Source organism: Natator depressus, chromosome 10 (genome assembly GCF_965152275.1).
Source record: "Natator depressus isolate rNatDep1 chromosome 10, rNatDep2.hap1, whole genome shotgun sequence".
NCBI classification, from domain to species: Eukaryota; Metazoa; Chordata; order Testudines; family Cheloniidae; genus Natator; species Natator depressus.
In genome coordinates this window covers 7,922,589-7,983,536 of record NC_134243.1, presented here as the reverse complement: position 1 = coordinate 7,983,536, position 60,948 = coordinate 7,922,589, and the positions used below count along the sequence as shown (strand labels likewise).

The 60,948-nt window shown below is 49.7% G+C and overlaps 1 protein-coding gene and 1 long non-coding RNA gene across 2 annotated transcripts; one reads left to right on the top strand and one right to left on the bottom strand.

Moving 5' to 3' along the window:
* Positions 1-8,480: 8,480 nt before the first annotated feature.
* NT5M (5',3'-nucleotidase, mitochondrial) lies at positions 8,481-21,839 on the top strand. The gene is made up of 5 exons (XM_074965106.1): positions 8,481-8,984; positions 12,488-12,588; positions 13,347-13,407; positions 15,060-15,174; positions 16,228-21,839. Exons 1-5 carry the CDS (start codon positions 8,703-8,705, stop codon positions 16,383-16,385), a joined length of 717 nt encoding a protein of 238 aa, XP_074821207.1. The 5' UTR covers positions 8,481-8,702; the 3' UTR covers positions 16,386-21,839.
* Positions 21,840-27,092: 5,253 nt separating this feature from the next.
* On the bottom strand, positions 27,093-35,980 carry LOC141994353 (uncharacterized). Its single transcript, XR_012641107.1, has 3 exons — positions 35,889-35,980; positions 32,449-32,607; positions 27,093-27,240 (listed from the first exon to the last, which is right to left on the bottom strand). It is a non-coding gene; the product is annotated as an uncharacterized LOC141994353 (long non-coding RNA).
* Between the last annotated feature and the right edge of the window lie 24,968 nt (positions 35,981-60,948).

Genomic DNA, 60,948 nt, shown 5'->3' with positions numbered 1-60,948 from the left:
TATAAGAAAGTGAGGCTCATATAATATATTCCACACAGCATGTTGGATCTTACCTAGATAACAACCCACTGAAAAAAAATCTCTTCACACACACACAGAGAGAGAGAGAGAGAGAGAGTGCTCTCTTGTAGAGACTTTCTTGCTGTTAATCTAAAGTAAAAGCCATTCACTTATTTGAGACTGTATTGGACTTATTGAGAGACGGTATGTCGGACCCCAATGTGGTGCGTAAATATGGCTGCAAAAAATTGAGCATCCGTGCCATCAAGGGGATCGTATTCAGAAATTAAATCATTCAAGTGTTTCGCAGCTTGGAACACTTCAGCAAAATTTATGAAGATTCCAACTTGCTGGCTCTTCCTGTTCATCGTCATCATCTTCCTCTTCTGTAGGCGATTTTATCAGTTCTTCTAACTCTTTGTTAGCCAATGTTTCTCTATGGCTCTCAGTTAATTCTTCAATTTCGTCCTCAAGGATGTCAATGAAGCCATCACCACCCACTTGCCTGGCCACCTGAACAATGCGTTTCACTTCTTTGTCAATGGTCGGGAAACCCTTGAAATCATTCACACATTCTTTCCATAGGTTTCGCCAAGATGCATTGACTGTTTCAGGCTTGACTGCATCCATTGCCTGTTTAATATAGGTGATGCAATCGGCAATGTTGAAGGACTTCCAACACTCCATCACATTAAGATTGGGATCAGCATCCATAGCGCTACGTATCCATGAGAACGTAAGTCTCGTGTACGTGGCCTTGAAACAGCGAATCACTCCTTGGTCGAGAGGTTGGAGGATGGAGGTGGTATTGGGGGGGGAGAAAGACGACTTCAACGTCGTTATGCGCAAACCGGAGTGCTGCAGGGTGGCCAGGAGCATTGCCTACAATCAGCAACACTTTAAAATCAAGTCCTTTCTCTTCGAGGTACCACTTGACCTCTGGAATGAAACACTTGTGGAACCAATCCAGAAATAATGCTGCCCTCACCCAAGCCTTTTTATTTGATTGCCAGAACACAGGCAGGAGATTTTTGTTCTTGCCTTTTAGGGCACGGGGATTTGCAGCCCTGTAGAGCAAGCCTGGCTTTATTAAATGCCCAGCCGCATTGCCACAAAACAACACAGTCACACGGTCCCTAGCTGCTTTGAAGCCAGGGGCTTGTCTTTCTGCTTTCGAAGTGTAAGTGCGTTTGGGTATTTTTTTCCGGAAGAGCACAGTCTCGTCAGCATTAAAAACTTGTTCGGGAAGATAACCCTTTTCTTCTATGATTTTCTTTAATTGTTCGGGGCAGGCTTTTGCTGCCTCTTCATTGGCAGATGCAGCTTCACCAGTAGTCTGCACGTTTTTGAGGTTGAAGTGGTTCCTAAAACTGTTAAGCCAACCTTGGCTGGCTTTGAATTCCTTCTCCTCAGAAGGCTGTCCCTCTTCGGCGGGAGGTTTGAACAGCGCGTAGAGGCTAAGAGCCTTTTCTTGCAACGTGTTGCCATCGATAGGCACACATTTACAGTTCATGTCTTCCAGCCATAAGTTTAATGCCTTTTCAGTCTTCACTGAAGTCTTATCACGCACCTGGCTCGTCACCTTAGCAGTTGTTGGAGCACTTGATGCCACGGCTTGACGAATTTCTCTCTCTCGAATCTTGATGGCACGGATGCTAGATTCGTTGCGGCCATATTTACATGCCACGTTGGAGACTGACATACTGTCTCTCAATAAGTCCAACACAGCCAGTTTTTCCTCCAGCGTTGGAACAGATCGCTGTTTCTTTGGTTGAGCACCAGATGAAGTAGCTGATTTGTGTTTAGGGGCCATGTTGTACGAAAAATACGTACAGTATCTTTAAACACTAGAATTACACTAAGCACGGCGAGATGCTCACACTTTGAGAGTCACGCAGGAACTGAGACCGACTGAGGGAACAGCAGATTCACGTCTCCCATCTCACGCTCACTCCGGGGCATAAGCTCATTGAGTGGAATGGTGGGCGGAATCGCCCGTGCTATTTACAGGTATCTTGTTATTTTTCTTTTTTTTTGCCGAGCACGTATAGTTGAATTCACGTAAGTTAAATACGTGTATGATGCGACTCACCTGTATACCCATGTCTGTTCGAATGTGTCGAACCCTCTCTACCGTTTGTTATTGTCACAGATTGTCATGGAGTCCCCAGGTGATGCTCTGGAACTGCTCCCTACGAAGCCAGTTAGGACTCTGGGGAAGTCTCCTTTCTGTGAGCAGACTGTCTTCAGGACACATAGCTCACACAGCTTCCACCTTCCTGGGTCTGACCTCGAAGCATTCAGCATCCTCTGCCCCTCCGTGCGCTTCCCACAGCAAGTCCGCCCAGGCGGGGTCTTGGGGAAGCCAGAGGGTCCTGCACCCCAACTCCGCAGTCAGACGGGACTCTCAGCCAGCCAGTAAAACAGAAGGCTTATTAGACAACAGGAACTTGGTCTACAACAGAGCTTGTAGGTGCAGAGAACAGGACCCCTCAGCTGGGTCCATTTTGGGGGGCAGTGAGCCAGACAACCCCATCTGCACTTCACTCCATGTCCCCAGCCAGCCCCAAACTGAAACTCTCTCCAGCGCCCCCTCCTCTGGGCTTTGTCCCTTTCTGGGCCAGGAGGTCACCTGATTCCTTTGTTCTCCAACCCTTTAGCTCTCACCTTCCAGGGGGGAAGGGCCAGGCCATCAGTGGCCAGGAAACAGAGTGTTGGCCATTCTCTGTGTCCAGACCCCTGCACACACCTGCCCTCTAGGGCTCTGCAATGATCATACACCCTTATCCCACCACCTAGATACTTAAGAACTGCATAGGGGAAACTGAGGCACTCCCACAATATTCAGAGGAAACATTAAGAACAGTCCCGCTTCGTCACACAGATTATTCCAATAAGTGAGACCATGTGAAGAGTGATATAGTTCTATATTTGTCAGTGTTAGAGATGGCAACTGCAGCTGTTAGCAGTTCATCCCTCATGCTTTTTTAGAATATATTTTTGTGTGGGTTTAGCGCTGGCAAAAGGTGTTAGCTCAACAGTCCTGGAGACTGAAGTTTTCTGTCCACAGGAGAGATCAGTTGTGCAAGCCTTTCCCCCGCAAGTACACTGCCCACCAACAACGTGCCTCATCCCTGACTGCATGAACCACTTCTAGAGATAAAAAGGTCATTGAATCACTTTGCCCTTTCAATACTTGGCCTTCCTGCTGAGACTGATAATAACAGTGCCAACTGTGATTTTAATTATCTAGACACTTGTCCTCTAAGAACTAGAATGAGAGTCACCAATGATCAGTTGGAAATATCTTTTGGTCGCTGCTGACCTGATCTAGTTTCAAATGGGGGATTTAGACCTGAAAAACCCTAGGGCTCCTTACTACCTAGTCTCTCATGGATCCTTCATGCTGACTGAAAGAGGTTCCTGGACTAGAAGCTTTTCTAAAAGCTGACATCCTTAGGCCAGAACTGAAAAATTGATGTAAAAAAATCGCAAACTTTGTCAGGCTGAGATTTTACAAACAACTTCTCTACAGTTATTGCAATAGCCCAGAGCAATGGAAACTATGCGGTTTAAGCCTCTGTCCCTCCATCCGATTTATGGTAGTGTTCACAATAGCCACAAAGTGGGCATTCCCATCCCCTTCAAACTGTATGACTATCTGTTTAGTCCATACACCCAAGTGTACCCTACACATATCGATTTATATTTAACACATATTAGAAGGACAAAAAAGCTTTATTTTTGTAGTTAATGACCACCCCCCTAAGTCATGTGGTGAGTGGGACAAAAGTTGTAAACACATAATAATAATGTGATGTATTTATTACTTTTGATTAGTTATTGTAAGAGGGAACAAAATTAAAGGATAGATTTGCAGTGGAGAGTAGGCCCTGCACAAAGAAGCTCAGGACAGTTAGGTGTTGATGTTACACTCCCAGACCAGGAACACTTTTAAGTTTTATTGGAGTAAATAAAACTGGACTATTATTAAACTTAGTATCAAAACAAACAAACACAGCTTGCACGAGGCCCACTGCTGCTCAGTTCTTCCAGAGCATACACAGCTTTTCTTCTTCAACCCCCTCAGCAGACCTTCAATCCTTAAAGGGACAGGACACAGGTAAATTTAACCCTGACATTCCCTTTTGAGTGCTACTCTCCCCCTTCATACCTGTAATGTTAGCCCAACATTCCTATTTACAAAATATAACATACAGCCCATTCATTTAACTTATTAGCAGTAGTCCATGAATTCCACAGGCTCATCATTGTATGCAGTGTTGAGGCAGGGTGACCAGACAGCAATTGTGAAAAATCGGGACAGGGGGGTGGGTAATAGGAGCCTATATAAGAAAAAGACCCCAAAATCGGGACTGTCCCTATAAAATTGGGACATCTGGTCACTCTAGCAGTGTTGATATAGCCATGTTGGTCCCAGGATATTAGAGAGATAAGGTAGGTGGGTAATATCTTTTATTGGGCCAACTTCTGTTGGTGAGAGAGAGAAGCTTTTGAGCTTACACACAGAAGAAGAGCTTTGTGTAAGCTCATCTCTCGCACCAACAGAAGTTGGTCCCATAAAAGATACTAGCTCACCTGCCTTGTCTCTCTCTAAGCTCATAATTGACATTCTCAACTGAGTGTTAGGTCTCTCCTCCTTCATAAATTCAGGTGCTTATGGTGGAAACTTCTGCATCTCTCTTCAGTTTATTCCACATTAAGTAGAAAGTTTCTGCAGCAAATGCAGGCCGGCTGTCCAACAGAACAGCCAGTTCTAAACATATTAAATTACCAAAGATGTTCCTATCTTATGGAAATAACAGTTCCTATATGATCAATGGGATAGCCATGTGACTCCAAGACACTGGGCATGTGACAAGCTATTTAGAAAAGCATCTACTAAATTAACATAATAACAAACTATCCAGAACTATAAAACACTTAATTTAGAACAACAGCCATACCAAGAGTCACTATTACAAATATTGCATCAGCCTTGAGTAGAATGCCGGATAAAGTATAGGAGTAAGCACTTGGAATGGCATATGACAAACACGAGGACAACCCCAGAGCGCATTCCCCAATCCAGTAGTTGGTTTTAGACACTGCTAAGTCATATGTCAATGTTCGTGGGGCTCTTCTCTCTTTAGCTGGACAACCTCACGTGTCAGTGGATTGTTCTGGAGAGCTGTCCTCTCGTGCCCTACTTGTTTCAGGTTCCATGGTTATGGTTTGGGATTCACATCTGTCAGTGGCTGGTGTAAATGTCACATCACTCTCATCAGCAGTTTTCGCATTGACAGGGTGAGCAACAGGCTCATTTCCCCAGCATGGATAAAACGCTTCTGCCCCTGCAGTGGATTCATTTTCATTCTCACTATCAGAATCACTGGAGTCCAAATTCGTGTCCTTATTTTGATCTCTTACTGCATTAGTTTGCCTTATTCTCTGTATCTTCGGCTGTGGTGGCTTCGATGGTGGTGTTATGTCCATAGGTAAGAAGCCCACAGGGAAGTAAAAGATTACAGTGAAGAACTCTAATACCTTCTTTTCCATCTTCCACATTTACTTCATAGATTAGACTATCCCCTTTCCTTTCAAGAACGACATGAATTGTATCTTCCCAGCAGGATTTTAATTTCCCCTCTTTCTGAAAGATTCCTGACAAGTACTCTGTCACCTGGCAAGAGGGCAGTGCCATGCCTTTTCTGATGATCATGATTCTTTCCATGAGCGGCAGATTGTTTAGAACATTCTGATGCCAGTTCATAAGATTCTTTCGTCTGTTGTTTCCATGTCTCTACATAATCTTTCTAGTCCCCAGGTGCAGATTCAGAGTTTATAGGTAGGCCAAATGTGATGTAAATGAGCAAACATGGTGATAATCCACACAAAATTAATAGAATGCTAAGACCCCTGTAGCCTCACTTCTGGCAAAGTGATAGGCATACATTACCTTATTAAGGGAATCCTTTCACTTTGACTTTTTTTCTGTGGCAGGGTTCTCAATGTGGCCAGCACAGTTTGGTTCAGCCTTTCTACTTGCCCACTACCCTGTGGGTGGTATGGGGTTATGTGAGGTGTTTCAATATTACAGTTGTTCTATAACCTTCTGAATAAATTATTTTCAAACTCTGCCTCTAGGTCGTGCTGACGCCTTTTAAAACTAAGTCACTGAAGATCTTGTCTGCCACAGTCCTTCCTGGCTTGTTAGTGGTGGCAGGGTAGGCTTGAACAAACCTCATGACGTGATCCACAATGACTAAGATGTAGTCTTATCCTCCTTTGCGTCTCTCTGGATGCAAGAGGCCTATCAATATAAGCTCAAATCATTTTGTTTTAGCTGTTGTTAGTTGGTGGAACTCTGGAAGGCTGGTGAAGTGTCCGTTTGCTCTTTTGCTGTAGCAATAAGCTGTAAAATCTTATCTTTTAATGCAAGCAATGTAGACAATCCCTGATCTTCCAACTCTTCCCACCCATTTAAGTGGCTTCTTATATATTTGGTTAAAGCAAAATGGCTTTTTGCTACAGTTTCACTGTGACTTGTCCCAGAAATGCCCAGAGAGTCATAGATTTCTCTTAAATGCTCATCCTTTAGCTGGTATGAAAGTCCTCCTATCTCCACCTGTAGGTCCCCTAAGTCAATGATTTTCAACCTTTTTTCATTTGCAGATCCTTAAACAATTTAAAATGGAGGTGCAGATCCCTTGGAAATCTTAGACATAGTCTGCAGACCGAAGCCCCAGTGGTCCACGGACCAATGGTTGAAAACCACAGTTCTATGGTAACAAAAATCTTTCTCGGAGCCCTTAGACATAGTCTGGGGACCCCAGTGATCTGCAGACCACAGGCTGAAAACCACTGCTCCTAGTCTCTCCCCACCATAGTGCTTGCAAACAATTATATTTCCCCTGGCAGCTTTTCCTGTAACAGTGGACAGCAGCTTCTAGGTAGGTTCGTCTGTCAGGGAGGTCAGCTCATTGCAATTCAGCCTCTTCTGCTTGCACTCACCAAATATTACAATCCCAGACTAGGGGCCGTTTTAAAATTGGAGTTTTATTAAACAGTATTAAATGCACAAGCCTCATTGCAGCTCAGTCCTTCCAGAGCACACAGAGCTTGCTGCAACAAGAGCCGTCCCCTTTGATCCCCTCAGCTCAGCAGACCTTCAAGCCTTAAAGGGACAGGGCACAGGTAAATCTAACCCTGCCATTCCCTTTTGAGTGCTACATTGGGTGTGCCCCCATGCAAGGCAGGAGATGAGACCGATCCGGAGGTGTGAGGCCATTTGGTACCTGTAATTAGACCAAGAAACATGGTGTAGAAAATGCTGAAGAAAAAGGTTTGAGCCTGAATATCAACCTGGATCCAAACATCCCCAGACTTTGGGAAAGCAGGTTGGGATCACATTTTGCACCTCGGGGTTTTCTTTAGAGTCTCCCATCTAAACACTAAGCGCCAGCCCTGTTTACGTTGTTGGGTCTGATAAGATGCCAGCCCCAGGTGTCACTAGGGATTGCTAAAGATAGCTATAAGACGCTGAACGTTAAGGCTCTATTTCCAAAAATCACTGTCTGAGTTACCGACAGACCACGAAAACAACAAGGAGTCCGGTGGCACCTTAAAGACTAACAGATTTATTTGGGCATAAGCCCCACGAAAGCTTATGCCCAAATAAATCTGTTAGTCTTTAAAGTGCCACCGGACTCCTTGTTGTTTTTGTGGATACAGACTTAACAGGGCTACCCCCTGATGAGAGACCACTCAACACACAACACATGCATGTGCCCAAGCAAAACAGGGCCTTGCCCTGGGGGGGGGGGGCCAGGCAGGAAGGGGTGAGTTAGTAGAGGGCAAGGCGAGGGAGCAGGAGGCAGGCTGGAGAACAAGGCAGCTTGGTGGCAGGGCCAGCCTGGAGGCACACTCCCCACAGGACCCCCGAGGGGCCGTGCCCTGGGTGGCAGGTCTCCGCTGAGCCCAGAGGGGCGCGGAGAAGGGGCTCTGCACTGGGGGTGGGGGGCTCTGTTCTGGGTGGGCGCGGAGCGAGCCGAGAGATGGGATGGGGGCTGCGGGGGGGTTGCTCCAGGAGCTGCCTTAAAGCCGCCACGATCCCCTAGCGCCGAGTCCCGGCTCCCCCTGGGCTGGTGCCGCTTTAAGGCGGCGCCTGCGGCCGCCGGTCCCTGGGAAGAGGAACTGGGGCTAACACTGCCGGGTTGGGCTGCAGGCTGCCGCAGGGCCACGGGCAAGAGCCGGGCTCGCCTAGGCGCGCTGCCCCGGCCCCGCTTGCTGCTTCGGGACGGGGCTGGGCAGCCAGCGGCTCTTTGCAGGGCGCGCTGCCTCGCCCCCCCGCAGCGGGCCAGATGCGCCCCGCGCCGCGCTCCCTCGCCCCGGCCGTGCCCCGCGCAGCGCGCCAGATGTGCCCGGCGCTGCGGGGGCCGGGGCAGCCCGGCCCCTCCTCTTAGCGGCCGCTTGCGGGCAGCTGCCGCGGGCGGAGAGGGCGGAATTTCTTCTGCGCCAGGATCCCCAGCCCGCCGCCGCTCTAGCCCTGGGCCGGAGTCGGCTCCCCTCGGTAGCGTTGCAGCGGCGGGAGATGGAGCCTCGCGGCCGGCCTGGGGTGCGGTTGGTTGGGCCCCAGGGCCAGCGATGCCCGTCATGATAGCCCCTTGATCCGCTCCCCCCACCCCATCCCCAGCTCAGCCATGGCTGCACTGAGCCGCTTTCTGCACCCGCACACCCGGCACGGCGCCCCCTTCACAGCGCTGGGGCTGGGCAGGGCTCCCCTCTCTGGAGCCAGGTCGAGCAGCGCCAGGGGCAGGCACCTGCGCGTCTTGGTGGACATGGATGGGGTGCTGGCGGACTTTGAAGGAGGATTCTTAAAGAAGTTCAGGGCCAGGTACCCAGAGAAGCCGTACATTGCCCTGGAGGATCGCAGGGGCTTCTGGGTGTCGGAGCAGTATGGCCAGCTGAGACCTGAGCTGAGTGTGAGTTAATGGATTTCTCCCCCACACCCCGTTATATTTTTATTCTTCATTATTTGTCTGACACACAGACTGTAAACTCTCGTGGGCAGGGGTTGTTGTCTTTATTTGTCTGTGTGCATCATCTAACATAGGCCCTGATCCTTGGTCGGGGCTCCTCGATGCTACAATAAGAATTAATAATACTTAAAATCGTTATTATTATTAATAATAATGTATATATTGGGGTTTCAATGTTGATTTTTTTTTCCTCCTGAAATTAAGTGGATTTTAATGCAGATTCTTGCGGCAGGCTGTCTTTCTATTTTGATCAGAGGGAATGAAGCATCTGGCAGGGCCAGAGTCAGGATACTGGACTAAATGGACCTTTGGTCTGACCCAGTGTTGCCGTTCTTATGTTCTTAAGATAGTGTGATTTCTTCTGAGATTTCAGCAATGGTTGTCCACTGCCATGTGTTCCCAAGAACTTGGGCTTTAGGGGTGTTCATGGTGTTGGGTTATCTCATTGTATCCATCACATTAACAGACATCACTCCTGTTAAAACCTGCAAACTTTTGGGGTGAAATCCTGGACGTCATTGGTAAAACTTCAGTGGGGCCATGATTTCCTCCTGGGTTTCAGACAGTGCCCAGTTGATATTGGAGAAAGGGAGTCAGGCTGTTTCTGTATGGTATTTTGGCAACAGCATTTGGGATGCTGCGCTCCATTTGGGGCCACATCAACAGAAGGATATTGACAAATTGGAGGGAACTCAGAGAAGAGCAACCAAAGTGATCAGAGAGCTGTGAGGGGATCAGCTTTGGAGGGAAGAGTAAAAGAGCTAAATGCCCATAGCCTGATAGCCTACAGAGATTGGAAGGGTGTTAATTCCTGGGGGAAGGGGTGATTCTATACAGTTCCAGGGGATAAATAAGATCAAATAAGAAAAGGAAAATGTTGGGTGAAGATCAGGAAAATCTTAGCAGTGAGCTCTATTAAACCAGGGAAAAGTCTCCCCAGGGAAGTGGTAGAATCTCGAGGCCTTGGACTTTCAAACCTAGATCAATCAGAGCACTGAGCACAAGAACAATCCTGACCTGGCATGAGATGATCTGGTAGGTGTTTTTCCTCACTAAAGGCTCAGCTCTGCTCCCACTGAATGTAGTGGCAAACCTCCTGTTGACTCTGGGAGCAGAGCCAGCCCCTGCATCCCCAGTACAGCAAAGCACTTAAGCACATGCAGAAGGTTAAGCACGTGTGTAAGTGCTTTGCTGAATTGGTGCCGGATGTCAGCTGTAGAACTATGATTTATAGCTTTTATACCCCACTGGTATAATGCACTGTAGTTTGAGTTGCAGTGAACATTATTTTAACTTAATAACCTGTTACAGTAACTGCTCTTTTCACATGGACGGGGGGATTCTCGGCAGGCTGCATTGCAGCCCTAGGAGTTGCCTTCACTTTTTATTTTTTTAACATGCACTAAGGTGTGTAAGAAGGATTGTTTCCAAACCACTGGTGCTACTTGAGTCTTCTGCTGCCCTTCAGCTCCCCTGGGGCAGCAGAGTGATGGGATTTCTGGTTTGCTCCCTCCCGCCCTTTTAAGTGGGTGTGTTCTGCCCTCCCACATTCCGCACCGACGTATCTGACAGGTGGCTGGACTTTGCTTTGGTGCTCTCCAGCACTGAGCAATTAATGCTTAGGGTAGATTGTGGCCCAGCTGTGCAAGGGAGTATAGGGGATTTAAGGCTCCTCCGTACTCCTGTGCACGACACTAGAGACCTAGATCGCAGGTAGCAGTGCTGGAAGCTGGATCATTACATCCACCATGCAAGAAGGTGGGAGTGGACAGGGTGGTGAGGGGGCAAACCCTTGGCTCTGCCACCACCCAATGCACAGGCTAGCATAGCTAGATATAGGCCTGACACATGGTACTTCTCCCTGGGAGCAAAGGGGAATCTGGAAGGCAAAATGTGGCTCCCAGATTCACACCTTGCCTTCTGCTCTGCTCGAGGGGAAGTGGAACAGCCTGCTGCCCAGTGCTTGGGGTTCATGACAAAGCCACAATCAAGCCCTTAAGCTGAACTCAACCTTCTCTTGCTCCTGTCATGTTAAGACAATTGCTTAGGTGAGACCTCCAGAATGTCCCATTTCTCCCCTCCACCAAAGGATCCACATCCAGGCAAAACAATTCTGCGACTGTAGATTCATGGTCATCAGTGAGGATGAAACCAGGGGTGTGGCTGACGCGCACTGCAGTATTCTCTGTTTCCCATGGCCCATAGGTTAGGGCAAGTAGAGTATGAGAGCAGCTCTACCTTACACAGAGAACCAGGAAGCCCCTGGACAACCCCAAAATACTCCAGAGCACAAAAGTGGCTTAATAACTTAATAAAAGTGGCTTTTGTGTGTCATCACAAATCCTTAATCGCACTGCTGCTTTCAGAATATTTCAAGGCTGCTTCCAGATTGCTCCAGCTGGGTTGCAACACAGTTCCTCCGGCTGGGGCTGAGCGTGCTGCCATTGCCCAAGGATCTCAGTGCTCAAGCTGGGCTCTTTATGCGCAGGCCATCACTGTGTTATTTTTAATCAGGGGAAATAGAATTTTTCTTTAATTTAGGCCTGGCTTGCATGTTTCTAGCCCCTTGCCTGGATCAGTAGCTCTGGAGCAGAGGTGATTCTGTGATCTTCAATCAGTGTGGTGCAAATCTCTTCCTCTGAATAGTTGATCAAATCCAAATCAAATGCTTCCGAAAGAAGCAACCCCACAGGAAAGACAAGCTAGATGGGCAGAAACACACTCCTTCCACCTTTTTGTTTTTGAGCATGAGACCACAAAAGACTGCTTTCCTTAACAATCTACATGTCATTAGCAATTTAAGGCAGTGCAAGGACTTACAGGTGCACTGAGTACACCCTGCTCTCTAGATCCAGCTATGAGGTGTAAATTACAGACAGCTCCCGGTCTCTGGTCTCCCTTGTCCCAGGATTCTGCTCCATACACTTTGCCTTCCTCAGGCCTCCCTTTTTTCCGTGGCAGCGTATAACGAAGTGCTCAAGCCCTTGTCCTCAGGGACTCTGGCACATGCTGAATTTGCCTTGCTCAGGAACTCACTTGACTGGTATTTTTTTGAGGGACCCTTGAGGTTAGAGGGGCAGCATTCCTTCCACAGCACCTTGCCCCCATTGGAGCATTTTGGTTACTGCCTTAGATTATTTCATGGAGACCAAATGTCCCCATAGCACCCAATGCTGAACAACACTGCATTACAGCAGATTTGGGAAGCTAATCTGCTTCAGATGGACCTGGGTCATGAGATTCAGATCCAGGGTTTGGGAGAATTCAAGTTTTGGTTCAGGACCCTCTCTCACACCTGCTGTTGGACCCAGCCAGCCTCTTGAACACCTACCATCTTCTTTCCAGGTGAAGGGCCATCAGAGGGGGGAAAATGCACATGGCAACTCAGGGCAGGGAGGAGAGGAGCAGGATGGACTGTACAGTAACTGGGTTGTTTGCCCTTGCAGGAGAAAGCAATCAGCATATGGGAGTCAAAGAATTTCTTCATTGAGCTGGATCCAATCCCAGGGGCTGTGGAAGCCGTGAAGCAAATGGCTAAGTTGGAAAAGTGAGTACACGTTCACAGTTGTGGATGGGAGGGGGTCTAAGTGCCACAGGGCGTTTGTGCTCTAGCCTTCCGCCGCTGGAGATCGGGTGGTTCAAATTCCAATGGGTGAAAATTAATGTGATCCTAGTGTCTGTTGTAAAGCCCTCACGTAGTTAGGTGCAGTTGTTGATCCGATTTAGAGCCGCCTCTGCTGTTCCAGTTGGGGGACTTCTTTTAGGTGGGAATTGAGCTGCATTGGCAGAGCTCTGGAGAGAGCACTTTTTGTTCGTAATAACATGCGTGTGCACACTGTAAAAACATAGATTGGTCAAAGCACTTGGCAAGACAGTCTGTCCTGCTTTGCTCTGTGTCAGCGAGCATAAACATCATATGAATGGAGATTTCCAGTTCTAATATCTAGGCCTCCCTGGGACCTGTCTACAGGTTTTGCCTACTCCTAAAGTAGGAGCCATAGTTTCAGCAGAGATTTTGCTAAGCAAGCTATAGCACCTGAGCCCTCCTGGCGTCTGCCTCCCTAGTGCCCTTTCTCGGATGTGTGCCTGGGAGGTTAGTTACCTCAGTGCCCACTCACCAGAAATGCTTTTTTGTGTAACCCTGTTCAGTATATGGCGGCGAGTTCCAGTCAGGGCTTGGTGTCCCTGTAGCAGCGACCAGAATATTTAGGGGTACGTCTTGGATCCTAGGGTGCTTTTAGAGCTGGAAAGGGAATTAAATCGGTGCGGTTCCCCACTCTCGCTCGCTCTCTCTTTTCCCGGCAGCACTGATGTGTTCATCTGCACAAGCCCGATCAAGAAGTACCGCTACTGTGCTTATGAGAAGGTAAGCAGTGAGTGAGCCGTGTGGAACGGAGTGGAGGTGGGTGGGCTAGCTCTGGGACTGGGCCCCAAAGCACAAGTGTCACCCATGGAATGTAAAATCTCTTGCTGGCCAGTGTGTTTCTCCAGCCCCACCCCCAATCGCTGGAGAGCTCTTCCGTAGCATTTGGTCCATCACACTGCAAGGTCAGCGCCTGTGTCTTGTGCTTCCCAAATGATCCCAAAGCACTCTAAAGGCTATATATACCAGAACCACTTCATTCGCCTCTAGGATGCAGCCACCACTGAGATGGAATATGGCAGCTGTCTGACAGAGCACAGTGACGCTATGTAACAGTTTGGGACAGGAAGTGAAGTATATGCTCTCCAATTCAAACTGAAGGGGAAATTTAGATAGGCAGAAAGCTATTACCCAAGGACAGGTTGGCAGGGCTAATCCTTGGTATCTTCAGTAACCACATATGAGAGTAGGGATAGCCTTGTGGCAAATGCCCAAGTCTGGGGAACCAGGATGCCTGTGTTCTAGTCCTGCCTCTGCCCCTGACTTGCTATGCTGCCTTAAGGAAGTCAGCTGACCTCAGTTTGCCCACCTGCAAAATGGGAGTGGGTTCTTGCCTACCTCACAGAAGGCACTGGGGCCTTAACTAATTACTGTCTGTGAAGTGTGCTGAACTCCTTGGGTGGAAAGTGCTATGGCAGGCAGACACTATGATAACTATAAGCATGTGGGACCTTGGTTTTTACATTTCATCACAATCCCGGAAACGATCAGTGATTAAAGCATGAGATGCTTCTCAGGTGTTAGTAAGTGGAGAGTGAGCTGAACAAACAGGAGATGCACAGCTGGGACCAAGTTGGGTGCAAATTGGAGGGAAATCAGTGTTCAAGGAGGGAGGGAGGGAAAGGAGGGAAATACTGTTACCCCTTTTGGCCCCAGTGGTTAGCTATAGTTAGGAACCCTGCAGGCTGTTTCTATCAGGAGGAGACATTGATAGAGTCAGGTATATTTGATGCAATACTGTTTGTTTATAAGAACGTACAAAGTCCTGTTCCCCTGAACACAGTAGGAATCAAACAGCAGGAGACAGTATCTTTGCTCTCAGCTCCAAGCCCCTTTCTATAGCCAGGAACTTGGCTCAAAAGCTCTCCGCTAAGCTTTTTCTCAGGGCCACGCAGCCAATGCCTCTGTAGCTGTGTCTGGTGCTTCTTTGCTGCCTTCTTTCTCTGCTTCGCCTGTTCTTCTCCCTCCCACACAGGCACACACCTCCATGGTCCACCAAGTAATACCCAGCGAAAAACCCACCACTCACCTAGCTCAGCTCCCTGAGTGGCCTCACATGTAATGACGAGTGCCTTTGGTTTGGTTTTATTGTATCTTACATTCATCCCAAACCCAGGGTGGCTGGTACCCTCAGCAGTTTCACTGAGGTTTGTCCCAAATCCGAACAATGTACTTGGCAGGGTGTCCTCCCACCCCTGCCCCCAGAGCCTCCTGTCGTTCCTTACCTTTGTCTTTCGCTAGCAAACCAATGTCAAGTGCCCTGCGCCTGTGGGTGGTATTTGATGCTGCCTTTCATCTGAGCGGGTGACCATGCTGCTGCTGAAGCCAGCCTGCCCTACCTGCCACACTAACTGCGCCACCCTCTTGCTTTCCAGTACGCCTGGGTGGAGAAGCATTTTGGCCAAGAATTTCTGGAGCAGATCGTCCTAACACGAGATAAAACTGTGATCTCTGGTGATCTGCTTATAGACGATAGATCAGATATTACAGGTACGGGAGATTGGACGCGGTAAAGGTAACTGTATGATACTCCAGGGGCAGGTAGACTGGGGTTGTTCCCCTGCCCGTGTGTTTTGTTTACTTCTTTATGGACCTTTTTGGCCATTGCTGAATGCCTTATGCACGTCGGGCTCAAGTACACCTGCTGTGCTCCCAGCTACGTTGGCTGTAATGTTTTTTCGGGCTGTTATTATTGAGCAAGAGCTGCCAAAACTCCTTGCACTGCTGATGCCTGCTAGAGATTGGATCGGCATTTTCTTAGAGCCCAGGAGCGTTTGGTTCTGGGTCAGCCCAGGGTGGAGAGAGGGTCTAGCAGGGAAATCCGGATTCAGAGCTGAGCCTCCCCAAGGTGTGGATGGGCAAGTCTAGTGAGTGGGACAGTGGGCTGAGACCCAAGAGACCTGGGTTCAGTTCTTGGTTCAACCACAGGCTCCCTATGGGAACTTGGGCAAGTCACTTAGGGGTTGTCTACAGGGTGCATTAGTCTGCACCTGCAAGGTGTCAATTCTAGTGTGCACTAGCCTGTCGTGCACTAACTGGCCCATGTGGACCCTGCTGGTGTGCACTAACAGTTCCCTAGTGCACGTTGATGTGATCCCGTTTCAAACAGTACAGCGTTAGTGTGCACTAGGAAACTGTTAGTGCGCACCAGCAGGGTCCCCCCCAGGCCAGTTAGTGTGTGACACACTACTGCGCCCTAGAATTGACACCCCACTGGTGCAGACTAATTTACTGTGCAGAGAAGTCCCTAATCTTCCCTGTGCCTCCATTGCCCTGACCATTACATGGGGATCGCACTTCCCTACCTCCCCGAGAGTTGTGAGGATGAAGTCTGTTAGCGACTGCGAGTTGTGCAGATACCACAGCAAGGAGGACCAGGGCCGTACCGAGCTAGATGGGGTGCGTTTGGACATGGGCCCATCTCTGATGAGATCCCAGGTTGCTGGAAGTACAACACCAACATGCGGACCCAGAGCCTCCTGCAGGGTCGTGGTGGTGCTCGAAGGCCCCTCCCTGAGCCGCTTTGCTCTCCCTGTCTTTCAGGAGCCGAGCCGAACCCCAGCTGGGAGCACGTTCTCTTCACAGCCTGTCACAATAAGCACCTGCAGCTGCAGCCCCCCAGCAGGAGGCTCCACTCGTGGGCCGAGAACTGGAGGGCGATCCTGGACAGCAAGCGGCCACTGCACAGCTGGGCCATTTAAAGCGACAGGCCCCTGAGGCTGCCCCCTTATCTGAATGGCGCCTCGGTGCGCTCTGTGGTGTCCAGCTCTGGGCTGAAACCCACAGACAGACAACCTTGCTGGGCAGAGTAAGGAGAGGGGCCCTGGCGGGGAGCGATCGCAGCAGCACCAACCCCAGAGAACAGGGCCAAAGGGGGATCGTGTTCATTAAGCTAGAGGCCACTGGGCCATGTGTGACTGGGCCGCCGTGAAGCAACAGAAGGATTCTGGGCCCATGCCACTACAGGAAGCCCTGTCTACCGTGTGTCCTCTTTGCACCCAGCTCTATATAACTCAGTGGCACCTTAGTACTGGCGTCTGGTGACACCAAATGTAGTGTCTCCGATGGACTCACCTCTCAGCTCGTTACCCGGCGTCCCCTGGACCTGCTTCGTGGTGCGGATTAACTTTTGAATACCCGCCCCCCCCCATCTACATTGAGTTGGAGCACTGGATCAGCAGTTTGCCCTAGAGGACTGTTTGCCCTAGGGTTTGCCCTAGAGGACTGTCAACATCCTTCCTCCTCCACCCATCCTGACACAGAGGAGTGGTGTTCCCTTCCCTCAGTCCCCAGCCTGGCTCTTGTTCATTCTTTGGCTCACCTGCTGTCACCACTCCAAGGGGAGCATCTTCGTGCAGCAGCGTTCGCTTTTCCTCACAGCTGTGACTGTGCCTGCCGGGACTGCCTTGCAGGAGCGCATGGGGGAGCATTGTGAAACAAGGTGCTGGGGGGCACGATCCCCTCCAGCCAAGAGTGCACATCGGTCACAAATAGAGTCCAAGGGAAAGGTCTCCTCAGAGGGCCACCGCACAGAATCTCCGACTCTCCTGCCTGTCCCAAGGGGTAAGGAGGACTCTGCAAAAATGCAACACACAAGATTGATAGTGGCAGCGACCAGAGAGCAGCCACGGCCTCAAAGGGGAAGGGTCAACATTCAGAATGGGCAGGCTGTACGCTGGCTCAGCTGTGCTGCATGTGACATGAGACAGCAAGATCCAGGCCATGGCCAAGTACCCATGTGATCAGGCTGCAAGAAGACTGGCCCAGCATCAATATGCCGAGGATGGCGTTCCCCCCCCGCCGCCCCCATGGCTCTGGCAGTAGTGTCGGGTGAGGGGAGTGTAGACAGGGCCAGCTTTAGGATTCTGGGGGGTTCCCCCTGAAACTTTCCTTTAAACTCAACCTACTCTTATCAAAGTAGCCTCCTCCCAAGCTGGTGTAATATGGTTCTGTCACGACCCATCTTCCTCGAACATTGACAGAGCGACACAACAATGCCTGAAATTCAGGGGATGTAATTATCCTGCAACCTGGGCTGGTGAAAATCAGGGACACGTTACTGATTGGAGGACAGGGGCAACCCCACTTCGATCATCAGGGACCTGCATCAGCTCGGCGATGCAGAGAGGCTCAAACTGATTTTGGATGTAACCCGCAGCACCATCTTTAGAAAGGGCTCGGATGGCGGCTGTGCATTGGCGGGGGTCACTGTAGGGGGAGATGAGCGTTCGCAACTCCTCCCTAGGGCTTCCTCATTCCAGACGAGTGAGGCAACAGCTCTGGCCCAACATTTTCTTCCCCCAGAGATCATAGGTACTGGAACAAGCCGCACCCACTGGCTTGAAGTGGTTTCCATTGTACACAGGGTTTACAGTTTAGTTCAATGGCTCTCAGCACCCCCACTATAAAAATGGTTCCAGCGCCCCTGCAATAGATTGGGGAGCCCCTAACTAGCTTGAAGTTATCCATGGGCTGTCACTTCCCCTCCCCCCACAGAGGTTTTGGAGGCTCTTCTCCCCTACTCAAGACTTTATTCCTGGGATGGTTGGGGTTCTCTGTCTCAGCTGTTAGCTCTCGAGTGCAGCCCCTTGAGTTGAGATGGTCAGTGTCACGCGACTGGCATGCCCCTCTCACAGCTGTGCCGCACATCAACGACCATTGTTCAACCCAAGCACCAACAAGTGGCTCTGCCATCCCATTAATCCTTTCTCCATAGGCTGGCTATTAGGAATGGGCAGCTAATGGGGCTGAGAAGAGAGAGGTGGATGAAATAGGCATGATCTAGCCCGAGAGGTGCGGTTAACAGCCTGAGCACATGATGGGGAGCCAGGAACTCATGGGTTTTCGTCCTGGCTCTTCCAATGATCCAAGTTACAGGCAAATCACTTTGCCTCCCTGTGCCCCGGCTTGTATAATGGATATGTCAGTACCTCTCGGGGTGAGGAGGGGCTGGAACAACAGCCAGCCTCTAAATCTTTGAGGTGTGTAGGCTATTTCCTACACACATTGGGAAGAGAGGGTGAGTGGAGGAGCGAAGCTAACAGACATTGCGGTAGCCACAGTTCATCACCAGGTGCCCGAGTGTGCTCTTCGGCACTGAAATAATTGACCAGCAGCACAGTTCGGAGGGCCCAGTGACCGTACACATTGATAAAGCCAGAGCCTGGGTGGGCCTCAGCACTGGAGATCCACCGCAGAATGGACAGAACCTGCCATTGCAGTTGGAAGAACAAAAAGCTCAAGGCTGCGCTCGTTGGTATCTCTCCTCCCTCCATCAGACATCCAGAAAGCAGAGGGCCCTGCCAACACCACAGACCTTTACTACAGGCCTGCTGTCCTTCAGAGAGGGGCTTCGTTAAGTGGTGCAGAACGTTCTCCTCGGAAGCCCCTTCCCTCTGCCAGGCTCATCCTGCTCTGCGTCCGGAGCGTAGATTACCACTCCTGAGGCCCACGGGCATTGCCTCCTGCCAGCAGAGTCCGGCCAGCCAGCCTGCGCATTCCACACAATCCTCTTGGCAATGAAAAGGAGAACCTCCCCCCACCACCCAAGAATGGGACCTGTGGGTTCCCCTAAGCTAAAGGCTCCCAGGCAGGAGGGCAGCCAGGTGTTTGCAACTCTTGGCCCTTTGCCTGCAGCAATCACTCTTCCCTGCAATCAATCTTCGCACATTTGGATTCCCAACCTCTCTCCTTAGCAAAGCTGTAAAAAGCAGGTAAAGCCCGAAACCACATGGTGCATGAAAAAGCTGTTTCCCTGATTACTGCGCGGTTGGCGTTAGCTCTTATCAAGATCTGTAGGACCTGGACGTTGCACTGAACAAAGATGGTGCTTCAGGATTTTGCCCTTCCTCAGCTTTTACCACTGGGGCCAAACCCCAAGCTGTCGTGGGGAGCCATAACTGCTGCTTGGGGATTGCGAACACTCACGTCTCCCGGGGTTTGAGCCCCTGTCTGCAGTGGGCGTTCTGCCTGAGGGAAGGCTGCAGGGTTTGGTCCAGCTTGTGTGTGTTACAGACTGGAAGGGCTGCCTTAAAATTTAAACCACTGTGTACATGCCTGGGGTGATCAAATGGGTATTGTAGCGGCCTGGGGCCCAGCAAGGTTGAGCTGAGAATAGTCTGGTTTTACAGTATTTAACTTCTTGGGATTCAAAGCTTTGCATCCTGAACTGCTGAGAGAGATCTAGACAGCTGTTGCTCAGTCCGAGCAGCCCTTTAGCAGCGACGGGCGGCAGACGGGCGTAGCTGGTGTACCACACCCTCCGAGGGCATTACATTTTTTTCAGCACTGTGTTTGATTTGTTAATTGTCCCAGTTCTCCCTCCCAGTCCCCTCCACCCCTCTGGGTAATGCTGTTATCTGGAAGGGGTTCCTGGGGGAGGACAGAGCTTACTCGGGGTTACAGGTGCTATTCAGCATTATGGCCCTAGCTGCGAGTGTGACTTTGCTTTCTTATTGGTTGGTTATTTTTTCCACTTTTGAGGACATAATATTAAGAGTGAAATCAGGTTGATCCTGTTTTACAGCGCCGGCACTTGGAAGAGGAAGATGTTTCCAGGGCTAACAGCCCTGTTATTCTTCTCTCTCTCACACATAACGCGCACACCCCCATCCACGCCTGGCTATAAGCTGAACTGTTTGGACCATATCCTCAGGTGTGTAAATCAGCATAGCCAGTGATGTTAGAGAAACAAGGCCAATTTACACCAGCTGAGGATCTGGTCTTTAAAATGGTTACATTGTTTTGCTCAACTGAGATGCAGAGAAGCGTTTTTTTAGATTTACCGTGTATAACAGATCCACCCAGGATCCTTGCACTAAATATTCAATTTTGTTGTCATTGCAGTTTATATAAAATAGGGTTTTAATATTCCTGGTACCATACTAACTGTGATAGAGGAGCGATTTTACCTCCAGGGCTCAGATTACTCTGGAGAAGGGTCATGTGGCACAAGTAACATGCTACCGACCACTGCTGCTTTCTTTTGGCAACTACGTTCCAGCCCATTCGATGGAATCCCCGTGAACGGAAATAGGGCTGGTAGGAGGCCACTTCCTGTTTTGGCAGAGAGGTACGTATCATACAACAGGGAGGTAGGCAATGCAATCTCCTGGTTACGTTATGGAACTGGTTGTCAGGACTCCTGGGTTGTCTTCCTAGTTCTGTCTGTTTGTCTAGGGTTTGGTACCGGGATATCGGAGCATCATTGCCACAGACTCGCCATATGACCTTAAGCAAATCACTTACTCATTCTGTGCCTCAGTTTCCTCATCTGTAAAATTTGGATAATCCCACCTACTTCACAGGGATGCTGTGAGGAGGAGCGGGACAACGTCATGTGCTGTGAGAGCCCCAGTCAGAACATGCTCTGTAATTTATCATTAATGATGTGCTTCCTCTCGGATAGGCACAGGAATCAAATTGGGGCAGGATGACCGTTTTGGGGCCCAATCCAAGGATGTTGTGAAAATGCTGATCTTTACAGCAAATGCTTCTCAGTTCCCTGGACGTCAACAGAGATGGGTCAGGACCAGACCTGCTGAAATCCAGAGACATTTGTTTGTCCCATTTCTAGTCACCAGTGGTGGGTGGGTGTATAACATATTGTGCGTATCCTATGGGGCGTCTACTGGATACAGCTGCTGTACATGGAGAGACTGAGTGGGCAAAACATCCTCTTCTAGCCTACTGAAATGAGGAAACATGACAGGTGGTGGCCATCTGGGCCAGTCTGGCACATCCCCGGGAGTGATAAGGAGCGAGGCCAGAATCTGGAAGGTTTTAACTGCCTGAAAAATACAGCATGAGCCTGATCCCAAGCTGGTGGTGGAGACATATGGAAGGACTTGCCTCAGGGCCTAGCTGCTCCGCGAGGCACCAGAGAGTCTGTTGCACACGATGAGAAATGGGATTTGCTTGTAAAACTAAAGGGTAATAGTGCGGCTCATGGGTGAGTTGCTGGTTGTTCCGCTCCCAGGCTGACAGGGCACTGAGCGGTAGCCCTTGTGTTGATTTGACTGAATTGGAGGAAGAGCAAGAGGAGGGGGGAGTTCTCCTTCAGGGTGTCCCGGTCAATGGACCTCATCTTGGCAGTTATTAAACAATTACTCTCTGAAGGGTGGTGGGTCTCAGTCCCAACGGACAAGTGTCCACGTCACGGAAGCCGCGAGCACTGCTGACACTTAACCACTCCCTTGTTAGCAGGCGCCAAGGCTTGACTGTGCCCCGGGGACGGAACTCCCCTCACCCGTCATGGCGGTAGCCAGAATTGAGGTGGCAGCGTGGAGGAAGGATGCATTAGTGCTGTGGCTAGATATCAGAGCTCAGGCATCATGGCTATCAGTGCAGCGCTAAATTCACTTTAAAGAGAAAATTAGATTTGAGATAGGGCTTTTTACTCTTCAGGCTCAGCATCCCTAATTAAATAGAACAAGTAATGAGATTAAAACTAGGTTAGTCCATTCCCAGGGAAGCAGAGATAGTGGAATCGAGGGGATGTCACCGAGGGCTGAATGTGCCCATTAACCCGTTTTAGCTTTGAGAAGTATGTTCCTGGGCATTACCAGCCCTTGTTATCACCAGCTAGCTCCAGTGACTGGCTCCAGGCCCCTGTCCTGAGGGCCAGATTCTGCTCTCGCTTACACCAGGGTAAGGAGTATCCCCTGAAGTCAGCAATACTGCAGGGGTGTAAAATGAGTGGGAAGCCAAGATCAGGCTCCATGGGTCTGATTCTTATCTCCTGTATACTGGTGTCGGTCACTGTAGTAAATGGAGTGGCACTGCAGGAGGTGAGATCAGAATCAGTCCCCATGTGCTTCAAGTCAAAGCCAGCTAGCCTAGCCATGAGGCCCCACTGTAGGGCCCATGGGTGTATGCAGGTGTCTTGCCTTGGTTATGTTGGAGATTTGTCAGTTTCATGTTTTGGGGCTGAGAGAAATGATATAAAAGGGATGTGAAAACAAATGTATGGTGTCTGTGTATGAATGGATGCATAAACCCGGATCTTGTTGTGTATCAACCACCCTACACTATGGGATCTATAGGGGACAGGAGTGCAAAGGGACCTCTAGGATGCCCAAGTCCAGCCCTTCCCAAGGAGCAGGAAAGACTCAACCCTGTCCTTTCCATGGGCCAAATCCTTCTCAGTGCATGGGAGAGATGTGGAGAGAGACGTGGAGCAAGAGAGACAAGCCCCTCTTGTCATGCATGGACCTGAACCTCTTGGGGCAACTTGAACCCTGGCATAAGCAGGTGCAGCACCCATTGTCCTTTGTGGCAGTTGTGCCTGCTTTTGCTGGAACCCCATCTGCCCCACAGCTCAGAGGGCTATGCTATCCAATCGGCCCCAACTTCTGCCAGCCACAAGAAACCTGCAGTGCTCATGAGTTTCCCAGGGCCAGATCCTGAGCTGGTGTAAGTTGGCGTAGCACCACTGCTGTCAGTGCATTTACACCAGCTGAGGAGCTGGCTCAGGCAAGACTGTTCTACAGAGTGCGTGTAGATAAAGGTTTCCAGGAATCCTTAATAGCTCTTAATCTTTCCTCCCAAGCCTTCCCTGCTACCTCCTTCAAGGTGGACACCACCACCATCCCTGCCTGTCACTGAGGGGGTGTAACATGGACATCACCTTCAGCTCAGACCGCTCTCTAGGTCCTCAGTCGCAGGTGGTCTATATCTTGCCAGGTCTTCCTGCATTCCATTTCTCAGATCTTGCCTACTTTGGTAGGGTACATGTGGCTACACGCAGCAGGAAAAGGCAGGCGGCTTCCACGCTTGTAACTACAGCATAGCAACCCACGGCAGTGAAAGGCTCCGGCAAGGGGAGGCAGTGGGGTAAGGCTCTGGCAGCCGGGAGACAGTAGGACATGACCCTGCTAAAACCAGCAGTGTAGACATGGGGGGCACGACTTGGGTGCGTAGAGAGCGGAGTAGGGCATATACTCTAGCAGGGCTAAGGCACGTAGGGGCACTCTGCTCACCTAAGCGGTGCTGTTTTTACCCGCGCTAGCTGTGTGTGCGGCGTCTGTTCTCTACACACCGGCATAAGTGTAGATGTACCTTAGGATACAGTCTTTTCTATCCGTCCAGGCAGCCAAAAGAAACAGTCTGCGGAAGAGAAGAATGAGGAGGGATTTGATAGCTGCTTTCAACTACCTGAAAGGGGGTTCCAAAGAGGATGGATCTAGACTGTTCTCAGTGGTAGCAGATGACAGAACGAGGAGCAATGGTCTCAAGTTGCAGTGGGGGAGGTCTAGTTTGGATATTAGGAAAAACTTTTTCACTAGGAGGGTGGTGAAGCACTGCAATGGGTTACGTAGGGAGGTGGTGGAATCTCCTTCCTTAGAAATTTTTAAGGTCAGGCTTGACAAAGCCCTGGCTAGGATGATTTAGTTGGGGATTGGTCCTGCTTTGGGCTAGATGACCTCCTAAGGTCCCTTCCAACCCTGATATTCTGTGATTCTATGATCTCAGCCGCTGCAACACCATCTCTCTGACCTTGACAAATGCTACCGTGCCCTGCTTATATCTATTCAGAATGGTGCTGCGGGGATCATTCTCCTAGCCTGCCGCTTTGAGCCCCCCTCTTTGCAGCCCTCCACTGCCGCCCCCTTCTGTATCGCATCAAACATAAGCTGCTTGTCTGGACTTTCAAGGCCCTTCCCTGCCCTACCTACAATCTCTCATTCACTGCTGAGATGTCGATTCCCAACTCTGCTCAACCCATGCCAGCCTCCAGTGGCCACTCATTACATTTTCAAACAAGCATCTTCATGCTTTCTCCCATGCTGCCCCTCTTGCTTGGGAGGAGCTCCCTGTAAACCTTGGCAAAGCTACTTCATGATCTTCCTTAGGACTCTCATTTTCTGTGCTGCCTACATAAACACTCGACAGCGGCTAGGCTGCCTGCGGGCCAAAAACCACATCCCAGGGGTAGTCAGTTATTTTTTGTCAAGGTCCAAATGTCTTGGTCAAGGTCCAGACCCCAGAGAAAATAATTTAAAAAACCGCAACAACATGGGTGGCAGATGAACGAGCCGTTGGGGGAGGCTAGCCCCTGGCCCCTCCTCTGAGGTCCAAAGCCCCATCCCTCCCCTTCTGCCCCCCCCCCCGAGACCAAAGCACACACCCTTGCAGCCGCCGGCCCCCCCTGTGCGCCCCCAACCCCAGCGCGCCAGGTGGGCAGCCCAGCCCTAGCGCCCCCAGCCCTGGAGCACCCCTTACCCCTGTGCCGGGCAGATGGCGGCACAGCGTGGTCCCAGCCCCAGCATGCTTGCCCCAGCCTCTCAGCCACAGAAGAGCGCCAGGAAGGGAACTGGGAGCAGGCAGGAGGGGCTTGGGGGGTGGAGCGTGGGTGGGGCGTCACCAGGCTCTTTGTGCAGGCACAGCCTTCCCTGGCCTATGATACCCACTGCCCATGTCCAACAATAATGATAATAATAAAAAGATTTCGGGGTCCATTCAAAAGCATCTGGCCATCTGGATTTGGCCCCTGGTCCAAATCCGCCTGTTGACTACCCCTGTCACATCCTGTCATGCTGATCAATATTGTGTCAGTGTTTCCTTGTACTCCCCCATCTGTCTGTGTGTCCATCTGTTGTCACTTGAGTTGTACTTAAATGGGAAGCTCTTTGGGGGCAGGGTCTATCTTTTTTTGTTTTCTGTCTCTACAGCACTTGCATGGTGGGATCCTGGTCCATGATGGGGGCACCTTAGCCGCTATGGTAATACAAACAGTAACATGATCATTGGCGCCAGAAATGAGCTTTGTGGGTAGGTGGTGAGGGGGACAAGAGATGCGGATAGCCACTGGTATCACTTGGGGAACACCGCTGGGCTTGCGGCAATGCTCCTGGCTGTCCCCAGCTACTTTGCTCCAGCGATACCCCTGCTCTATTTTAAAGCAATTGCTAGATCTCAGCACATACACCCCTCCTGTGGCAGGGGCAGCTGATTGTCCACAGTTTCTTGAACTGCACATTGCCACAAGGTGTCATCAGTTACTTATATTGAGCAGGTCTATATGAGCATATTTTACAGCTGTTTAGCCCAGGTGCAAGTGAGGACACCAAGGGCAAGCCAGTGAAAGGCTGCATTTTTCCATCATGGGGGGTGGAGGGGAGGGGGAGAGAGACGAACCTTCTCCCAGCAGGTGGCACTACAATCCGATGAAGTGAGCTGTAGCTCACGAAAGCTTATGCTCAAATAAATTTTTTAGTCTCTAAGGTGCCACAAGTCCTCCTTTTCTTTTTGCGAATACCAAACTAGACATTTAACCCTGCAAATGGTGCTGTGATCCAGACTAGTTTTCAAGCGCACTTGCTCATCAGGGGGAGTTTGGTGGCCTCCCTGGGCTCTGATGCAGGCCTTTTGAAAAGCTGCTGTTTGTTTGCAGTGTGCAGCCCACTGTGTCAAGTGGAGACTGTCAAGAGTGGATTGGGGTCAAGGAGATCGGGTCAACTGAACATCCCCCCAGGATGGCTGGGAACTCAGTTACAACTGTTTGATTGCTCTGTACAGGGGACAGGATCCAGGCTTCTTGGAAGGAGAGGCAACTTGATGGCAAGCAGAAGCAAGCTGCCCTCGCACCAGGGGCAGTTCTTTCTCTCTTACCCTCACCCCCATACCAGGTCCTTCCCTTTCACAATAACATCAGCAAAGACACCACCTGGATCATGGCTGTTCATTTTGGTGGCTTCTGTGTTTCACTGAGAGCTGCTACCACGAGACACAGACATATGAAGGTACAGGATACAACATCTCTGACCCAGCTGAGATATACTGGATCTGAAGCTTCAATTTAGGTCATTTATGTTTAGGGAGAAATCAAATCCAATGCACAGCCACAGGAATGGATGCAAATCTGCTGCCCTTCCATAGGTCCTTTTAATGGAAGAGCTGAAAGCCCAGTACCCTCATGAGATAGGGATCACCTCACTCACTACTGAAATGCAGCCACCACTGGGGTGAGTAAACAGTTCAGGTGCTGAACAGTTCAGGACAGGATGTGAAGGACACTATATTTGATTGAAACAATACGATAATCCAGGGGGTGATGTTTGGCCCGGGCATCTAGGATGCTAATGCCACTATCTGGATGCTAATACCAGTCCCCGCTCAGAGGGGGGCGGGGGTGCCCTCTGCTGACATCACAGGCACCCCTTCCATACAAGTCTCCCGTCCAAGTCCTGACTCATCTTGCAAGCCCTAATGTGAGCACAGTCCAACGTGATCTCACTTTGAGCCATACTGAGCTATTGCCCCACACTTACTCACTAGTAGCTTTTCTGCGTTTAATGGAATAATGATCAAACATCTCTGAGTCTGACTGAAACCAACGAAAGGCAGGAAATTCCAGGGTAAGCAGAAAGGGTGTGGGGGAGAAAGGAATAAGATGTGATCTGAGGGGGTGCATGGGTGAAGCCAATATTGTCTCCCAGAGCAATGGTCAGCAATGAGTGAGCAGCTGCCCTCCATGCAGGGAGCATTCTCTGTGATGACGGACTCCTGAATTCAGAGCGCTGTGCCCACCGCAGCTAGTACCAATGCCCTGCGGGACTGAAACATAAGTGGGAAAAGTGAAAGAGGCAGAATGAGTGACTGAGAAACAAGCGAGGCTCAAAACAAGGGGCAGATCCCAAGACAGCTCTGCCCATCCTTGGGCATTTACACTGTCCTGGAGGGGATGGGGGCGCAGACCAAACAAGATGTTCTTCCCATGCTCTGGAGAGAAGGTTCAGCACAGCTCAGTTGGCAACTCAGTTTGGAACCAGACGGGTAAGGTTCGGTCCAAATCCTGACCCATCCAAGAAACACAAAGTCATCATGAGCCCATCGCCACGTTGTTTCCTGCTAACAAACCTGTGCTGTGAACCATGTTCTTGCACCAAAGTCCTGGATCAAATGTGAGCCTGGGGAGAGGCTTTTCCTATCAGAGCGGAGCAATCTTCGCTGTCCCTGTAGGCTGTTAAACTGACTGCTTAGTCCTCTGATGTAACTGTAAGTGCCCACTAGGGGAGGCTATATGATCAAATGTAACAATCTTGGAACTTGGCTCATTCCCATGGGAACCTGTTGCACACGCTTCAGGAGGAAAGAAGCGGATAGTTTCTTCCAACACTCTGTTCCCATCAACCATTTTATGGGATCCCTCAGTAACTGGCTGGGGTGGGGGGGTCAGGACAAAGGGAACCCCCTTTCTTGTATTCCAGCCTTATAATTTATTTGTCACCTGGAGGGGCAGGAGGTTGAATCGAGGCACTTCTGGGCCTCCACTGTGATATCTGAGCATCAGCCAGCTACAGGAAAAGGGGAACAGCTGTACTTCAGCCACAGCGCTATGGCACGTTTCCATGGGCCCCAGCAACATATGCTGCCCTTCTCCTCCAACATAGATCCTGAGAGCAATCATAGTGATTGCTTAATGCTTTGCCATACCATTGCACCTTCCATTCAAAGGATCTCAGAGCACTTCACAAACACTAATGAGCTAATTGGAAGCCGATAGGTCAGTAATGACAGCAGGATGATCCAGGAGTTAGAGCCACACATTCATGCATTCTCTGAAGATTCCAGCTTTGGACTGGCAAGGAGTCTGGCTTGAGAATGCTTCCGAGCTCCTGTGCAACTCAGATCCCTTTTCTTGCATTGGCAATTAGGCAGGTGAATTTTGCCACCCCTGTGAAACCTACCCTGGAGGGGGAGAAGGGAAGATATTGCCCCAGAGGGATCCAGGCTTTTGCCTCATGGCTATAATTACTTTATTCCAAGGGGAGATCTCTCTCTCTCTCTCTGAGGGCTGCATACAGTTGTCAGCCCAGGAGAGGTAAACCTAGGGCGTTCCTCCATGCAACCTGCACCATGAGGGCAGAGGCACCCATGGCATAGCCACCATTCATACACACACGGGATGTTTTATGTACTGCTCGCAATGACAGGTGTAAACACTAAGGGTTTGTCAGCTGCAGCAGTTGCTACTGGCCGCTGAACTGCTAGGAGAGACACAGAAACAAGCCAAAACAAAAACATGCAGCCAACCGCTAAGCAAGAATTAATGAGCCTTGCAGTTCACCCTGAAGGCCGCCTGGCTCGTGTGCTGGCGTACCACCAGGAAAGCGGATTCCAAAGGTGGTGATTTCACTGAGAACGCCTGGGCCAGGGAGTTCAATAGAATGAAAAGCAGGTAAACATACCCACTCAGGTGGAAGAGAGAGAAGCTTAGATCTGAGATGAGGCGGGTTGAGGGCCTCCTGCCAAGGCAGACAGAGGTAAGGTCACTTGGGACTGAATGCAGTCCACATGGGAAGCCTGTTGGATCAGCCCCTTGGAGGTCATGCAGGGAGCGATTGGTGTGTTTCTTGGGGTTCACACTGAAAGTGGCACCAGAAGAACTTTGCAGAAGATACTGGTAAAGCTCCTATTAAAGTGGTGTTGATAGGCAGCCATAAGTCCTTGGGCCAGTTTGGATTCCTATTCTGGCAGGCGCTTTCCAGACACAGGGACATGGCCCTTGCTCTGAAGCACTTGGAACCAGAGCAGCCCGACAACGTACAGGCGGTGCGGGATAAGACAGAAGAACTACACATTCCACCCTCCCTGAAATATCAACCCTCCCATGACCTTGTGACCCAGACACTGACCGCAGATTAACTCCTTGTGAGGGTAGGTCGAGACTGCAATCAGGAGGTGGAATTGCAGCTAGATCAAAGCTAGCTTGTGTTACAAAGAGCACTGAGGCATCAGTAGCCCAGACAGCATGTACCCTGGGTACATACTCAAGCCGCTGCCCCAGAGTCACTGTTGCTGTTACTCGAACTAGCCTTGATCTCCGTCGATTGGGTATGTCTGCACATGTTGGAGTCACCGTTCTGACTGCAGTGTAGATATGCCCTAAGTGTCACTTAACTGGCCCTTGAAGGAGGAGAGGGCCTGAGGGGGGAGTTCTGCTAGGGCTTTCCATGAGGAAGGGGCAGAAGACACAAAGACAGCTGTGAGAGATGCCGACCAACAGCAGCTCAGCGTTGGCATTGCTGGCGGAGCAGAGGTGGGGAGCGATGGGACGCAGCCAGGAGCCGATCAGTGGGGAAGGGCAGAGTTGTGAGAGGCCATGACCGAAGGACAATACATTTAAGCTGCGTGTGGTGGAAGAGGAGTCAGTGGAGCTGGAGGGACTCCGCAAGGGGTAGGGTCGGAACCACAGGCCAAGAAGAGGCTCTCAGTGGCTGGGTTTGAAGCAGATGGGATGAGGGCGAGGTGGGTGTCCTGGCGGAGATTACAGTAGTCAGGATGGGAGAGGAGGAGGGCCTGGGAAAGATTTTTAGTGGGGCGCACAGAGAGAAGAGGGTGGGTCTTAGAAGAGTTATGGAGGAGGAAGCAGCAAGCCTTGGACAAGGTCTGGATGTGGAGGAGGAGGAGGAGGAATCAAAGCTGTGGAACTGGATGGCGGTAGCCTGGTCAGGACAGAAATATAGCTCTGCAAGTCAGCATACAGAGAGGGTAGCTGAGATCATGATGGAGAGGCAGCTAGCCAGAGACTGGAGGAAGGCAGCAGGCGGCTCTCATCGGGCAGCAGTGACTTATGGTAATGAACAACTTAGTACAGATTGGAGAACTACGGGCCAGTGATGGTATATAGTTTATAGCTAGCCTGTAGTTTGTTAAGGGCTTTGAGCTCACTGGATGCAAGGTACTATCATATAGACTGCAAGTGTGAAGGGTTATTAGCACCCTCAATGCCTCTCATTGAGAAACAGAGTTGAATCTTACAGGTAATGGCAGAGTGAATGAGAACAAAATCTGGTCATCGTGAAGGGCTCCTTGTTCATTTCCCCCTGGGGGAATGGATTAGCACCTCCAGTGTCACAGTAATGGAAGAATGGGCCGGGGGGGGGGGGGGGGGAGGGAAAGGACAGGAGACTCCCTAAACCCTTGCCCTAGACATTTTTAACTGATTCCAGGAATTTTCTCCAGCCGGGATATTATAGTGTGTGTGCTTCCAAAGGTTTCCATGAGGAACTGGTTAAAAACAAGTCACTGGGCTCTGTGTCTAGGCTTTTGTCCCATGTTCATCACACTGGTAGCAGACTACCCAGCTGACCAGAGGAATATCTGCATTACTTCTTAGCGGTAACCCCACAGCACCTTTGCATATACCCTCTCCCCGCCCCCCAGCCTTTTGTCTCTTGCTCTCCTTACCACAAGTTTTAAGAAAACAAGTAAGGTGCCCGGGTGCGTAGGGGGGTTCTAGGAAGTGGAACATGCCACTCCCAGCACTGCTGCTGCAAGGCTCTCTAGAGTGGAACTGAGATACGTGCCACACACCCATAACTGCCCCAGTGCCACGCACAACAGGGAAACATGCCACAGGTGACCAGTGCAACTGGCACTGTGCCAGGGTGGCCGAGAACCCCCACAAGAGCTGGCAGGGCAGTTTTGCCATTGCTGATCTTCGTCGCTTTAAAACACTCGCCATAAGCATCCAGCGAGGAACCAGCCAGCGCAGCCATCTTCCGGGCAACTTTCCCCACTCAGGCCTGCCTATGCACATCCCTCCCAACCGGCAGCAGCCCCTGCTGTTCCAGCCACGGCGCCCTGGTGCACGGCTCTGCCATTACACCTCAGTCCTGACATGCAGCCCCTTCAGCTATTCCAGGGCTGGGCCTCCTGAGCAGACACTGCTCGTCATGTCTTATTATTGACAAATATCCCCTGAAGACCAAACTAATTCATTAACCCTTAATGCACCCCCCAGCTCTCCACACACCCCTGATCCCTCCACCCACACTTAACTCACACGCTATTTTGGGGGTGCAATGGTGGAGTCAGGAAGGATTCCGGACATTCCCTAACCCTCTCCTCTGCTGGATCAGCACTACGCCATGCATTCCTCTCTCTGGAGCTTTACCGGGTTTCATCCTTCATTGAATGGAACCTCTCAATAGTCCAGTCCCAGTGAGGAATAGGACTCCTCTTACCGGAACACAGTACGTAGAGCGGGCTTAGGTCACACACATATAGTGCTGGCTCAGGTTTCTTGTCATCCCCAGGCCCCTGTGCATATTGAGTTCATCTGTCTGACAAAGGTCCTTGGGTGCGTCTCTGGGGCTGCATCGGTGAAAAGCTGCTGATGCCTGTGGAACGTGTTTTATTTAGAAACAAACCTGCCCCCATCTCATTTCTTTCCAAACGTTGCTACCCACTGCCCTTGGCAGAGAGGATGCTGCTCAGAGAGCGAGATTGTTCGTATCTGAAAGTATATCTTTTCATGCTGGTTATTCTCAGGAGAAGGTCAGGGAGTTTGGACGCAGCTCCGGGAAGCACTGAGCTGTCTGGAGGGGACAGAGCGTGGGACTCATAATGGCGCAAGCAGCTCACTCTCAAAACAGAAACAGAGAGATGCTGGTTCCTCCCTGGTTCTTTGCTGTCCAAACCGATCCTGGAATGATGAGCCCTTGAATCAGGATCTAAGCCACCCCTTCCCCCAATTCTGTCAACTCCTTCCTTCTTCCTCTTCCACTCCAGGATGCCAGCTGGGCCGGTTAGGTTAACAAGCCCCAGCTGCACTCACTCCACGGGCAATTAGGCCTGTGGTTTTAGGAGCCTACCTGGGACCTGATTTGCAGGAAGTGCTGTTCATTTGCTGCCCCCATCGACGACAACCCATGGGGCGGATGTGTGGCCTGTCTGAAAACCAGGCCTGAGGGGCCCAGGTTGGGTTCCCCAAAATTGACACCCCCCAACTTAGTAGCCTTTTTTTTTTTTTTTTACCTTAACTCCTTCCTGTCTGGTTCCAAACTTCTGCAGGAACTTCTGGGGAAACTGAGTGTGGGGCCTTGGCTCTACCTAGCTTCATGCTCAGCCCCATCTTGTGCCCCAGATGTGTTTTGTACCCTGCCACAGGGGACTGATGCCAGCTCAACCTCTGACCTGTCAGGATACAGATGAATAAAGATTAGCAGCAGCAACTTAGAGCCTGTTCCTGAGAAACCAGCCTAGTATTCTCCATATTCTAAGGCAACACTTACAACTCCCTGCAAAAGCACTTCACTCCCCTGCCAAAGAGCAAAGCAAACCCCAAGGAACTCAGGGCTTCCAGCTAATCATTGAATCCTCCAGCCCACTTGTCCACAACACGTTCAGGTCTTATACATCACAAAACCAGCTGCATTCTCCTGCTGGGTGACCTTAGCAGGAAGGAGCAAAGCATGTGATGGGCCCCCAGGAGACAGAATAGGAAAGGCGGTTCCTTGGCAGGCTGCCTAGATGCTCCCGGTGCAGAGGACCCAGCTCAGCCCTGGAATAACTTCAAGGCAGTTGTGTCCGCTGAGGCCAGCCCATTATCCAATCCGGTGATTCACCATCCAACTTGCTGAGCGCAAGTCTCTGGAATTCTGACCCTGCTGGCTAGAGCCTCCAGGTTCTCCTCCTGTCCAAGCGCCCATGTGAGCAGTTGGATTAGTTGATCTGCTGATTCTGGGGCATGTATGCTGCCACTGTAAATACCAGGCAGCCCAGGAACCATCCATCCACTACATGCGCCAGGCATGCTAGGTACCACAGGGGGCCCCTGGCAGCCAAAGGCGTTGACTACCATCAGCAAGGCATGTGCTGCTAGGTATGATTGACAGCATAAGAGCCTCATGCACACTGAAAGTACCAGGTACAGTTGACAGAGCAGGGGGTTTGTTATCTGCTAGATACAAACCACATTGTAGGTGGCACCCAGGGGACATTCACCAAAGCCCTTATCCCTCTCCACAGCTGGCCACCTGAATCAATCTGGGGAGTGCTACCCTGTGTTTCTTCTCCTCTTTGCAAATTACATATGCCCCAGAACTTCTGCTGGTTCCTCTGCCCTGAGCTAGAACCCAATGGGCTAATAGGAGATATAGGGTAAAGCTGTTAGGAGACAAAATAAACGCAATGGAAGGGCACAGCTGCACTATGATTCATCCATTTAAAGCACAGATTGCAAACCCTTTGTGCTAAGGAAGCCAAATAGCATTTCCCAGCAGCCATTCTGGCCCTGCTGCAGCAGAAATCGTAATGCAATAATAATAGCTTGGATTTCAATAGCCCTGATCAGCTGAGGATCTCGAAGCCCTTTACATATATTGATTCATGAAGCCTCACGCTGATGAGGCAGGTTCAGGATGCACCATAATAGCAGCAAATATCTGCAGTGGCTAGTGATGGGACACGAGATAGGGAGGGCTCCGAGTTACTACAGTGAATTCTTTCCCAGGTGTCTGGCTGGTGGGTCTTGCTGACATGCTCAGGGTCTGACTGATCGCTGGATTTGAGGTCGGGAAGGAATTTCCCCCTGGGACAGATTGGCAGAGACTCTGGGTTTTTTTTTGCCTTCCTCTGCAGCACAAGGCACGGGTCACTTGCGGGTTTAAACTAGTTTAAATAGTGGATTCTCTGTAACTTGAAGTGTTTAAATCAAGATTTGAGAACTTCAGTAACTCAGCCAGAGGTTAGGGATCTATTACAGGAGTGGGCAGGTAAGGTTCTGTGGCCTGCAACGTGCAGGAGGTCAGACTAGATAATCATGATGGTCCCTTCTGGCCTTAAAGTCTACGAGTCTATGCACGTGGGTCACGTCCCTCATACCTGGGCTGGAACCCAGAGCATAGCAACAATACAGGAGGGGAAGAGTAATGGGGGACCCAATGGAAGCTGGCATTTTAGGGAGGTACACTGTAAACAGATTGGAATTGTGGGACACCCAGGTTACTGTCTCATGAAAAGCACCATCAGATCCACCAGTGCTCAGGACCTGGACTTTCCATCTCCTGCGAAACCCATCACTTCCCTAATATCGCGCTGGGGCATTGGCTCCCTGGGGAGAGCACCACCTGAATGCCTACCACTTCCTGCCAGAGTCAGGGGCTCCTTGGAGATCTCCCTTCCAAGCACAGACCCACCCTGGCCCTCAGGAGCGGCTCTAGGCACCGGCAAAGCCCATGCTTGGGGCAGTACAATTCCAGGGGCGGCATTCCGGCCACCCTTTTTTTTTTTTTGCTTGGGCAGTTGCGCTCTCGGAGCTTGGGGTGGCAAATTTTTTGCTTGGGGCAGCAAAAAACCTCGAGACGGCCCTGCTGGCCCTGCTGAGGAGCACAAGGTAACACAGTGGCAGGTCACCGCTCATACTCAAATATTGAGGGGTTTTTTTTTCTCATGCAAATAATTTCATTGCAGATTATGCTGTGCCAACCACTGTAGCACGGCACTGGCTGGGCTTAGACTGTGTGACCTAATAGGCCTCGTTCATCCCCAAGGGCTGTGGACTAAACCCTGAGGCTCTGACTGCTTTTGCTCCGACAAAACTTTCAGCAGCTTCAGCTGGAGTTTTCCCTGCAGAAGGACGGTGGGATTTGCCTCTGCAATTCTAAGATCCAGAGGGAAGGTTACAGTGGTTCTCTGTATAGCGAAAGCCAGGGTCAAAGGCAAGGATTTTGGATGCACCCGCATAGGCTCAGTGCCCAGCCCAGCCCTGTATGTCTTCACTGCAAGTCCCACAGCTGGAGGGAGGTTTGGGTTACACATTAGTGAGGCCACATAGGGCCTCCTGAAAGTCTGAGAAACTGCCTCCCCCTTTTTCTAAGCAGTCAGCAGTTGCTTGGCTTTGGAGTTGTCTTAGTCAGGGAAAACTCCCATAGGACTAAGTGAGGACTTGCAGGAGTTGGTCAAATAATATTTGCAGCCAAATCTACTAAGTTAAAAGGTATCCGAGTTCATGCCTCAGGGCATCAGCTGAGTGCTTCAGGGGTCAGGAAAGTAACCTTTCCCCCAGGCACGGAGTGGAATGAGCATGGAGGTGGCATTGTTTTTCCTGCCTTTCTCTTTGAAGGAACATCTAGGCCCCAGCTTGGAGGCTGAATACCAGACATGGTGGGCCATCGGTCTGACCCGGTCTTGCTATGCAACGTTGCCATGTTCCAAAGCAGGAGAAAGTTAATCAATGTCAAGGGGAATCAGAAATGCACTTAGGACTTTGTAATGGTGGCTCGGCTCCAATGGTCCAGCATATGTCAGCTGGGGTATTGTTTATCTCATTAGCTCTGCCTAGCACCAGGATGAATTTAGCTCCATCTGCGGATGCTCCTTTTGCACTGGGTTGGATGGAATAGCTCTTCTCTCTGTAAAGTGCTTTGGGATCCTTTGCAATCAGAGATGCTGTAGCATGGTGAAGAGCAACTGACCTGCAGAGCTCCTGCTTGTGCTCCTCCCATGGCAAACTCTTCTATGAGTTCCCCTGGCAGAGCTGTCACAGAGGGATGGGCTAGCCTGGGTTCCAGTCCAAGCCCCTCTCTTCAGTAGCGCAGAGATGCACATCACCTGAGTTGGTGTGTTCTTCTCCCAGGTTTGTATGTGCTTGCAATCTTTGGGGAGAAATAAAGATACAAAGAACAAACAGACGGGACTGATAAGGCCTGACAGATGTTCTCTGCACAGACACCAAGCCCTGGAGCAGCTATTTACTGTTCCGAGAGGAATCTAGAGAATTATGAGACAGTGTTTAAGCTGGGGGAAAGTTAAAAGCAATTGAGTTTCCTATGGGCAGCTATTTGAATAAAGGCAATACACAGTAAAGGAAGCCACTGGATGTGCCATGGTGAGGGGCAGGAAGGAGATTTCTCCATGGAGCAAGCAGTTCTACGTGGTAGGGGGCTGTGAAACTCAGTGGGGATATATTGAAACTGATGTAGAGCAAAGTAACATACCCCCCCAAGCTGTCCTGCCCCAGAACACAGACCCTCAAGGCCATTCAAAATGAAATAGCTGAATGTGTGTGTCAATACCAAGGGCGCAGACGTTTCCCCTGGAAATAACAGCATCTGGGAACGGAGTTACAAAATGCTAGCAGCCGTCAGAGTGTCAGCTTCTGTGACCTCATGCCCACGACAGCCTCCATTGGTAGGGCATTCATCGGAGAATGAGGAGATGCAGGGACGTCAGCAATGGGAATAAAAACAATGAGGTTAGTCTAGCAAGACATCTGATCCATGGCCACCACCCCTAGAGCTGCGGCAGGACTGGTCCCGACAGCACAGTCCCTACGGCACCGGCCAGTCTAGTTTCAGAAGAGGATGGTGGTGGCCACAGGGTTAGGGAGTCCACTCTAATGACCCCTGCTGGGGGCAAACCCAAAGGCCAGGTGGGATTTTTCCCCCTTAGTCATTCATATTGCAGCCTAGCTAAACACTGAGCCTGCACTAACTCTTTCCATGCCCTCCGAGAAGTGGGGGTGCCACGGTTCCAACAAGACTGGCTTCCATGTGGTCCCTTGGGACATACTGTGTTCCACCAACAGCCATGGTCCTATGTTAAAGCAGGCAGCCCCCTGCCTGGGCTCAGCATTCAGCACTGCAGGGGTTAAACAGAAGGGGGCTGCACAAACCACCAGTGTGGGGACCACTGCAGCAGGCTATGGAGCCCCACATCCACCGAGGTGTTTGAAGTCAGTGGAAGTTAGGGGCCTCTAAGTTGAGCTGTGGCCCCTCAGATCACATGGGCAAACCCAGCTGGCGGGGGGGGGGGCAGCTAGGGAACGGCAGGGACACCATCTCCCAGCAGCAGTGACATAATCCCATGCATGGCCAGCAGCCGGTTGTGCCATGCCGCAGGAAGTGGCTGAAAGGAAGCAGAGCAGGAGCCAGGCCAGGATGGGAAAGGCTGGACCCAGTGGGGCTCCCCTTCTATTCAGCCAAATGTTTCTCTAAAGAAAAAACAAGTTGTAAGAAGTTCCCCCTGGCAAAGGTAAATTCCGGGTGTTTCTCTCCCCTCCTGCAGCCCCACACAGCCCAGCAGACCTCAGCCCAGCTAACCAGCTGGACATCCCTAGCCACAGCAGAGAACTAAGATAGGCACAGAGCCACCCATAAGTCATCCGATCCCCTCCCCTCGCCCAGCTTAGAGTACTAGCCCTCCTCTTTCCCGCCCCCCCTCCTGCCCCCAATAGAAGACATGGGGTGAAATCCTGACTCCACTGAAGCCAAGGCAAGTTCTGACACCGACTCCAATAGGACCCGGATTTTTACCCATGATTGTCAATGGCAGCGGGGAAGCTGGTGCAGCCCCTGGAGTTGAAGTGAGGGCTGTCAGATGTGGCACACATGATACGCAGCATGCCCAGGGACGCTGAGACATACAGCGCACCGATCTCGGCCGGCCACAAAGCCATTGTGAAATGCACGCTGCCTGGAAAGCGAATGATCACTCCATGTCCTGAACACTGGATTGGGGCTATCAATCAGGGGTTTCAGGCAGATCCAACCTGCTAAATCAACTTTTCCCCAGGAGCCCTCAGTGAGAGAAAGCCATAGGAGGGATCCAGAGTCCACTAAGGGAGGGGAAGTAGACAGGGAAGGCAGCTGACCTCCGTACACAGGGCTGGGTCTGGTGGAGGGGCTGGGAAGAGGGTATTACCTGCTCACTCTCCCTCCCACTGCACCAATTGCTTCCCCCCCCCCACCCCTTGCTCCCACCTTCAGGCCTCAGAAATAACTTGACCGGCACTGTCAGTGGGTTAGGACAGTGCCATGCTCTGCCAGGCGACCGTCTCCTATCTAGCTCCCTTTGAAGTCCATGGCAACCTTCCCATGGATTTCAATGGGGGCTGGTCCTTGGTGAAGCAGAGGGGTGCACTGGGAGAGGTTGGAGGTGTAATTACTGACTGGATGCCAAAGGGCAAATGCAGAGCTGGACAAAGCAACGTGTGAGTCAAGCCCAAAGTTTGCGTACTTTCCAACGATGGTGGAGATGAAGAAGAGGAGGAGGGGGATCAAGCCAATACTGAGTGAGTCCCAGCACATATTAGAAGGAAAAGGATCAGGAAGAAACAGCAAGTACAAATGGGGGGCCGCCTCACAGCTGCCCCCATTAGTAGAGAGAATAGGGGATGTGGAAGTCAGAGAGCAATAGAACAGAAACTGGGGCCAGAATCCACCCTCGGATGCTCCTGCACCTGCTAGTCCCCTCACCGCCTGGAGGCGCCAAGAGGGAAAGCCCAAGGAGGGCTGGCTAAGTCACCTCACATGGGTGAAGTGATCTGGCTGATAGCTGGGTAAATGCACTGTGCTGACTCCTGCACTGGGCGTATACTCGCCCCTCCAGCTGCTCTGGGGGCCGGTACAAATATCAAAGCCTCATTACACCCAGGAATGATCCTCCATGCAGGTGGCACAGTAGGGTTCCCACATCACAGTGGGAGCCACCAGCAGAGCCAAGGACAGAACCCAGGAGTCCTGATTCCCATTCCCATGCTCCTGCCCATAACAGTGTTTTGTATTCATTTCAGTGTCTCCTGCTAGAGCGAGACATGCTCCCTCCCACAGAGGTACTCGTAAGTTGCTGTTACAGGACTGTTTTACTGTTGTATGACTCTGCACTACTGATGTGAATTTACTGCTTGCAAAATGGAACTGACTTCAGAGAAGCATATTTAAATTTAAACCAACACCCTCCCCCACACCAACGCCTTCTGCCTCTTATTGCTTGTAAAAAAAGTTTACCTCTGAGTTCCTCAGTAGGTGCAATGCACACTATTTACTGCAAGTGTTGGACTGAGTCCTTTAAAAGCTCCTCATCTTCCAGTTAAGTCAGGGAAAGCAACCTGAGCTCACTATTGGTCACAGCGCCAATTGACGCAGAAATGAAACGTTTCAATACCTGATTTGCTGAGTGAACGCTGGGTGACGAAGAGACGGGAACTTGCCATCTCAGTGATCCAAGACCTCTGACGTCAGCCTGCTTGGGAACTAGGCAATCCTGGACTGTGCTCTGCAGATACTGTAAATACACCACTTCCCAAGACCGGCAAGGGCAAGTGGAATTTTTAAAATGGGACGAGTGACCAAACCAAAGGCCAAGTGCCTTTCAATGCAGGATGTGCTTCGTCCTTCCCAGTGAGGGCAATCCATGTTGCATCACTTTGGTTTCATCATTCACTAATCCCTTTGTTTTAGGCTGCCAAAGAGCCAGGCCACAAGGCAGCTGGATGCGGATCATACCCAGATTTAAATTCTATACTTTGTTCTCGAGGAGAAAGGAACAGTAACTTTGTTCCTTTCCTCCTCAAGCCAATTATAATGGAGGCAGCCTGACACCTCAATCAGGCAATTACCATTAGCAACAACATATGGTGCTGCATGCTAAGGTTTATACAACTCCTGTTTGCCAATGGCTTCCATTAAAGCAACGCTGGGATAAAACAAGACAGCACACAAATTAAAGAGGCTAAACCTTGGAGATGATTAGGACCAGATAAACCAGGTGAATCAATCAGTGAGACCTAGGGAAACTTTGAAATGATGAAAAGGACTTTATACCTTCTTTAAATGCAGCCGAGTTACTATTATTCCTACCTAATGTTTCCAGAGAGACACAAGAAGCCAAGGCCCTGGCCAAGCAGAGCTCACAGGATCAGGCCCCAATCCTGCAGCTGGATCCACATGGGGCTGTGCTTGGGCACAGAGGTCCCTCTGCAGCGTCGGGGACTAAGTAGCTCTTAGCATCTCCTGTAATTCATATCCAAACTCGAATGGGAGAGACTTGAAGGATCTGCCCCTTAGCTAAGAAATGGCTGGAGCTGGAATGATGTGCTGGGTGCTCCATGTGCACATTATGCAGTCCCCTTGGCTTCAGAATCTCCACCTCCAGCCCTAGCTACAGAATGGGGCCGGATTTGCCTTGCCACAGATCTGCAGCCATGGCAGGGCAGATATTCTGCCCTCTGAAACCTACTCCCTCAATGGCTCACTGGTTCCTGAAGGTCTGGGGGAGGCTGCTATAGGGGTAGGGACACCCCTACACCTGAAAGAGGGGAGCAGTCAGACAAGCCAGATGCACAGGCAAAAGAGAACAGAGCCTGTGTCTAAGTCAGACAGCTGAGGATGCAGAAGGAGGCGACCTCCAGGCAATATGTCAGGGGCCAGACGGGCACCGCAGCTCAAGGAAATGATCTGATTCCCCAGTTTGATGAAGACATTAATGGAAGCATCTCTAGACACCCATGGGAGACCTCAATCACACCGGTGCCAATGTCAACAGGTTTGACCCTGTGCATGCGCTATGAAGCCAGAGGAATCTAAAGGGCCAGTGTTTGCTCTCTGATGTTCATGTTTGCTCTAATCATAGACGTTAGAGACGGCAAAGTCCCCTTAGGTCCCATCTCACCCACATCCCAGCAAGTGCATTGATCTAACATCTTCTGTTTATCACATTCATTAGTGTGGCTTTGCACAGACACCTAAGGGTTATCGAGGAAGGGTTTCAAAAGCATTTAGGAGCACAAGCCCCCCTAGCTTGGTAGCTTTTGGATAAAGATGCCCGTAGGCCAGCAAAGGGTGTTCTCTGTATGGTCTCACAGGCTTGGCTAGATCCATGGATGCAGCCATTTCCCGCACACTGGATCAGTGAAGTATCTAACTTGTGTTTGCCAAGTGTGTAACGCTGAGCATATGGATCTGCTGCCACAGCACAGCATCTGTTCCTTGGCATTCAGCTTCTACCTTCCCAGAAACCCAGGAGCACATCAGCAGCACTACTCACTCTAACAAGAGCCAGTCTGCACCAGATCTGTCCTGATGGGAGTTTGTTGCTTCAGCACAAACTGGCTTATTCTTTTTCTATTCTTGTTTTTTTGGGGGGGTGGGTGGGAGGAACAGCCCTCAGGGTGAGATTTCCTTGTTAATTAACAAGACGGAGAGATCAGCAGATATTGTCTCTTCCTATGTGCACTAACTAAAACTGGGCAAAACCAGAGAGGGTTGAATTTAATTGTCAGGCCAATTAAATCTAGATTTGTGCATTCCCTATGGATGACTGGCTCACTATTGTGTAATTGCTTAGCCTCAAGATCCTGATGGAGAGATATTCAAATCAGACACTTAATAAAGCAACCTGGTGTAAAGAACTGATGTAAAGAGCTGCTCTTTGCATTGCACAATAACTCTTACTGGTTGCACAAAGCCCAGGAACTAGGTTGCATGTTCCTCAGTGTGATCTACTGACACCTTCTCTATTTATGTATGTGTGGTTATGGAGCATTCTTGTAACACCTGGTCCTGTGTAACTCATCAGCTGCTCTCTCCATCCTCCCTGCCCTGCCCTGTGGCCAAGGACCAGGGCCTATAGCTGGCTGGCATTTTGCTTTCCAGGCTGCCTGGCTTGGGAGGACCATGGAGACAGCATGCTGAATCCCGCACACTCACCTCTCTATTTCGCTTGCAGATGTTGTCAGTAGCAACTGCAGTTAATCCCATGTAGCCCTCCTTGGCCGTGACACAGGGGACGGGGAAGTGGGAACTAGCAGAGGGTATCTTCAAAGCACCAACGTGAACACCAAAGACAACCCTCTGCCGTACGTAGCTCTCTGACTGCTGCAATCTTGTTTTCAGCGTACTGCAACTCTGCATCTCTGGGAGTCGGCTGCCTGCCGTGACGCTGCCATTTTGTGAGGCTGAAGAGATGTACACGTGACCCACTAGGCAGTGTCCACCACAGGTGCCTGTTCGTGTCTGCTCCGCAGAGAATACGAGTTTGTTACAGCCCCAGATAGGCAGCGCTGGCTTGTAGCTCAAGCTGTCGTAGCTCATGGTTTTATCTCTGGAGGGCAACAGTTCAATCTTTGGTGTGCCAGCTCTGCCCAGAGGGCAGTCGCACACACACACACACAGGCAGAGTGCTCTCTCGTAGAGACTTTCCTGCTGTTAATCTAAAGTAAAAGCCATTCACACTGAATGTATATGGAAAACCAGAACGACTCTGACCCGGCTTTACCATCAGATTTCAAATGGTTCATTCATTGTACCACGTACTACCTGCTGGCATTTCTACCACTTGGAGCAGGAGAAGGAAGGGGTAGCTAGGGAGCACTTTCTGTGGCCCCAATTAAGCGTGTGCTTAGCTTTAAAACACATGTTTAAGTCTATCCCATTCAGCAAAGAACTTAAGTATGTTTTTGAGTGCTTTGCTGAAACAAGGACTGATCCTCCAAGGTATTTAAGCTCCTAACTCCCATTGTGGTCAACGAATTCAGTGGGAATTAGGCACCTAAATACCTTTATGAATCTGGGCCTCTGTGCATTGAGGACTATTTAAATAAATCTTCAATAAACAGCTAATGGCTGTGTCTGCCTGAGGTTGCGTATTCATGTACGGCCCCCAGGTCTGTCCCCATTCCTTCTGAGGGAGGTGGTTTCAGAAACTGTGATGGGGATGGTCAGGCCTAGTGGACAGATCCAGGGTCAGCACTGGAATCAGGAGTCCAGAACAGGGTGGAACAAGGCCAGAGTGAGAGCAAGGCTGGAGCAGGACTAGGAATAGGGCTGGAGCAGGCTAAGGCTTGGGGAGTATGTTGCCACGATCAGGCAGGGGAGAATTCCAAACCCTGCAGCAACATTGAGCAGACTGGAGTCCTGTGAGGCTTATATATTTGACTTGAGAGTCACCAGACCAGATCGTGGCTTGTGGATTGGCTGTAGCCTAACACAGGAATGACCCATCAGTGCATGTGGCTTAATCAAGCTCTGGTTCAGGGATGACTCGTCACCTTAGAGGTAGGGCCATACAGGCCTCAATTAGTAGAATGAGGATCCAAGGAGAGAATGAAAATCCCATTGCTTGGCAAATTTAAAAGTAGACTGAACAAGAAACTAATAAATCGACACTAGGAAGCAATCCTGAACTGGCCTGGAGGTGCCCTGTGACTTAATCAGGCTTTTTCATCTCTAGATTTTATGATTCTTTGTTCCTTGGGAGATTTGAATGTGGTGTTTTGCAAAGGACTGCAAGTTTAAACATTGGATGACAGGTTGATAAACATGTTTTCTGCTGTCCCTGATAGTGGACAGGATTCTAGCAGGAATATTGAGCTGTATGCAACCAATTTGTCTGAATAATTTAGTCCTTTTCCTGTCCGCAAACTACCCACTGAAACAGTTAGTTTGTTATTTGAAACTGTTTGACACACTGTATCTGCCAACCATTTGCTGCCTAAGGGGTTGTTCAGCACCTTTGCTTTGATTACTTGCTCTTCATTATTCCTAGCATGTGATTGGTCACCTAAGGTACACGGGTATGGATTCTGTTCTTCACTGAACTAACCCTTATAAACTAATTGTGATGCTGGCAGACCAGGTGCCAGCTCATGCCAAAGCCCCAGACCAATTCACTTATAGATCAAAGTGAGTGCTAAATGTTTGAGAGTGTATTCGGTGGTTAAACTTCATGAAGACGAATGGGATGTTACATGCATTGTTTTTACTTACTATATCCTGTTATAATGTAAGAGCAAACATTTACATTGAATACACCCCTGTAACTAAATAACCCATCAAACAAGAAAGAAGCCTTGTGTAATACAAATGAAGGCAAGTGGTCATTGTGTGTGATGATCAGAGATCACAGTCTCTAAACACACTCCCCTCTCTCTGCCAACCAAAGAAAGAGCCCACCTGGGTGGTAACCCTGTCAGCTTGTTTTCTGTGAGAAGAAGCTATAAGTATGGACTCAGGAAAAGATCCTGCATCTCTGGACTGTTTGGATTCCAACAGGGGTGGACTAACCGAATGAGAAGAGAGAGATCCCCAGAGTTACTCTGGGTAGCCCTGAGAGACTTGGGAAACTGGCAGATTACTACATCTCTGCTACCATTTGGCATTCTAGACTGTGACTCACCTGTACATATATTTTACCTGCTTTAACCTCTCAATAACTCTAATTTCTTTTTCTTTGCTAATAAACCTCTAGTTCATTTACTATGGAATTGGCTACTAGCAATGTCTTTGATGTGAGATCTCGGATGCAATTCGACCTGGGTGAGTGACTGGTCTCTTGGGACGGGGAGTAACCTGGAATATTTGTGATTTTTGGTGTAAGTGACTATTTATCACATAGTCCAGCTTGCCTGGGTGGCAAGATAGATTGGAGTGTCTAAGGGGACTGTCTGTGACTCCATGATATGACTATTGTAGTACTTTGGGAGTTCACATTTGGGACTGGGCTGATGAAATCTAATTATCGAACATACCACCAGTTTGGGGTATCTGCCCGGCTTTTGACAGTCTGCCCTGAGGTTGGCATTCATGGTCGTGAGCCACTCCAGACAGCATGACACTAATCATCCTGCTTTAACTCTGGACAAATGTTGTTCCTTGATTAAATGACTCACGATTAGAACTGGTTGGAAAACAAAATTCAAGGTCTGTGAAAAAAATGGAGTTTGGGGGATTTTTTTCACACCAAATTGGTACCTTACAGCATCAGCTCATGAGCAAGGAGGATTTGAGCCCAATGGCAATATTGTATCAGCTACACCATTCAGGGAAGCTTCACGTCTTTTTTTTTCTTGTGAAACTTCTTGGCCTCTAGCATCTTTAGTTGTCTAAGAGAATACAAGGTATTGCAATGTTATTAAGCCGCCATCAGAGAAATCCGTCAATCAGAGAAGAAAATGTATAAGAGAAATCCAAACAAACCTCCCACCCTGGACAATCGCAAGCCACAAATGCTCCAGCCAGTGTGCCTTGATTTAAATCAAAAGCACTCTAACAACACCATGTGTCTTTAACCATGTACCAAATGCCATCAGCCTCTGAGTGAATCCAATTCCAGACCCACTGCACAGCCCCAATGCTATGATGACATGACCAGGTGCCTGTCTACATTGGTGACTCCTGCCCTTGTGCACCCATCACAAGATCAAAGAGATTTAAAGGGCCAGTGTGCGCCCAGCTCAATAGATGTTGGAATAGGCACAGGGGCCATTTTACAAGGATTAAACTAAAGAGGATTTAAGCAACTGGTCAGTTCTGCTCCTTTCCCTAGTTGCCAGAACAGGAATGATCAGGTGGAACGTTCTGCCAGAACTAATTAATGTTTGAAAGCACTGCGATCTGTAAACTGAGTGCTTTTATAATGGTTATTGTTACTGGGCTATTTAGTTCTATTCCAGTGTTTACTCTTGCTGATCCCAAGGGAGTTCCTCTTGCTGTATTCGAGATGGTGAGAGGAACAGAATAAGCTATTCCAGGACACAAATCACTCCTGTCACATAAACGCTATCTAGTGGTATGGGAAGAACGGTCTTGTGGTTCAAGGACCAAACAATATGGGTTCAGCTCCTGGCTCTCCCACAGGCTTCCTGTGTGCTCTTGGGCAAGCTGCTTTCTTCCTCTGTGCCTCAGTTTTCTCCTTTATCAAATTAATTTTCCTCTCTCACAGAGTGTTGGATAGAAGAGGCTATGCCAAAATGGAGCTCTTCTCTCTGCTATTCTAGCTGTCAGTAAAGTTTTCAGCAAGCATTGACTAGAAGATCCTATAGCAAAACCGAACTCTTCTGTCTGCTCTTCTAGCTGTCCAGGAAGGCAAGTATCATTATCTCCATTTTAAATAAGGGGAAACTGAGGCACAGCACAAGGCATGACTTGCCCAAGTTGATACAGCAGTTCAGTGGCAGGGCCGGGGTAGAATGCAGATGTCCGGATTCCCAGTCCAGGCCCCTAGCTACTGGCCCACACTATCGCTGCAAGTACAGAAGTGCAAAAAGTCATTTTCTATGACAGGGATAAAAATCTGGTCTAGCATTATGCAGGGCTAGATTCTGTACGGGTCATCCTTTAAACATCATTAAGAAAACAGGATTTTAATCCCCCTCACCTCCTACTTATCTAGAAACAAGTGGAAAACAAACAATCAGCACTTCATTGTGCAGATCAGCAAATATTTTTGGCACCCTGGATTTTACACCAGGGATTCACATGCAAATATTGAGCAAGATAGGAATCCAATAAGCTTCTTTATCTAAATCAGTGTTTCCAAGGCTCTGACTTGAAATGCTTTGACCAATTAACCCCTAAATATAACCCAGCGAGGTGGTCCTTCTACAAATATCTCCATCTTACATCTTTTTGTAACAGATTGGGTTTCATTATGACTACTCATGATGAGTCAGTTTGGAAACAGACAGCCCAGCATTAGAAAGTGGGGCAGGATCAAGGAGTGAATGGCTGAATTAGATGATGCACTGAACTGGCTGCCAAATCTCTTACAGGACCAATGATCAAGGCTTACATGGGCATAGATCTGGGGTAACACCAATGACCTCAGTGGAGTTGCTCTGGATTTACAGTGATGTAACTGGGTTCAGAATCTGGTTCACCCTCCAGACAGGAATTCCAGGCCATATCTCATCCCCGTCCATATAAAAACATACTGGGGTATTGCCTATATAGGGAAGTAGAGACTCTCTGAGTTGAAATTCATGGGGCCAGGTTTTCAGTCCCTGTAAATCCACACAAATCCATTGACTTGAACAGAGCTACACTGATCTATGCCAGTTGAGGAGCTGACCCCAAGAAAATAAGAAGAATTTTCTTGTGCCTTTTATTCCAGAGTTTAGCAGAGCAAGTCAGAGCCAAGAGTTGGGGAACAGAACCCACGTGCCCTGACTCCCATTGTGCTTTTGTGCTTTCTTTACAAAGACTATTTGGACTAAAGGGAACGGAAGCGGAAGCATAAACACAGCTACGGCATGCATGCAATAGACAACTTCTGCAGGGCTTGAATTATCCATGACTTTTGACCCTAGATTAAATCTAGCCTGTAACTGTGTTGATAGCTATTGAGTCATATGAGCAGACTAATCACAAGAACCCAATGTTCTCTAAACAAATCTCCAATGTGCCTGATACATGCTATAAGATTCTTCACTTCGTACATCTTAGCCTCATTGTAGTGGATGGACTGATCTTTGCAAGTCAAAAGTTGTAATATGTTTTCTTGGTGAAACCATTAATTCTCTGAACAAATAGCTTAAAAAAAGAGAGAGTAAAAGTAAAAGCAGAGGACGGGGAGTCAGGACTCCTGGGTTCTATTCCCAGCGCTGCCACCCATTCGCTGAGTGTCATTAGACAAGTCACTTGCCTCTCTGTGCCTCAGTTTCCCCATCTCTGATACTCGGCTCCCTCTTAGGGTGTTGTGAGGCTTAAAATCATTAATGCTCGCAAAGGGCTCTGACATTCAGGATGAAAGGCGCTGTATGAATGCAGACTATTATCAGTAATGAAGGTGGGTGAATATTTCCTATAATATAATAATACAGCGGGTTTGTTGCTAATGGAATGTGAAGTGTAATTTCCGTTTCCAAGAACATGACACCAGAATGCATGGGCCTCAGGTTTGTTCTCGTATATGATATGTGTGTGTGTGTGTGTTATGACCTACTTATTGTTACTGTGCCAACCACGGCCAGAATCCCTGGGCATGCTTTCTGTGGTCCCCATACACCCCTCTTCTTCCCATAGCAGAAGGCAGCTGACACTTTCAGATCAGGTCAGAGAAGAAGCAGAAGCTAGGTGAGCTGGTTCCTGGGCATGCTGCCCCCTGCATGTGGGATCAGTGGGGATCCAAAATAGGGTTAGGGGAACCTGATCCTTCCAGTGTCTCGTGCCACCCCTTGGAAACTTATGAGGCAAATCAATGCAAGCTACCTTAGAGGGTGTCTGAGAGCTTGCTCTCTGCCCTACAGAGCCTGTCCCCAGTTCAGGGGCAGCCCCTGTTGCCCGGGTTGTGGGCAGCATGGAGCAGTGTTGCCAAGGGGAGGCACAGGGAGGCAGGTGGGAGTGTAGCGATGGGGGTGCTCCATACAGAGGCAGTTACCCACGATCAGTGCAGATCAAAGGCAGACCCATGGGTGTAGAGGAGTGAATCCCTGGCCTTTTATAAGAGAGAAAAATAACAGAGAATCACAGCCCAACTGGCATGGACTCGACTGACCTGGATGGCATCCAGCTTGCAGGGAGTTAATTGCTTCAGAGAATCCACAAGCTGCTTACTTTTGATCCCTCCATGCAAACAAACGGTGGGGTTACATTTCCCAGGTAATTACTAATACGCAGTGTGGAGCAGGCAGCAAACTCCAGGTAGTCGGGATGGGTTTAGGTCGATGAACGGCCCTGGTGTCGTGTCACATCTTAGGACCAAATCCAGATCATTCCCACCCCAGTTGCGCTTCTGCAGAGCATGGGCACTTGCTCCCAGCCTGCCAAGCCCAGACAATGGGGAGGTTTGTAGGGTTCTCAGACAGCTCACTGAACTCCCAGCAGGACGCCAGAGGCTGCTTTTGCTTTGGCCCCGATCCTGCTGTCCTCACCCACATCGATCTGAGTGAATTCAAAGGACAAGTCAGGGATGCAGAATAAGACCCGTAAGTCACCAAACAGTCATTCAATCTGTGGCAACCTCACCCTACCATCACTCACGTGGCAAACAAATACCCACTTGAACACGGCCCCTGCCCCACTTGGCTACGTCAGGGCAGTACAGGCAGCTTAACAACCTCAGTTGTTCCTATGTAAAGCTTACCACTAGCTCCTTCTTTTTCCTAAGAGAACATATTGGGGGCTGATTTTGTCCTCCCTCAGGCTGGTGTAAATCAGGGGTAACTCCAGTGGAGAGAAATCGATGTAAGTGAATGGAGAACCAGGCCCCTGGTGGTTTTTAAGGAGGCGTTGTGCTGCCAGAAAACCCACTGCAGCCCTGCACAAATTCAAACCACAAAGTCTCAAGCATAAAAGGTATCTTTACTGATTCTTGGAATTACTTCTCTCTGGGCTTTATTAAGTGGTCGGTGCATTCAGACCTCTGCTGCAGTGCCCCCAATATCATGGGGACAAGGGTGCATCATGGAGAAATTCACACCTTCCCTGTGTGAGACTCAGGAAATCACCTGCCTGAGCTTCTGAACCCAGCCAGTGTGTACAGCATCCACACGCTGCTGGTGCACACCACACGGGAAGGGAAGGGATGTGAAAGACCACTGTGCTCTGGTACCTTGGGTAGCCAGACACCAAAAAAAGGCCAGCCAGGCCCTCTATAGCCAGGTGAAAAGAAAAGGAGGACTTGTGGCACCTTAGAGGCTAACAAATTTATTTGAGCATAAGCTTTCGTGAGCTACAGCTCACATACAGACTAACATGGCTGCTACTCTGAAACCTGTCATATAGCCAGGTGGTGGCTTACGCTAATTCCTGCACGCGCACTCTACGCCTGGGGAGACATCTTGCTGAGTTTGGTGCAGGAGGAGTGAACATAACCTATTCCAACCTATGGTGCAACAAGCCAACGGATGGGAGAGACAGACAGACAGAGCCCTGAGTAACCCTGTAATAGGTCCCCAATGCATCAACGTGGAGCTGGTCCATAGGTATTTCTCCTGCTGGGGGTGTTTGTATTTAAGGCCAAATCCTACCCCCATGAGCCAATACTGACTGGTTGGGCTTGGGAAAGGAGGGACCCCACTGATATGGAGGGAGATAGACTCCCCCTCCCCAGGCCACACAGAACGCCCCTGCCTCTCTCTCTCTCTCTCTGCAGCTCTAAATCTTCTGTTGCTGTAGTGTCTAGAAGCCATGGTCAGATCTCCCCGCTGCTGCAGCATCAGCAGCCATGCACTGCCCTGTGTCACAGAGACTGGTGGATTCCCCAGCTATGCGACCCCTGGCCCCCCAATACGCACACACTCTACCCCAACTTCACCCTGCCTTGCTGGGCTCTGAGATGTGCAAGAGTCGCAGCCCCCCTGTTTATGTGGGGTTCCCCTCTGCCCTGGAACTGGGTCCTGCCCTAGAGGTGAGCACAGCCCCACTAGATCTTCCCCCCCACCCGCATGCCCTCAGCGCTGCTGGCCCCTAACCCAGCTGCAGGGCTGTCTGTTTGTTGCTATCATTGTTATTAATGATTCAGTGTCATGGATTTTGTGGGGGGATGCAAACCCCTCTCCTTGCCACCAGCCCCAAAACGACAACCCCAGGAAGTCAACGCAACCTGATCCCCGTCATCCGGACCAGATCCACAGTGGGCTGAGTTTGTGGTTTCACCTGCTCTGGAGACAGATTGTTTTTAATCTCTGCACAGAGTAATGAAAGGGCCTACGGGTGAAATCAATGCATTAATAAACAAGGCAGAGCGCTGGTGGGTATCACACAGCGAGGGGGGTGGAAGGAGAGGAGAAAAGGAAAGCAAAAGTAGGCACAGAAGGACAGAGTTGTGATGCCAGTAATTACCCAGAGCACCAGGGTAATTTACCCTGGGCTATTGAAAACAATGTGCTCTTGTTTAATCTATGATTTCTTAAGCCTGCACGTTGCTAACCTTGTGTCCTGTACTTTCCCGTTCACTGCAGATTCCACAATCTCTAACACTGGGACGTTCATGAAGTTTGGGCTGCTTGCAGGGCTGCAAAATGCCGTGCTGATAAGAAGGAAACTGGCATGAAAGTGAATTGCATGTGACTGGCAGACAGAGGGCCAGGAGGAAGCAGGCACTGGAATTTGGGGGGATTTTTTTTTGCTCTTGATCTTTTTTCCTTCCACATCTCAAAATCTACCTGAGTGTGACTCGGGAAAGGGAAATGCTGGGAAGAAAGGCCTGTGGTTAGAGCACTGGGCTGAGCCCTGGGAGAGCTGGATTCATTTCCCAGTTCTGTCAGTCTCTCTGAGTGACCTTGTCTCCCTGTGTCTCACCTGTAACAGCCTGATGATAATAACTCTTCCGCTCTTTGTCTGCCTTGTCTATTTAGACTAGGGTGACCAGACGTCCCGATTTTATAGGGACAATACCGATTTTGGGGTCTTTTTCTTATATAGGCTCCTATTACCCCCCACCCCGTCCCAATTTTTCACATTTGCTGTCTGGTCACCCTAATTTAGGATGGAGCAGAAACTCTCCCTATACAATGTCCAAGGGGCCCCTGATCTCAGAGTCCACCTTTAGAGCCTACCAGAATGCAAATAAATAATAATTAAGCTGTCCCTCATTTCTGCTCCCCTTCCCAGTAAAACCCCTGGAGAAGATCTGGTTAGTCCCTGGAGCTCATCTGAGCCTGCCAGTGCAGGACTGGTCCTTTTCACCGAGCTCCAAGCCCGCTTCATAACGGAAACAACCATCTGACATATAACCCCATCAGTGCCGAGTAAAGCAAACAGAACAACCCCCTCATCAAACACAGCCTTCCGAATTTTCCTTCAAACAAGCCCTGTGCACAAACCTGGTAAACAGCTTCGGCCTTGCACCCTGCCCAACCAAGGAGATGAGAAAATTCCATCGCCAAGGACTCCCTCCACCAAGCCCTTAGATGTACAAATCCATCAGCTCCGGCACCTGACCTGGAGTTGAGATGGTCCCACAACAGAATAAATCTTGCTGCTGGGAAGTTTTTCCTTGCATTCAGCCTATGTCCCCCTCCCTTTCTTCACTCCATTCCATTATCCCTAGGAATTCCCCTCCCCACTAGATCTTTTCTCTCCCATCTTTACACCCTTCAAATATTTGTTGACCGTTATCATGTCCCTAGTAATCTCTTATCCATGCTGCATACATTTAACTCTTTCATCCTTCCTCGCAAGAAGACAATATTCCAGCCCTCTGCTCTGAGTGCTCTCCTCTCCAGAGGCACCAACTTTCTAATTTCCCCCGGGGTGCTTGACCCCCATTCAATCCCAGGCCCTGCCCCCACTCCACCCCTTCCCCCAAGGCCCTGCCCCCACCCAGCCTCTTCCTGCCCCCACTCCGCCCCTCCCCCAAGCGCGCCCTGCCCATGCTCCACCTCTTCCTGCCCCCACTCCTCCCCCTTCCCCCCCAGTGCCTCCTGCACGCCGCTGAACAGCTGATCACTGGTGGGTGGGAGGCGCTGGGGGAGGGGGAGGAGCTGATTGGTGGGGCAGCCAGTGGTGCTCCCGCCCCAGAGCCCCCACAGAGTTGGCGTCTGTGCACCTCTCGATTCCCCCATCCCCCACAGTTTTTAAATATATTTCTGGCGATAAGGTGCCTCCATCTGAATACAATATCCCCCCCACTTCCCTGCCCCTGTGACATGCTGCTCCTGTACACACTGCCCAGAGCTGTACTGGCCGAATATTATTCTGCCAAATCACGCTGCAAACTCTTGTCTAATTCGCTATTCCCATAAGAACGGCCATGCTGGGTCAGACCAATGGTCCATATAGCCCAGTATCCTGTCTTCCGACGTATGCCAGTACCGGAGGCTTCAGAGGAGATGAACAGAAGTGATCCATCCCCTGTCGTCCAGTCCCGGTTTCACACAGTTGGAGGTTTAGGGTCACCTGGAGCATGGGGTTGCACCCCTGACCACCCTGGCTAATAGCCGTTAATGGACCTATCCTCCATGAATTTACCTAATGTTTTTTTAAGTCCGTTATACTTTTGGCCTTCACAACATCCCATGGCAACGAGTTTCACAGGTTGACTGTGCGTTGTGTGAAGAAATACTTCCTTTTGTTTGTTTTAAACCTGCTGCCCATTAATTTCATTGCGGGATCCCTAGTTCTTGTGTTATGTGAAGGGGTAAATAAGTATGTGTATTGCAGGCTATTCCTCCTCCCCATTCCCCACGAGATATTAGCTGAATTGCTCCAAGCGGAATCCCATTTTGTAACTTTCTGCTTTTCATTCTAGTCTCCCTAGATCACTCTGTATCATTTCTCTGCCCTCACTAGTATTCACAGCACCTCTGAATACAGCATCAGCTGCAAGCTTCATCATCATGCTGGTCACTCTCTCTTGTCTTGTTTGTTATTATCATATTATCCTTATTCCCATGGTACCAATCCCCAAGGTACCTGGATGCCATTGCAGACATAGAGGAAAGTCCGTCAAGGGAGAGGGACAAAGCACCCACCCCTCCACCCCAGACTAGAGCTGCAGAGTTCATTAGTAAGAGGAATCAGTGCAAGGTGGCTTATTAGAGTTCTCAGCCAGGGCCATTTCATTGCACAGTTCCTAGGAAACATCTGGTCGAAAAAGCAGAGGCCCACGCTGCATCTTGGCTATGGCTCCGGTGGTAGCAAATTCAGCACTGCTGGGATTGAATCACAGGCCTCACAATATTTGCTTTTGTTTTTCTTAAAGCTCCAGCTGCTGCTTTTTCATTTTTTTCCAAGGAAGTGTCCAAAGAAAAAGCTTGAAAACGTGATTCCCTAAAGACTCAAAACCCAGAAGGCAAACACAAAGCCCCTGACTCTGAATATTTTTAAAATCTCATGATTTTGGGGGGGGACGTGGGGGGAGAGGAGCCTGACTTATGATTTTTGAACTTTAGGGGTTGGCAAGACTGTGATTTAGTTGGTGTTGGTCCTGCTTTGAGCAGGGGGTTGGAATAGATGACCGGCTGAGGTCTCTTCCAACCCTAATCTTCTATGATTCCATGAACGTCTTAGCCTTGCTCTGAGACTGTTCTACCTCTGTGCCCCCTGGGTTTGAACTGAGAGTATCCCTCACAGGTGAGAACTGCAGGGTCAGCTGAATATGCTCGGGGTAAAGTCAGAGGTGGTCTCCCAAAGACCGTGGTGGCCTCAAAGCTATAAGGGTTTGAAGATGCTATCTGTATCTCGGGTTTCACATCACACTTGTATCTGGGTACGGTAATGGCCCAGCTTTTGGACAGCAGCCAGTGTAAGGTGCAGAGAATTGTCTCCATGTGCTCAGATGGCACCATGAGACACCCCCTACCCCCATCCTGCAAGTCCACGCCTTGCTGTTTAATACAATCCTTTGTTTATGGTCCCACTGCCAGTTTTCAGCTCACATAACAGCTGCCCAAGCTCGTTCTCAGAGAAGGAACTAGTGTGATACTGGGCCGGACGCTACATGGAACTCGAACCATGTTACACCAGCCGCTCCGTTTACAATGGCACCCAAGGCCCAGACCTGCGGGGGTGGATCATGTTGATCGCGGCTCCCTGGTTTTGGCAATAGGAATGGCGGCGATTCAGAAGACCCAGGTCAGAGCAAACCGCACAATGAACCCCAGCTTGTGTCGCGCTCTCTGGTTCGTTTAGCTGCCTTCTTCATCTGGGCCTTTTCTCTTCATTTGCAAGGCCCATGCCAGACATTTGGGTCTTGGCAATACTGGACCCTAGTCAGACAACCAGTTGGTTCTGCATGAAGCCTATCTGGAGTGGCTCTAAAGCATGAGAACCAACCTGTTAAGAAGCAGGACATACACCGCAAATTAGTTGAGTTCCATACTTGGATTTTGCTAGCCAAGGATCAAGTGTGAACTCTTCAGGCTCTACAACAGCCTTAATATGGCGTCACAGTCAGTCCTCTTGGGTACTCTGGTCTGTCTTGCCACCTAGGCAAGCCTGCCTTTGTGATAAATGGTCCCTTACACCAAAAATCCCAACATTCAGGTTACACCCAATTCCAAAGAACGGGTCATTTACACCAGGTCAGTTGTGTTGGTGGCACTGGGCACTACACTAGGTAACTCGGGAGGGTGGAAGACCACGAGTGTCGATGAAGCCCTCTTGCTCTAGGCCCAGATAAACTGAGGCCCCTCTGCTCCTTGAACTTTCTGTGATCCTGCATAACTATGAGGAAGCTAGCACACAAACAGACAGGTTTGCACACGGCTCGCCAGCCAAGGCCAGCTTCGGCCTGGGAAACGTATAGATAAGGCAGAAATGTTTAGCAAAAACCAGTAACAAATAGACCCAAATAAGGCAAGGCTCGGGCAATGCTACTGAGGAAAAACACAACTGGCTGCTTTGGCTGATTGGCTACGGTATTTTACGGGGCAACAGGTAATTGGTTGCATAAGCTTGTGTAGTGAAGTAGGCAAAGGTATAAAATGTATACTGGAATCTGCATGCAGGGCTGCAGGATTTGAGACAGCTCAGTCTCCCTGCGCCCTATTTGGAGCTCCAAATAAATCTCTCTGCTTCTCCACCCCGTTGTGGTCATTGGTGCGACGCATACCGGGCAACGAACCCAGCTGTTGCTTGCCTCGGGCACTCTGTGCCGGCAACAGTTGCATTTTAGATTTCATACCAAAGACAAGGTTTGTAGCCAATCCTATAATAAACTATCTAAAGATTTTTTCACTAAGAAAAAAAAACAGAGTTATTTACAAGGTTAAAGCAAGTAAACATACACACACAAATGAGTTACAGTCGTAGGTTCCAAAAGGTTACAGAAGCTGCTGTAATATGCAAGCTCTAGAAATCCTTTGGTGTTAACCCAGGCTAAGCAGCTGGGGATCTCTTGCATATGTTTAGAAATCTTGCCCTTCCAAAGTCCAAGCAGTATGGAGATACAAAAGGAGTACTAGTGGCACCTTAGAGACTAACCAATTTATTTGAGCATAAGCTTTCGTGAGCTATGAGCTGTAACTCATGAAAGCTTATGCTCAAATAAATTGGTTAGTCTCTAAGGTGCCACAAGTCCTCCTGTTCTTTTTGCGAATACAGACTAACATGGCTGCTACTCTGAAACCTGTGGAGATACAGTTTCTTTTTCTTAGGGATTTTTATTCCCTTCCCCTCAGAGTTCAAGCTGATGGGATGAGTTCACACGCATGTCTCCTCTTCCTTGGAGCAGCTGGGGGTGGTGGAATGGGAGGAAGGCAATTAACAAAGCCTTTGTTCTTTGATGTTTCCCAATGGCTAATTTGGTTTCAATGGGCCTTCTCGGTGGGCAGAACCTAACACCTTCTGTAGGAAGCCAGCATTTTACATTCATTAATGTTTCTTTCCTGTTTGATGACTTACTCGATTACAGAGGATCACAATGCAAACACTTACTATCACTTTATCACATGGGGCACAGCTGTTATAAACAAAATTAATACATGTTGCATCGTAGAAGGGTTTCATAATGTCTACACTAAGCACAGTCTTATAAACTTAACAGCTGTTTTAACAATATTAACACACACATGAGCCAACCTAATTCCAGCCATGTATTTGCCAGTGTTCATTTGAGACACAGAGTACTTGGCATGAGCTGGTCCCTGGCTTGCCAGTGTCACATAACTCCTCCTTCTCCGAACCTTTAGGGTGAGACGAATTTGTCAATGAACCAGATGAAGTGTTCTTTGGATATCATACAGTACAGGAGAACAATAGGCAATACAAACCCAGAGGCCAGCACTAGGTTATCATTGAACCTGCGGGTACTGTACGTATTTACCAAAAGTGTTTAACAACAAAAAACCACCCCTGGTTCTATTGAAACAGTGATTTCCTTTCAGCGTGGACTTGGCAGTGTTCATGTAACTTCTCATCAACGTGGGTTCTGCAATCTCTAGTACAGGAACAATTGATCTCTTTTCTCTATTTGCATAGCTGGGAAATTGATAAAAAGGATTCGGTGTGAAAGTGAAAACCACGTGACTGGGTTTATTATCCCCTACCGGATAGGTTCAAAGGCACAGGACGTAGTTAGCTACCCAGTTACCATTGACTGCCAATGGGATTTAGAAGCCTAATGAAATATCTCCCCTTATAGTGATTCTAAACTGAACAATGCTCTCATCTCAGCGCTCCTCCCAAACCCTCAAGGTAAAACCTTGACCAAAAAACCTGATCCAGTGTCCTCTGCCTCCTACCCCAAGTTAGGGTTGCCAACTCTCAGGACTTTATCGTGAGCCTCACAATGCTGGGCATTTTTCTTAAAGCCCCAGCTCCTGGAGTCATGTGAAATACGGAAGACCCTCTGTTTTCACTTTAAAAAATGTTATCGCCCCTGGTAGTTAAGGAGAAAATCATAGACATGTGACTCCAGTGTACTCCAAAGGCTTGGAAACTTGAAGACAAGTTTTAAAAGAAAAATCTCAATGTATTATTTTTTCCAAAACCTCATGATTTGTTAAGCCAATCTGATGATTTCGGGGGGTGGGCCTGACTCATGTTTTTTTTAACGTTTAGTCTATGCAATACTGACTGCCGCATTCATCTAGGCTACGAAGCATGGAGCTCTCAGCAGTGAGGCCCAGCTGTGATCAGGAGGTTCTATGGAGCTCTGTAACTGCCAGGGCAACAAAAGAAACCCCTCTTGCTTACTGCATCCTTCACCAGATCTGGAAGGTCCGGATTCCATTTTGTCTGCCTATCTAGAAGTTTGTGGTGTTTGGAATCTGGATCAGCATTTGCATTTGGCCACTGGAGCCTCCCTTTAGATGGGACAAGCCTAAGGATGAGGCCAAACACGGACAGGCCCCTCCCTGGTGCTAGCGCTTCTCTGGCAGAAGGGGCTGCTCTAATGCAGCATGAATGGCCCAGACTTGGCACTGCTGCAAGAAAGTCACATTTCGCTTTAGCTGCTGAACCGAAAACAAGAGTCCATCTCATTCCCATTCTGTACTCAAATACCCCGCGGTCAGGGCCGTGACAACCCTGCTAGCCAGCATGGGACCTGCCAGCTCCATGTGCCTGGCAGTGATCTCATCCACTGTTTGGTACGTCCAGGTGCTGACTCGCCCTGTTCCTTCTCACAGCTCCCTCCGCTTGGGGGAGGAAGTGGGGGGCGTCCTTGTGAGCAGGTAAATAAATAATGGCAATTTGGACTCCTAGCAGCCCTTTCACCTGAGGATCTCAAAGCACCTTGTAAACATGAACTAATTAAGCATCTTCCCCACCCCACTGTCAGGTCCTGTAGGGAAGGAAAATACCTGGGGGAGACATTTCGCCCATCACCGACATACAGCCACCTCTGAGATGAAACATGGCAGCTGTTTAACAGCGCATAATAACATTGCATACCAATTTAGGGCAGGAAGTGAAGAAGAGACTGTAGTTAATCTATAGGGCAGAGGGAACTTAGGCAGGCAGAATTTAATTACTGGAGTATGGCCAGGACATGGGGGTGAATGTCCCTACTCTTCTAAAAAGAGCCAAGCCTATGATACATGAGCACCCACCATTTATGGTGGTCTTTTGCCCCCCTCCCCCAGTCTTCATTTGGCTGAGAGTCTGGAAAATGCCTGTGTTCTAGGCATTAATACAGTTGCATGGGGTCAACAGTTTATACCCCTCCATGCGCTGCTTTCCTTCCAATATTTATACATAGCTATCTCATTGGCCTGTCCCCTTGCTTCCCCAATGTATCATCTTCTGCATAGACTGACCCACCCCTCACCAGATGCCTGGCTAGCTAGGTTCTTGTACTGTCCCCATCACCGTAGTATCTGACCACATTCGGTGGCACTACTTGCAATGTCTGTGGCCATTACAGTACTGGTCATGGTGAGTTCCGATTTAGGAAGAGGCCTCAGGCATAATGCTCCATTAGTCACCTGCCAAAGGAAGGTCTTCTCCAGGGTGTTCAGTTGTCTGTGTCCCATGCTAGGCCATCCAAAATGACGGTCTTGGTGAAAGATGGCAGGAAACCAGATCCAAACTCCTTTCACACTGAGCTAAGTCTCTCTATTTAACATGCTATGAATATTCCCAACAGGCAGTCTGGCACTTCCTCTCCCATTCACGACGGCACAATGTCCCTGTGGTACTTACAGAAATTGCTTCCATGGAAAATCTATATTGGGGTGGTATTTAAAGGATTTCCGGCTGCTTTTCAATGCAATGTAGCAGCTGGAAAGAAGGGGTATGTCCACACTGCATTGTAAACCCATATCCATGGGACCTAATCTTGCAGATTTGGTGTTTCCAAGCCCGTGATTGAGTGTTCACCCTGCACTGCAAACCTGGGTTTACAATGGCCTGACCCGGGTCTCACAGCCGTGCCAACACATCCACACTGCACTACACAGACTTTCTGACTTGGGTCTGTGGCTTGCGCTGTGTCCACACTGCAGAATATAAGGACTTGGACCTGAGTCACAGTGAGGTCTGACCACTCCCCCGAGCAGGGTCCTAGAACCTGGATCCTGAGTGTTTGCTGCCCCAAATCAGACTGACTGATGGACAGTCTGGAGTGTATGGATGGAAGTGGGGCTTGGGCTCAAACCAGATTCAGAGCTCAGGTTTAGTGTGCAGTGTAGACATAACCTAGGAGAGCCAACCCTGGGGAACCAGCCACCTCTCTGCAGACCACTAGCAAGTGCTGTGCAGAACACGAGTGCTCCATGGACTACAGCTTAGGAACCTCAGCTCCAGGCTAGGCAATGCTCTAGAGCAGCATCTGGGAGCAAGCCGCCAAGCTCAGGTCCACAGACTTGTGCTAGCAGGGCTCTAGCATTAAAAATAGCTGAGTAGTGTTGCAGCTCAAGGTTGGCGTTTGGACTCTCCAGCCTGGGGCAGGGGCTGGAGAACCTGAGCTCCAGTCTGAGTCGCAACGTTAAAGCAACCTCTACCGCAGAAGTGGACGTGTGGGGACCCAAGAGACAGATAGTCCAACTCCGGGCACCTCTGCAGGACAGATGGCAGCTGGGAGCCTCCAGAGATGCCGAATTTCCATTCTTGGCACCCAACGACGGACAAGCCGGCTGCCTGCTGGAGCTAAGAGGATAGCGAGCAGGCAGTGCGCACCCAACCTGGAGACATGCTAAAGGGCATCTCTGAGCCATGAGGTCCATGTGGCGGGAGGCGAGGCAGAATGCATGCTCCTCTGAGAGACTGGGAGGGGAGAGATTTCTGTTTGCCTTCCCGATATATTAGCTGATCCCAGCCATTGTAATCACGGGCCTGATTCTGATCTCAACTCCTCTGGTTGTCCTACCGTGCAGCACCATTTGCTATCGGGGGGGGGGGGGGGCTACCCCGATTCATAGCAGTGCATGGCAAATCAGATTCAGGCCCTCTGTTTTTACGCAGATTTATTTGACAGGCATATTAGAGGCTAGCTATAGGTAAGCTCCACCCTGCAATCACAGGCCAGCAGTCATGGATGGTTCGCCCACGCGACCTTATCCCAGCAATGTGATCACTACCCTTCTCCACGTCCATAGACTCTCCCTGGCCCTCATGCTGCTACTCCTTTCCCAGGGATCATGCGGCCCTACGTTATTGAAGCCAGCTCCAAGCACCCAAAGCCGAAGAAGCTTTGACGTTCCCGCTGACGCAGGCCTAATGCACCAGCGCTGACAGGCGTTTTGACCTTTGGACTCACAAGGGAAGCTCTGTCCTGGAGACCTCAGTACTGCTCCGACACTCTGTGGGCGGGTGGATTACACTCTATATACAGTGTCTGCAAAGATGGATCTTGCAAAAGAAGCTTATGGTGTGGGAGCGGGGTGGGGAGGAGTGGGCTCAGAAACAGAAGCCATCATGTCATCACACATCACCTTTCTTCACAGGTGTCGAAAGAGAAAAGAACAGAAAGCAAACTGGGGGGAGGAGGAGGGAGACATTTGAAAAAAGAACTGTTTGACTCGGTTGAGAAAAAGATCACCCACCGTCGCATGGTTAGGCGAGGTGATAACTACCCAAATACTCATTCTGTGACCTGCTGGAGTCCTGAGCAGCCACCTAACGGCATCTTGAAATGGGCCCTGCATTCGTG

What these genes read in the sequence shown, in the direction of transcription:
- NT5M (XM_074965106.1), top strand. Translation starts at nt 8,703, where the DNA reads ATGGCTGCACTGAGCCGCTTTCTGCACCCGCACACCCGGCACGGCGCC. An exon ending in AGCTGAGACCTGAGCTGAGT is followed by an intron (nt 8,985 to 12,487) that starts GTGAGTTAATGG and finishes TTGCCCTTGCAG; the next exon opens with GAGAAAGCAATCAGCATATG. An exon ending in CAAATGGCTAAGTTGGAAAA is followed by an intron (nt 12,589 to 13,346) that starts GTGAGTACACGT and finishes TTTTCCCGGCAG; the next exon opens with CACTGATGTGTTCATCTGCA.